Below are 71,623 nucleotides of genomic sequence, written 5' to 3' on the forward strand. Positions count from 1 at the left end.
AACTATTGAAAGATATGAATTTAGTGCCATTGTATTGCCTGTAAGGTGACTGTGACTGTATATTGTCTGTGTTTCTTTCTGGTCTATGTTACTTTTAGGCTCTCTCTCTGCTTAGCAGACCCCTTTCAGTATTTCTTGTAGGGCTAGTTTCGTATTTGCAAATTGCTTTCGTTTTTGTTTGTCCTGGAAGCTTTTTATCTCTCCTTCTATTTTCAGTGACAGCCTAGCTGGATATAGTATTCTTGGCTGCATATTTTTCTCATTTAGTGCTCTGAATATATCATGCCGGTCCTTTCTGGCCTGCCAGGTCTCTGTGGATAGGTCTGTTGCCAATCTAATGTTTCTACCATTGTAGGTTACAGATCTCTTCTCCCAAGCTGCTTTCAGGATTTTCTCTTTTCCTCTGAGGCTTGTAAGTTTTACTATTAGATGTCGGGGTGTTGACCTATTTTTATTGATTGTGAGGGGGGTTCTCTGTGCCTCCTGGATTTTGATGCCTGTTTCCTTCCTCAAGTTAGGGAAGTTCTCTGCTATAATTTGCTCCAATATACCTTCTGCCCCTCTCTCTCTTTCTTCTTTTTCTGGGATCCCAATTATTGTAATATTGTTTCATCTTATGGTATCACTTATCTCTCGAATTCTGCCCTCTTGATCCAGTAGTTGTTTATCTCTCTTTTTCTCAGCTTCGTTATTTTCCATCATTTGGTCTTCTAGATCACTAATTCTCTCTTCTGTCTCATTTATCCTAGCAGTTAGAGCCTCCGTTTTTTATTGCACCTCATTAATAGCCTTTTTTATTTCAACTTGGGTTAGATTTTAGTTCTTTTATTTCTCCAGAAAGGGTGTCTCTAAAATCTTCCATGCTTTTCTCAAGCCCAGCTAGTATCTTTAAAATTGTCATTCTGAACTCTAGTTCCGACATCTTACTAATGTCCGTATTGATTAGGTCCCTGGCAGTTGGTACTGTCTCTTGTTCTTTTTCCTGAGGTGATTTTTTTCTGTCTTGCCATTTTATCCAGAGGACAATAGATGAATGAGAGAACAAAATGCTAACAGGGTAACAACAACTCCAGAAAAATATACACTAAACAAATCGGAAGAGACCTGAAACTATGGGAAAAGAAAGGGAAAGAAAGAATAGGAAAAAGAAAAAGATTAAAAAAAAGAAAAGAATATGATCAAATATGATCAGGCTGGTGCATAGATCAGTGCCACACACTAGATTTTGGGCATATTTTGGTGTGTTAGAAGAAAGTGCCTCCCAAAATTTTAAAGAAAGAAAAACTTATATATGTACAAAAATAAGGGTAAATACGATGAAGGGATGGAATATGACTGTAAAGATGAAAATTATAAAAGATTTTATAAAAGGAATTGATAAGAAGTTGGTTGAAAAAAGAGCAATTTAAAAAAAAAAGGGAGAGAACGTGATCAGGCAGGAGACTAGAACAAAGCCATACACTAGAGATTTAGGGTATATTTTGGTCTGTTAGAAGAAACTGTATTCCAAAATTTTAAAGAGAGAACAGCTTACATATATACCAAAAATAAGGTTAACTACTATGAAGGGATAGAATATGACTCTAAAAAGGAAAAATAAAGAAGATTTTTAAAAAAGGGATTGATAAGATGTTGGTTGAAAAAGGGAAAAAGAAAAGTTAAAAAAATAGAAAAAGAAAAAAAAGAAAATTTAAAAAATTAACTTTGAAAGACTAAAGAATCATGGGGAAAAAAGCCATGAATTCTATGTACAGTATTCCCCTAGCGCTGGAGTTCTTCCGTTCTCATTGATCGGTAAACTTGGTCTTGGTGGGCTGTTCTTGCTGATCTCCTGGGGGAGGGGCCTGTTGCCGTGGTTCCCAAATGTCTTTGCTGAAGGCGGAATTGCCCCGCCCTTGCCAGTCCGGGCTAAGCAATCTGCTGGGGTTTGCTCTCCAGAGCTTTTGTTCCCTGCAAGCTTTCCGTCCAGTTTTGGAGGACGAGAGTGAGAATGGCGGCCTCTCAATCTCCGCCGGAGGAGCCGAGAACTCGGGGCCCCACTCCTCAGTGCGCCCCTAGAGGAAAGCAGTCAATCACTCCCATCTCCCTGGTCTCCAGCCACACTCCGTGCTCACCCGGCCTGTGACCGAGCATTTCTATCTCTGGCACCCGACCCCGTGTGGAGTCTTCAAACCCAGCAGATCTCTGTGGTGCGCTCCCGTGCCTCTCCTCCTGGGGGAGGAAGGGGAGTCTCCCTGGATCTGCCACTTGTTGGGTCCCTGCTGGAGGAGCAGTGGCCTGACTGTGCTGTGGATCACGGTTTATGGCCACCCCGAGCTGAGAGCCCACGCCTTGGCTCCGTCTCTGCAGCCGGCTTCCCCGCTCCGATACCTGGGAGCTCTGCCGCACTCAGGCACCCCCGGTCTTTCTGTGACCCCGAGGGTCCTGAGACCACACTGTCCTGCGAGGATTCCACCCCCCACTAGCCACTGGAGCGACGTCCCTCAGCGGACCCAACTTCTAAAAGTTCCGATTTTGTGCTCCGCGGCTCTATCACTTGCCAGAAGCGGCCGACGGAGGCCCCCTCCCCCGCCGTCTATCCTCCCAAATATCGCCTCGGATTCACTTCTCCGCACATCCTACCTTCCAGAAAGTGGTCGCTTTTCTGTTCAGAGAGTTGCTGCTATTCTTTTCTTCGATCTCTTGTCGAGCTTGCAGGTGTTCAGAATGGTTTGATCCCTATCCAGCTGAATTCCTGGGACCAGACGAAATTTAAGTCTCCTACTCCTCCATCTTCCTCCTGCTGCATTTTGTGGTTTTAAAAGAGTTCTTCCCACCCATCCTGTGTAATCCGCAGGTCCCGCTGTGCATTGGATACTTTGTCTCTTAGCTAAGTGACTGGAGGGTCATACAGCTCATGGGAATTTAGCAGAATAGGACTGGAACCCAGGTGTGGCGATTTCCATGTTATGCATCTCCCGCCACGCTGGGCTGCTTGATGTATTTGTATTTCGTTTACTGAGGATTGAGCTGAGAGAGTGAGGCTTTCAGCCCTGGTGGGGTGTGTGGGAGGATACCGCTTGTTGAAATCACCAGATGAAACGTCCCCTTCGATGAAGACAAGGTCCAAGGAGAAAGAAAGGGGCCTTGTAATCCAAGGAGAGGATTTTTTGGTGGATTTGTACTCTGGAAGTGGCATGTTCTTTCCCAGCATTTGTGCCTTGCCTCTCAGCGAGAGGCGGTGGTTCTGTTCAGGTAGGCTCCTCTTGGTATATGTGGTTTATAAATGTGGAGCCACTGTGATTGTCAGCCCGGCACACACACTTGCAGGAATGTAATTGTTTTCCCCTAAAATGAGTTTTGACCGGAAGAATCTGCCTCTTCAGGCCATTCTTAGTGTGTTCTCCCTCTTCCCAGGTTTGCATTCTCATTCTCAGCTGGGTTTGCCTAGCCCCAGCACTCAGGGCGGGGTGGAAATGTGATCCTCGGGCCTCCAGTTCAAGCCTGCAGAGCCCCTTCAGGATCAGTGACTTTGCATACTGACATAAGTAAATTCTTAGAGTCTCTTGGTATTTGTAGCCATTAAAAAATTTAAAGTGTGTGAGCATTGGCCACTCCCTCGCAACCTTGCTATCAACTTACAGTGAAAGCAAAGCTTGGACTAAATTTTGCAGCTCATGCATACAAACATTTAGCAGATACTGCAGGCCCGAAATGCACACTTCTGTCCCCCCAGTGATGTAACAGCTCAGGGCTCTGTCTCTACCACCACCTTGCATGAAGCTTTCATTCTCCAGGTAAATATTCCAAAGGTAGGAGTCTTTTACCTTTAGAGTTAGCAATAAGCAATCAGAAGGCCTTCTCATCCTATGTCTGAACACGGGGCTGTTTATGATATGAGGTGCAGGCTAGTCCCCCTGTTTATTCAGAGGTGAGGAGTGTCCTGAGATGGCTTCAGTAGGTCAATACACTTATCTCGATTTCAATGAGGCCCAGAATTTACTTGCATTGTTAGAGTTGACAGACTGCTATTTTCACCAATACATGCTCATTTCTGAACTTCAGGATACTAACTAAAATATCTGTGATCAATCGAGAGACAGGTAACTGAAGTTCCTGTGGACTATGGTTCTCCCGATTAGGATACCTCTGGACCAACCTTAGATTGTACATCCTCCACTGGGATGTGTTATGGACTGAATGTTTGTGTGCCCCCCCCATTCATATGTTGAAACTTAATCCCCAGTGTAATGGTATTTGGAGGTGGGGACTTTGGGAGGTGATGGGGTCACGAATGGGGTTAGGGGCCTTATCAGAAGAAGCCAGAGGGCTAGCTAGCTCTCTCTCTCCACCTCATGAGGATACGGAGAGAAGTGGGCAGTCAGCCACCTGGAAGAGGGCTCTCACCAGTACCTGATCCTGCTGGCACCCAGGCCTGGACCTGCAGCCTCCAGGCCTGTGAGAAACAAATGTCAGCTCTATAAGCTATCCTGGCCATGTTCCTTTACAGCTGCTGGAGCCAACAGAGAACGCCCGTAGCGTCTGGGTACTAGCTTACGTGAATCACCTGCAGAGGCCGCATATTCTGAAATATTTCAAGAAAACTGAAAACATTGCTACTGGGTCTTTCTCGGTTTTTGCTACTCTGGAATGTGAAAGAAATATTCTGCTGTTCCCACACCAGGCTAGGGGCTGGGAACCAAAAGACGGTCCAGGGCGCTACACAGCTGCTCCTTCTCTGGGGTCTCACCTCCAGGGGAGCCCCTCCTGTCCCCCTCAGCCCCAAAACTTATGTCATTTAAGAAAATCACATCACCTAGTCTGTCCCTGTTCCTCAGGGGGCCCCCTGACACTCCCTCACTTCCCCTCAGCCAGGAGAACCTTTCTAGTCCAGGGAAGGAGCCATCTCGACACAGTCGCTTAAGACTTCGTTTATGTCAAGATTACTTTCATTATCTCCTGGGGACAGAGATTCTTTTCCTAGGCTCTTCCTTGTTGCATTCCCTTCCCTGAAAAGGGGGACCCAGGACACAGGACCAAAAAATGCAGGGGAAGAATACTGGAAGAAAAACACCGAGTCCTATTTCAAAAATAGTACCCTACCAGGAATGCAGTAGCCGGAGGCCCTGCAAGGATTCATGCCATTCTGAGGTTAGGATCACTCAGCAGCGGAGGCACTGAGGTGGTCTGAGAACTTAGGGCTTCTGCAGCTTTCCATTCATGGCTGAGTTCCTGGAAAGTCTTGATGCCTTAGAGAGTCTAAAGGCAATCATTCAGGGAGCCTGGGTGGCTCAGTCAGTTAAGCATCTGCCTTTCATTCAGGGTCCTGGAATCAAGTCCTGCATTGGGCCCCTTGCTCAGCAGGGAGTCTGCTTCTCCCTTGTGGTCTCTCTCTCTGACAAATAAATAAATAAAATCTTAAAAAACAAACAAAAAAATAAAAACAGTCATTCAGGGGTGCCTGGCTGGTTCAGGTGGAAGAGCATGTGACTTTTGATCTCAGGGTCATGAGTTTGAGCCCCACATTGGGTGTAAAGGTTACAAAAATTATTTTTGAAAAGAAAAAAAAAAAGCAAGAGCAATCATCCACTTACATTTTCCATATGTCTCTGTAAAATGAAAACGAAGACATTATGGAAGATTTGCTTTGATATGGCATTTCCTACTGCCTTACTTGCTTTATATTCTAATCTTTCCAGATAGTAGGGCCAAGAGATCAAGATTTTAGGGTCCTAAAGGTCTTCTTTTTTCCTTAGCATTCTGTCAGGGCTGTGGCAAAAGCAAGAGCCTGGGCCTTCCCACTCGCTACCCCCCAGTGCTTGCTATCTGCCTGGAGCATTACTGACTGTAGCATACATTTGTATGTTTCATATAAACTGTCACACATATCGTTGACGGGGAGAGTCAGGGTGCTGTAGCTGAGAGAGTCTCACTTAAGCAAGAAGATCTGCCTCTGAATCTCAGGGCTTGCACTGATAAGCAGTAAGAGCTCTGGGTTTGCCTGTTCTTTAATAAAATGGGAAACCTCACTGGATTAAGAGGGTTAAGTGAGGTGGTCTATGTCAAGTGTACTACACAGGAAGCACAAGAATCAGAGGATCTGAATACATGCAAATGTGTCAATGCTGTATGAATTTTTTTTTTAATTTTAAAGATTTTATTCATTTATTTGACAGAGAGAGACACAGCGAGAGAGGGAACACAAGCAGGGGGAGTGGGAGAGGGAGAAGGAGGCTTCCCACAGAGCAGGGAGCCCGACGTGGGGCTCGATCCCAGGACCCTGGGATCATGACCCGAGCTGAAGGCAGACGCTTAACAACTGAGCCACCCAGGCACCCCTGTATGAATTATTTTTAAAGGCATTATATATGCACATGTTAATTTCCCAAAAGGCCAGGGGTGGGAGGGGATGTTGTTTTTCTGTGGATCCTGATGGAGGAGACCACTCTTGATACCATGGCAGTAAAACTAAGCATTTATAACTTTCAGAGTAGCCTCTCCGTGCTGCTCTTCCAAACAGCAATGAACTTGGGCTTGGGGAGAGCTCTCTCTCCCACTAAGTGACAGGCTCCAAGGCAAGGCATGAAAAGGGATTAGTGGATACATGCATTCACATAAAGGGGAGTTCCCCAGAAGCACGTCAGGCTGAGAAGGCATCCTTCAAATGTCTATCAGTAGAAAAGCTATTTGACGAACAGATATGATTTTTTTGGAACGAACAATAATGGAGAACCCTGGATGACAGATGTCAGATGTTGGCAAGGCGGCTGCCAAAACAAATCCCCCTCCACCTTCAGACAGCAACCTGATGGAAGACTGGGCACAGTTGGACTGGCAGCCCCTTCTCGTGTGGATCATCGGTCATATTATTATTTCTCAGTCACCAGACAAAGCAGATGGTTTACCATGTATTTGTGATTTTCTGTTGGCTGAGAAATTCTGTTTTTCCATCAGGGTACAGCATGTAATCAATTATGACAGTGGGTGGGGCAAGGAAGTCCCTGCCAGTAAAAGCCCAAGACTTTCTCTTTTATTAAATTTGCATAAGCCACTATAATTTCCAACTTAAAAGCAATAGAGGGGAAAAAGCAAAGTAGTGTTGTTAGAAATAACTTGGGTAATTGCAAAACCACAATTCTTAGTTGGCCCTGGAGTCTCTCAGTTTGTACCGGTATCTGCTGTCAGTTTTGTCTGTCCATTTTTAGTCTTAAAATTTTCTTGTCTCTCTTCTGGTCTCAGAGAGCTTTATCTTAGAATCATAAAGTGACATAATCAGAGTCAAACTCTGTAAAAGTGAACAGAAAAAATACAGAGAATGCACATACTCATCAATTCAGATTTCTTTTTGAATATTCAGTTCTACTGTATTATATGGTAGTAATACTGAGTTGGCCTGCCTTAGCATATGTGAGTAGCTACATACAGAGAACACTATATACATTCTCTCTCATCCACCCTCTGAATAGTTTTCTTTGTGAAAGGCATCTTGCATATATTTATGGAAAAAGTCCTTTAGTTAAAAAAAAAAAAAAAAAAACACAGAAGCATTTTTAACATTATAAATATCTCCTAGAGAAATCTTTGACACAAATAACATGTTTCTTCTTGTCTTTTTTCAAATGTCTGTTATTTTTTCTTATAATATTAGGCTCACAGTGAATAGTTTTCTCTCCTAGCCTTTTTTTCCCCATTTAATCACGTATCAGGGGAATGTTACCATATCATTAGATATTCTTTAGGTACATGATTTCCAATGGTGGCAAACATTGATTGAGTTCCTACCATGTGTCTGGCACTATTCCAGGCACCGAAGGCATGAAAGAGAACAAGGTCGTCCCTAGCCTCAAGGAATTTACATTCTAGCAGAGACAGACAGGTGATAAACCTGTAAAAACAGTAAATAAGGGGTAGAGTTTCAGCTAAAATAGGATGATAGATGGTCACCAGGCAGACTACTTTGCTTGAGGGAAGGCCTTTTGACAAGGTGACTTGAGTTAGGATCTGAAAGTTGAGAAGGAAATAACCACTCAAACGTCTGGGGCAGGTGTGTGTGTGTGGGGGGGGGTGGAACTTTGTAAACAGAAGGAACAAAAAATGCAGACCCTGAGACAGGAATGAGCATGTCATGGTCTAGGAACAGAAAGAAGCATTATAGCTAGGGCTTGGTGAAGAAGGGGAGTGAACAGAGAAATGGGACTGGAGACCTAGAGGGAGCCCAAGTCACCCAGGCCTTGTAGGAGTTGGGTAAGCAGTGGGGACTTTATTCTAGTGGCAGTGACACTCCATTAAAGAATTTACTAGCAAGGGGCTGGCATGATGTGATTATAAAGACATCCCTTTGGCTGCTGAGTAGGAGATTGTGTATAGCGTACAAGAGAACAGACTGACTCCCACAGTCATCCAGACAAGAGATGATGGAGCTTAGGGGAGGATGTAGTAAGGTCACAAGGAAGAGTGAGGGACTCAACACATACCTTGGTGATAAAGCACACAGAACTGTTTTTTTTTTTTTTTGCTTTTATATTTATTGATTGATGAAGATTTGAACATAAGTAAGCTCAATTCAGACATACACAGAGCTCTGTACCCAATAATGCGTGAGCCCACATTGTTCCCAAGCATACATGAGGAATTTATACAAAATGACCATGGACGAGTTCACAAAATGAGTCTCCACAAATTTCAAAGACGTGTATCTTTAAAGATCTTTGAAGTCCTATAAATTTAAGTCTATGACTATTTCAGTCTTAATCTCAGAATAAGGAAAAAAACCCTTTAGTTAAAATTATAAACAAGAAAAATAGAAATTTCATTGACTCCTATTAACCAGCAGGCCAGCATTTGGTTATTTAATTAATACAATTAATTTTACCCTTAATGCTATTGTTAAAAGTATCTGGAAACTGATGCCAACCCACGCTCTCCTCCCTGATCCCACATCCTGAGTAGATCAAGCATTTTCACCCTTGGCTCATTTTCAGTGAAGACTATAATTAAATCTTTATTTGAAAACACGACTAAAAGTCCAGCACTCACTGCATTATTGAGACGACAGAAATTTGTGATGAATTTGATGAAGAGTGTTAGGTCAAGATAAGAATCTAGGATTACATGGGCAACTTGGGTAGAAGATATTGCCATGAGATGAGAAAGACTTGAGGAAGGGTGAGCAGTCTTAGGAGGTAAAAATCAAAGATTCCGTGTGGACAAAGTTAGCCTGAGATGCCCATTGGAGATCCAAGTGAAGATGCTGTGTAGGTAACTGGACAAATGAAGGAGGAGACTGGATACTTGTGGACTGGAGATATAAATATCTATACACTGGATAGGATCACCTAGGAGGCTGCACGGTTAGGTGAAGAAGAGAGCTAAGGACAGAATCCTAGGATAATCCAACATGCACAGTATTTATGGCATTGTCCACTCACTAAACATGTATGTGTTCTCCATGTTTCCCATTACATTTGCAGTTAAATAGGGCCATGTCAGTAGCTCTGGACAATGCATGGAGGAAGCCTCTAAGAACTGGTTCAAGACCTTTAATTGTTCTCCTCTCCTGCCCCAGGAATAATGAATCTATGTATTTACATTGATATATCTGTCAACCCTAATCCCTGAGTGGCTATGTGGAGCAAAGCCCCTTTTTGATACACGTCAGACAAGTTACACAAGAGAGAAACTTTTATGTGTTAAGCCATGGACAACTTCAGGGTTAATTTGTTACCTCAGCATAACTTGGCCCATCCTAACTAATTCAGAATTCCATCATATGCTATACCACAACAAAGCACTATTTTTTATTTAAAAAAAAGGGGGGGCATATGTGACGTGATAGGTTGTCAATAAAAGCCTACTGGTGGTTATTTCTAGCTTCTATCTAAACAAAGTTTAAACCAACTCCCTGTTCATTTTAGAAGCTGAAGAGCAATCCCGGAACTGTTGAGTGAATAATGCAAGATTATGTCCATTCTTTCAAAGATCGTCATTTCTCAATTGTGTTTTTTTTATTCTTAGAGTTAATGAAAACACTCTTTTTTATACATATTTCTTGCATAATTCTTTAAGTTAATACTGGTGCTTTATAATTTTCTAAATTTCTCCTAAATTAGTACTCTCCCATTTTATCAGATAATTTTTTAGATGTTGGTTCATTTGAGAAATTGAGCATAATAAATATTCCTCATTCATGCATTAACAAATTTTAATTGAGTCCCTACTGTGTTTTAAACATTTTGATAGGAGCCGGGGAAATAATGAAACAGAGCCAGTACTTACCTTCATAGTTATAGTTTTGATACCACCTGGAGCATACTTACCTGGGGTCAAACTCAGTTTTGAGATCTTGAGAGATGGGAAATTAGTTAGCTTCTCTGTGCCTTAAGTTTTTCAATTGTAAAATAAAAATAGGGGTGTCTGGGTGGCTCAGTTGGTTAAGCGGCTGCCTTTGGCTCAGGTCACGATCCCAGGGTCTTGGAATGGAGCCCTGCATTCGGTTCCCTGCTCAGTGGGGAGTCTGCTTCTCCCTCTCCCTCTGCCCCTCCCCATTGCTCATGCTCTCTGTCTCAAATAAATAAAATCTTAAAAAAATAAAATTAAATTAATAATTCATACCTTGCAGAGTTATTGTGAGTGTTAAATGAGACAAAGTGGAAGTCTGTTTTTAGTTAAGCTTTAGAAATGTACTGACTACCTTAAAGAGAAAGAGTTTTTATTGTCAAAAAGAACCTATAAAGTATCTGGTGTTATGGCAGCTGGAGGGACTAGGGACCAGGTAGTCTCTGCATTACACACTTGTGTCTGTTTCTGTGTTTACTGATTTCTTCTATTACCTCGCTTGTTCTTAATTCCTACTCTGTAAATCTGTTCTCAAGCTTGTATAATTTGTGGTTTCTGTTTCTTCATAGCTTCAGTCTGCATGCTCCTCATTGCTCGATCTTACCGGTTCTCTTGATGCTTTTTCTCTTTAGTCCTCACTTACAACTACCTAATTAATTTCCCTGTTCTAGTTCAAACTTCCAGAGAATCTGTTGGACTGATTCATTCACTCAGGCATTCAGAAGATTCATATAAACTATCTACTATGTGTAGGCAGTGTACTCCCATGGTAATTTGGGCCTTCTTTTAGAATCCTCTGAATTATCCTTCCACCGTCATTCTGAAAGCTTGTTAGAGATGCTGAATTTGGTCCCCACTCCCGATCTACTAAATCAGAATCATTTTAACTAGATCCCCAAGTGATTTGTATGCCTGTTCAAGTTGGCGAAGCACTGCCTTAAGCTTCTAGTTCTCAAAGCTGACTGTACATTGGAAAAAGCTGGGGAGGAAAAAAAAAATTACTGATGTCTGGATCCCTCCTGCAGAGGTTCAGATTTAATTTTTCTGGGCTGTGGCCTGGCATTCAAAAGGTCCTAGATGGTTCCAATGTGTGGGTGGGTTTAAGAATCACTGAACCAGTCCTGTGTCACCATAGACCAGCTGTGAGCCTAGAATAATTGCTTAATTTCTCTCTAGGCCAGATTCTTCGTCTCAAGTGAAGATACCCTGTCTACCTTGGACTTGTTCTGAGGGCCAAATGTGATCACACATGTGAAACCGTTTTTGAAAAGTGTGCCTATAAATCCCATGCATCACTTGATTTCTCTAAACCCATCTTTGCATATATAATTGGGGGGAATTGCATTATCAAATAGGAATATAAGTAAAAATGGATGGAGAACAATGTAAAGGTTAACATTATTAAGCTATATCATTGTAAAGCTGGCACGAGTAAGCTTTACCTGTTATTCCATTTTACTTATCATGTAAGAAAGAGGTTAAGTAACTCTCTCAAGGCCCTGAAAGCTGTTAGAGAAACATTAGTCGCCAGATACTCCTTAAAAAATGGCGGGGGGTAAGATTTTATGTAAGTCAACTGCAACTGGGGTTAAGACTTGCAGTGTGGTGGAGAGACTGAATTCAACTCCAAATACAGCAGAAACCAAATACAGCAGAGGTTTACAGCCAGGGGGTGGAGTGAGGGAGGGAATGGAAACTAAGAAGTTGGTTAGGTATCAAGGGAGAGGGGGAAGAGGAACTTGGAGGACGGAGAGCTCCATTAAAAACCAAGGGTGGAGATAGAGGAGCTTGATTAGATACGAAGGGTGAGGGGATTCTCGATAAATTAGCTCCGCAGGGGTCTTCGGTGAAACCCGGCTCAGCAGGCCAAGAATGAGGCCTAGTCTAGAAAGGCGCTCAAAACAAACCTGCCTAAAGTTTGCTGCAGGAGTGTGTCTGTCAAGGCGCGGGCGGGGACCGAAACTGGGTGGGTCTAAGTCCCCAGACTTTGCGGACCCTACATTCCCAGCGTTAGGGATTTTTTTTTTTAAGATTTTATTTATTTATTCATGAAAAACAGAGAGAGAGAGAGAGAAGCAGAGGGAGAAGCAGGCTCCCAAGGAGCAGGGAGCCCGACACGGGACTCGATCCCAGGACCCTGGGATCACGACCTGAGCCGAAGGCAGACGCTTAACTATCTGAGCCACCCAGGCGCCCCCAGCGTTAGGGATTAACAGTAAAACCTCATAGGACCCAATGTGTCTGGCGCAGTACACCCCTGAGGTAAGACTACTAGCTGCATTACAGCTTCAAATGAAATCAACCCCAAACCGTGAGCTGGTTCCCTTACCTACCCGGAATCTCCCCGATCCAAACTTGCCGGGGTAAGAATCGCCTCCACTGCGGACTCCAGGGCGGGCTCCGCACGCACCTGCCGCGCGCCAATCATAGGCCTGCGCGCAGGGGCGCAAGCGCCACGGCCCTGGGCGGGGTCTCGTCGCTCACCAGTCTCCTCCGACCTGCCGGCCTCCCGCCGCCCTGATTGGCCCTCCAGGGATGACGTAGACGGCCGCCACGACCTATGGCGGCGGAGCCGGCCGGCCGGCGGGGCTTGGCGGAAGTGGTGTCGGCGAGGTGTCCCGCAGTGCGGCGAAGCGGCGCGCAGGAGGGTGCTGGGCACGCGAGCCGGAGAGCTGGGGCAACCGCTTTCCCTCCCTCCCGGCGCCAGGAAGATGACGCGCTTCGCTCTGACCGTTGTCCGGCAGTGAGTATGGCAGGGTGCTCTTCTCGCCTTCTGGTCAGTGAGTTGTTCTGGAGTGGGTGAAGAGACCGTTGATCTGTATCTCCCCCGCTTGCTGTCCCCTCGGAGGGCTGGCTTGGACCCGGCTGTTTCGAAGGTGTTTTCGCCAGGGCCGTCTCTCTTGGACCCCCCCCCCCGCCCCCCAGCACCGCTGAGCGAGGAAGGCGGGTCCTAAGTATCCTGAGTCCCGCACTACAGATGAGCACACTGAGGTCTGGAGGAGTCAGCGGTTGAGGTTCGCAGCCACTTGGCGGAGTTACAACTGAAGAAAGACAACCTTGTCCTCGGACTTCCCTGTGCGCCGCTTTTTGCTCCCCAGCGGATTCTGAAGAATTTACGGGATGGCTCGTCCAAGGCAGATATTTTTGTGCCGGCTGCCTTCTGCTGTTACCCCTCGCTTGCCAGGGCAGCCGCAGGCACAGATCTGAGATTTATTTCTTCCCTCCGGAGATTACATTGTTGGCAGAGGAAGAGGGCCTCCGCCCTCGTCTCGGCCGACCGCATCACCCCGGACAAATATTTTTATCATAACATTACACGGTGGAGCTAAAGGCAGATATGTCTTTTTTTTTTTTTTAAGATTTTATTTATTTATTCATGAAAGAGAGAGAGAGAGGCAGAGGGAGAAGCAGGCTCCCAAGGAGCCCGATGCGGGACTCGATCCCACCTGAGCCGAAGGTAGACGCTCAACGATCCTAGCCACCCAGGCGCCCAAGGCAGATATGTCTTTATGTCTGTTATCTTTCTCCTTCTGAACGCGCTTATTGGCCGAGTGTCAATGGAAGTGCAGTTCAGGGTGGTTAAGAGCACAGATTTTTCAAGCAAGATAGACCCGGGTTAGAATCCGGGCTCTGGCTAGGAGGAGCCTTGTAACCAGCGCTTCCGTTAACCGACGTAACCTTTACGACCTCAGTTTCCTGATATATTAAATGGGGTAATGATAATACCTACCTCTCAGGGCTAGTGTGAGAATTAAATGAGGCAAAGGCAAAGCGTATAGCTCAACGGAGGGGAAGAAATATATCTCAAGAATTAGGTAACTTCTAATTCTCTGAGGACATCTCTAATAAAAATGTAGTTAATCCTCAATATTTACGTATAGTTCTACCAGACCAGCATTTTGTACACTGCGTGCCAGTGTACTGGGTTATACAGATAAATAAGATACCATTTTTGACTTTCCGGAGCTCAAAAGGAGTACGAATAGGACTTCACCTGGTCAAGCTGACTTTAACTGCTATCTTCTTTTTGTCCTCTTCTTCCTTCATAGGATAATCTTGGGAATCATCAGAATTATCCCTTTAGGACTCACAGGATTTTGATGACTAAACCAGAAATCGATTTTCTCTCTGTCTCTTCTTTCCCCACCCCTCCATTTTATAGAATGCTTTATGACCATTTTATGACCTACTTAAGGGCATATAGCTTACTGGTAGCAGAGAAGGAAGTGGAGCCCTCATTTTTCCAGTGTTACAACACTATCTGGATGCCTTGACTCAGGCAGCACAGTGTCTGACATTTAATTGAAGCTCAGAAGTTGTAGGAAATCTGGATTAACCCTCCCTTGAAAAGTAGGGTGATATCTATTTAGATTCTTACTGGACAATAGTTATATGAATTTGGATTTTGTCCCTTCCCTGCTTCTTAAAAAGGGCTTGATTTTAAAAATTGATTCCTTAAAGAAATTCTATGAAGAATCAATTTAGAAATAAGTCTTTCTAAATTACTATGTGCCAGGCACTGTTGTAATTAAGTTCTGACAACAGTCCAGTGAGGTGAGGACTGCTCTTCAGTTAGCAGGTGAGGGAATGGATGCAGAGGGCATGTAACTTGCTTGGAGTCACATGGCTAGATGGGGGGCTGGGATTTGAACCAAAGGAGCAAGACTCTGCAGCCCATCCTCTCAACCACTGTAGTCTTCTGCCTCCTATTTAATTGAGTTAAAACCTAGTGTTTTAGATTGCTGGAATATCACTTAGTGGCTACTTTTTATTTCTGCTAATATAATTGTAAAGAGTGATAAGAATAGTTTGCATTGTTCTGTTTTATTTGTGGGAAAGTAAAGTTAAAGTGTTGAAATAATTGGTAGGGTTATGGTTAACTCTGTTTAGATCATCCCTCTTTCCCCTTCTGAGTTCTCCAAGCTAAGAATTGAAGATTCTTTCAGGAAAAGAAATGATTTCAAACTTGGTTAATAATAGTCACCATAGTTAAATATGATGACTCGTTGGAATTCACAAGATTGGGTCATTTAGCATAATATTGGGAATAGCACTAGCCTTTTCTATTACCTGATTCTGTTTAAGATAGATGCTCTGAAACTGATGGCATGATCAGTATTTTTTAGGAGATGGATAATTTTATTGAATGGTGCCTCTTTAGATAATGCAAGAAACCTTTGAAATGCAATTTCTTTAAGTTCAACCAAAGCCTTTATGAATCTTGCGCTGTTACTACATGTGTGTTTGTCTTCATCATATTTATGGGGTATGTATTGTTTTTGGAATACAATATCCAAGATTTCAAACTTGAAGTCTTTTAATATTATTAAACTGTAACTTCTTTTTTTTTTTAAGATTTTATTTATTTATTTGACAGAGAGAGAGATAGCGAGAGCAGGAACACAAGCAGGGGGAGTGGGAGAGGGAGAGGGAGAAGCAGGCTTCCCGCAGAGCGGGGAACCTGATGCAGGGCTCGATCCCAGGACCCTGGGATCACGACCTGAGCCGAAGGCAGACGCTTAACGACTGAGCCACCCATGTGCCCCTAAACTGTAACTTCTTATGATCTTGTAGCACAGCATTGTTGAAAACCCCGATATACATAGGTTGGCATTTCCATCACTTACACAACCCCTTGAAAGGACCCAGTTCCCTTGAAATTATTTGTGTGTTTACCATTAGTTGCCTGCAAAGCCATCCCATTTCACTGCCATTTTTAGCTGGCTCTTAAAACTTAAAAAAATTTTTTTACAAACTAAATTAAGTTTACTTTTATTGACTCAAAGATGATAAATTAGTAAAGTTATTGATAGCAAAACTGGCTTGTTTTTCTTATGCTACCTCTATTACTTTTTGTTGAATGCCAATCTGGTCATTAATAAAAACAAGCACAGTAAATATTAGGTCACCTGTAAACTTTTATAAACATCTATGTGATTGTTATGTTACTGTGGTATTTGTTTTTTGAGAATACAGTTGATCAATTGGGAGACTGTTTACAACTACGACTAACTTCTTTATAAACAAAAACATATCATGAGTTGGGTGTGTTACATTTTTTTCCCCTCAACCTATCTAGTGAAAGTCTCTGTGTTACTAGCCCTTGAAATCTTCCATGTTTATGGATGAATTAATTGGTAGAGAAGAATTAGGATAAAGCTGTATTCATGATTAAATATCAGGTGAGGCTTTGCATTTCCATGTACACTAAAGCATACCTATTTTGAAAACATGCCCCCAACTGTACTAATTTCCTATGATTTATCTCCGTCTTGTGGCAAACAATACTTGTTGATTGAATTTAAATTATTTAAAGGATATGATTGGGAAATTAAGCCTTATAAATGACTTCTAAGGAAATGCCATAGAATGTAAACCAGAGCTAACAAAATATCTTTTGAAGTGAAGAACAGTATAATAACCTACAAAATGAATGATGCATATTTGTAGGGCCTATAAATGGCTGGTCATAAGACTTAACTTCTTGGCATAAGCATTTGGATTCTTGCAGAGTCGGGTGTTCTGTTTTGGAAATGGATCACACTGGAGATTTTGAAAATGAGTAGTGTTATTCCTGACTCCTTCGAAATATATCCCTCTGACCTTTCAGCTTCCTCTACCTTCTCTGCCTCTATCACAAGCTAAACTTTCATTAAGGGAAGTAGATTAATAGTAAAACTATTTTAGGCACCTACTTTTCTTTCCCACTCCCAAAAAACCCTGTATACAGTTGCCATAAGGATTTATACAAACCTCTTGATAAAGCTGATAAAAGCTGTGAAAGTAAATATATATGAAAGTTTTGGGGGAAAAATTCTATTTCTAGGTTTCCTGCTCTGTAATAATTGTAAAGTGATTTGAAGGCAAAAAATGCCCAGCAGAATGCCAGTGATTGTTAATAATACAGTAATTAAGTCTCTCTCTTGACTTTAGCTAAATAAAATCCTTCATTATATCATTGCTATTTTTTTCCTCCCTTTGTCAAAAATAGTTAGATGGTGTGGCAGTACCTTACAAAACTGTCAGAAAGTACTGAGATTCCATTTTTTTTATAGTATGACATTTTGATAATAGAATCTTTTATATTATTCTGCATCTTATCAAATCAGCTATTGAGATTGAACTAAAATCATGAGCTGTCTTTTTAGCAAGCATACAAAAAATAATCATCTGCTAAAAAAAATTATCATCTGCTGAATTTGTATGATTTGTAAAAACCTGGATTGGCAAATTATTAAATTTCTCCTCATCTTTGATCTTAAATTTATAAAATGAGCAGGAGAGCTTGTGATTGGCATAAAGTAGGCAAAAGCTTTTGAGGTTCCTGTATAAGTAAACATGACATAGGGAGGGTTCTTTGAATTTTGCTTGAAATTGAATTGGCTACCAAGTACTGTCTAAAGAGGACATTACTTGTATTTAACAGCAGTTCTTTTATTCTTGATCTCACTCAGCAAGATTATGAGGCTGAGACAGGAAGTGAATACAATGTTTGGGAATCATTTTCTGTATTAGAAATGACAATTTCTTCATCATCGCCCTGGAAGCTTTGTCTGAATGGTAGAGATTAATATACTCTTTCACATTTATCTTGTATGATTCTGAATAAATTTTGGAGTATAAGACATATTTTATTAATATTAACCACAACAATGATAATAATGGCAAACCAGTGGTAAATAGTTCTGAGACATTTCATTTATTTGTCATACTTTTTTTTTTTAAGATTTTATTTATTTACAAGAGAGAGAGATAGCAAGAGAGAGCATGAAGAGGGGCAGGGGAGAGGGAGAAGGAGGCTCCCTGCTTTGCAGTGAGCCCTGTGCGGGGCTCATCCCAGGACCTGGAGATCATGACCTGAGCCCAAGGCAGACGTTTAACTGACTGAGCCACCCAGGCGCCCTGTCATATATTTTTTTAAAGCTACATCCACATATTTAGAAATCAGAACAATTCTCCCTGGTCTTAACCTCTTCTCCTCTCACCCCTTAGATGGTCATATTTATTAGTTTCTCATGTATCCTTCCAGTGTTTTCTTTGTTTTGTTTTGTGGCAGGTCCAAATATTTATTCTTATTTACCACCTTTCTAAAAAGGTAACTTTTTTTTTTTTATATTATCCTGGACCTTGCTTTTTCTCCTTAATATATTTTGGAGATTTTTCCATATCTTTACATAAATCACTCTCTTTTTAGGGGACACAGTTACATAGTATTCCATTATGTAGCCACACCACCATTTATTTGTTAACGCAACCAGTTCCCTGTTGATGGATGTTTAGGTTATTTACCATCTTTTGCTATTAGAAATAATATTGTTACAAGTATTATTTTAAATATGGATGCCTTTGGCTCGGCTCATGATCCCGGGGTCCTGGGATTGAGTCCCGCATCGGGCTCCGTGCTCAGCGGGAGGCCTGCCTCTCCCTCTCCCACTCCCCCTGCTTGTGTTCCCTCTTTCGCTGTGTCTCTCTCTGTCAAATAAATAAATAAAATATTTTTTAAAAAATTACCTTTAAATATGGATGAATGTAAACATTCCCAGTAATAGGGTTGCTGGATCAAAGGGCAAACAGATTTGTTATTTTGATAGGTATTTTCAGATGGCCATACACTGAGGTTCTGTTGTTTCCCAGGATTTTCTCCAGGTAATGAGTATGTTAGGGCGAGGCAACCTCTGGCTGTGCCTTTAAGGAGCTGGAGCCAGGGTAGACACGCAACTAAAAAAGTTAATTAGTATACAAGTGGTAACTTTTAATAGTGGTGCTGGGTAAAATGGAAGTATTGCATTGGGGTGTTTAAATGGGATAGGTAGGTGGGGAAATGTGCTGGGAAGGGAAGACTCCCACAGAGAGCTCGCTCTGTGTTGGGTCTTGAAGAATGAGAACATATTGACCTGGTCTAGCAGTCTATGTTTTAATAAGCCCTCCAGGGGATTCTGATACACGCCCAAGTTTGAGAACCACTGCTCTAGGCAGAGGTTGGCAAACAACTATTTCTGTAAACAATGGACAGGGTTCCAGGCAGAGGCCTGGGTTTGTGATTCTGACTCTCCGGTCTGATGGAGTTCCTTTCTGGATCTATGTAAATCAATCCCAGGTGAGGGCTTTTGTTTTATTTTGTTTTTTAACTAGTGCTTTATGTAAAACAGAGCAAGGGTGATGAGCCTTCACAGTAATCAGGGAAATACAAATTCAGATCAAACTGAGATAAACTGTTCTAGTGCCAAATTGGCACAAATGGGAAACTGACATTACTAAATGTTGGAGAGGATGTGAAACGCTGCTGGGGTATGTAAATTGCTATGACCGCTTCGGTAATACCTAGTAAAGCTGAATGTTTGCATACTCTGTGGCTCAGCAATTCTAGTGCGACGCCTATATCACTAGGTGTGGGTTAGCAAACTTTTAATTAAAGGGTAGGAAGTAGTTTAGGCTTTACAAGCCATGCACTCTGTCTGAACTGCTCAAGTCCACTATTACTGTGTGAAAGAAGCCATAAAGAACATACAAACACATGTGTGACTATTCCAATATAACTGTTTACAAAAAGTAATTTGTCAGTTCTCGAGTGGTTTTCAAACATGAATCTGCAATAAGAATCACCTGGTGGGTTTATTAAAACACAGATTAACTGGACCCCAACCTCTGAGTTTCTGATTCAGGGGTCTGGGGTGGGTCCTGAGAATTTGCATTTCCAAAAGTCCTCAGGCAATGCCAGTGATCCTGATCCAGAGGCCACACTTTGAGGACCACTTCCTTAGAGAATTTGATGCACTCTGTACAAAGATAGTCACAGCAGCTTAGCTCTAAACTGGAAACAATGTAAATATCAACAGTAGAATATGTAAATACATTGTGGTAAACTCTTATGCATATTACACAATAATGAGAAGTAAGAAGTATGCCACCCTCAACAACCCTGATGTATCTCGCAAACAATGTTAAAGAACAGAAACAACACAGAGAACTACATACAGTAAGAAGCAATTCATTATAAGGTTCAACAGCAGGGGAACTAATCTGTGCTATACATGGGTGGGAAAGCTATGAAGAAAGGTGAAGCAAGTGGGCATCTAAATGTCCAGGTAGTGGATCCACTGCGGGTGGGAGGACATTGTGATCAGAAAGAGACAAGGTCTAGGAGGCTGGAGGTGATCTGTTAACTTGGGTGGGGTCACCTGAATGTTGGCTTTATGGTGTATTATTTGTTTATATTGTTTATTTCACAATTTTTACAAGATTTAAAATGCATTAAGTTGAATCTTTGATTTCTGTGTAGCTCTGTCCAAGAATGACCTATAAACAGAACTATTGAGTGCTTACTAAAAGCTGAGCAGTGTTTGTTTGTTTGTTTATTTTTAAAGCTGAGCAGTGTTTAAACACTTTAACTGTGATAAACAGTTTGCTTGGCCTGTATTCAGTTACCCCAAGAGTCCTGTTTAAAGATTTATTTATTTATTTTTAGAGAGAGACATAGAGTGCACACACAGGTGAGGAGGGCAGGGAGGGGCAGAGGGAGAGAGAGAATCTCAGACAATCTCTGAGTGCGAGCCCAGCGTGGGCTCGATCCCACAACCCCCTGAGATCTGAGCTGAGGAAATTAAGAGCTGGACACTTAACTGACACAGCCACGCAGGCGCCCCAAGAGTTCTGTTTAAATAGGGCTAATATTGTCCCCATTTTATAGACAAAGAACAGAGTCACTCAAGTCTAACCAAGTTCCTAAGGATACAGCCAAAGCAGTTTTGTTCCTCAGCCTGCTATGTGGCAATGAAGTTTACTTTAAAGGATTTTCACCTCTCATTGACATGGAAATCTATAAATATGTGGGCATTTGATACCAAATGAGGAAACAACTTGATCTGAAGAAACCTATTTTTACCTATTTCCAATTCTGTGTCCAGTGTCCATACAGAACAAGCCAACTCCTTTCTCCCAGTCTGCTCCTGGTCCTTTGTGTCTCCGTTTCCAGTTCCTTACACTGTACTTAGCGCATAAAAAGGCCTCAAAGAATTTTCCACTCAGTTCTTGATAGCTTTTCATGTACTTGATTGCTTTTGTTGCAGGTATATCCTGCTGTCTGGTCTGGTCCAGGTAGCACAGCCCCCTTCACTTTCTTTCCCCTCCAGCCTCAATTGATTATTTTGTGATAAAGTTTCCAGTCCTTTCCCTCCTCTGGTGGCTTCAAAATTGGTTCGGTTTGGTTTTTGACTTCTTCAAAACATAGTACCCAAACCTCAGTTTTTCAGTGTGGTCTGCAAGATAGTTGTCAGCATTACAAGAAGGAACAGCTTGAGCTCTAGGAACTGGGAGAAGCTGGGGTGTCTGAAGGCTTGGGGACTTCTTTCCCCCTGAATTCAGGTTCCCTTGCACTTGCTTATTCAGTCCAGCAAGAGATGGACTCATGGTTTCCTTCTGCTGCTTGTAAAAAGAGTTTTAGTCAACATAATTTATTTTCACAAGATTATTTAATAAAAATTATATATGTATTTTCATAGAATTTGCTACTTAAAATTTACTTACAATTGATTCATGAGTTACACATTTTAATTTGGGGCAGGGTGAAATTCTTAGCTCATCAACTAAATACATTAGAGTAGATGATTGCAAATAGCAGGTTAGAACAAGTTTTATGTTTACAGGTTAGATTATGAAGTATGCTACAGTGTTCATATGCTGCCTTTGTGAATATCATTACCTTTCATTGGTGATTTTTTTCTCATTTCAAAAATAACCTAATTTGGTAATAAAGGTTTTTCCCCCCCCACCCTCTCTATTTTAGTGGAGAAACAAGATTTAACAAGGAGAAAATAATTCAAGGTTAGTATACTTTATTTTAGCTGTCTCCTTTAGTGTTAATGTGATATGTGAGTTAATCAGATTTGGGGGGGGGGAGGGTAGACCGGGGGTAGCTTGTATTGTGAACAGCATTAGAGAAAGTGTCATAGCCATAGAAATATGATTAGAGCAGATGGTCATCAAGAGGAATAAGTCTCTTAAGTGAACTGAACGTAAAAAATAGGATTCTAAGTTGTTTATAGGTAGCTTCAACTGGCCCAGTCAGCTGATTGAAGAGTTATGTTGAGTCTAGTGGTCTTAAAATATAACTGCTGTGATTTAAAATGATTTCCTATTTGGAAACATGAAATTTGCTGGCTGGTGTTAATAGTATTTTTCTTCTAAGACGGTTATATTATTTTTAGCAGTAACAAGAGGTGTAAAAAGAGAATTCCTATTCTCACACAGGATTGTTACTTTATTCTAACAGATTCTTCCTCTGTTCTGCTAATTTGGGTTCAGGTCTTTTAATCTCCCTATGATCCAGCAAGTCTAGCTTTTAAAGAATATTTTGGGTAAACTCTCAGCCAGACAGGCTATTTCTGTGCTGTGATTATAAAAACATTTAGTTTTATTTTTTTGGATAGGGACATCTGGAATTTGCAGAACCTGATTTTCATACCCAGAGTGCCCCATTCCCTCTTCTGAAAACTAGTCTGATAATTAAATGAACCTTTGTTTCCCAGTGACATGTGCCCAACCCAAATTAGCCTCTGTACTTCTGCCCCTTACCACCCTGTCCTTTAGTACTGCCCACCCGTCTCATTTCATTAGACACTAACAGCGGAGCAGGAATACATATTTTTGTGATCACACCTGGTTTTGACATTTGTTTTGTGTTATTTTCCTACCTTTGTCAGTTAGATGCTTATTCTTTAAGTTAAAGCATTCAAGGCTTATATACTTCCAAGTACCATTTTTGTTGCGTAACTACAGTTTTGATATGTAGTCATTTCATAGGTATTCAGCACCAGGTGTCTTAAATTTCCACTGTGATTTCTTCAGTGACCCATGAATTATTTAGAACTATTTTGTAAATTTCCAGATGACTGGGCTTTTTGTTTTTGCTTGTTCTCTTTTATGATTGGCTTCCAATCTGACAAGATGGCTTATTTGATGAGACTCTTCGAAATCTGTTAACACGCTGTGTTTATAAATCTACCATTGTATGCTTGAGAAAAATCTGTGTTTTCTGATTGTTGGGTTTGGAGTTATATGTCAAATAATTAACCTCTGTTTTGTTCAAATTTTCTATGCTTTGCTAATTTTGTAAATTTACGAATTTGCCTGCATGACCGAAATACGGATTTATGGGTGAGATGTGGAATTTCCCATTGTGATGGCTAACTTATAGTTTAGTACCTGACATTCTGTCGATTTGTGCTTTGTGTGTTCTGCTCTTATATAGAGACTATTTCATGAGGCACATACGTATACAGGTTTAAAAATTGTTCTGCCTTCCTAGTGAATTGGATCGTTGATTATTTATAGTATCCTCACAATCCTAAGACTTTTGTCATAAAGTCTTGCATTTGTGAGTATAATATAGCTTCTCCAGCTGTTTTGGGCTTGGAATTCGCCTGGTATGTTTTTCTCTTGCCTTCCTTTCAGCCTTTCTGGGTGCTGACATCTTAAGTGTTACCTCACAAATACTACGTAGCTGATTTTGGTTCTCTTCCTCCCCTCCCTCCTCCCTCTCCTACTCCTCCCCCCCTTCCCTGCTGGCTTTGGAATGATAAACTATTTCCATTCTTTCAATTGTTACCTTTAAATTTTTACCATTCATATCTAATGAAGTATATTATCACTATCTCCTTGCCCCCAAATACAAGGAACTTATATGACTATTGCTTAGTATCTTAGTCCTATCCTTTTTTAACCACGTGACATAGGCATTATTATTTGACTCGTTATTTAGACAATGTTTAGATTTACATATATATTTACCAGTTTTCTCTCCTTCTCATTTCTTTTGCATCTCAGACCTCCATTCCTGAAGTATCTTTTTTGAAAGGTCCCCTACAGCAGATTGGTTGGTGGTAAAGATAGTTTTAATTGTTTCTATTCTAGACAATTCTATTTTTATTCTATTCAGCATTTTTTAGCCTAGACAATTTAGACTGACAGTTCTCTTAGCACTTGTTATTGTGCTGTTTTTTGTTTTTTGTTTTTTGTTTTTTGTTTTTTTCTTCCATTGCTCCTGTTAAGTCTTCTCTCAGCCAAATCATGTTCCATGGTAGGCAATCAGTCTTTGCAACTGCTTTTAAAATCTTTTGTTTGATTTTGGTATTCTATAGGTGTCCCTTAATATATCTAGGAGGGATTTTTTTTTTTTCTTTTTAATTTATCCTGCTTGGTGTTTTATCTGTAGATTTTCCATCATTTCTGGAAAATTCTCAGCCATTATCTCTTCATATTTTCTTTCTTCTTTCTGGAGTTCCAGGCAGATGTATGTTAGGGAATATCATTCTGTCCTTCATGTCTCTAATAGATGTGAGATGTGTTTCATCTCCTTTGTCTGTGCTGCATGTGGGGTAATACCACAGCCCTGTCTATGAGTTCATTAAGCCTTTCTGTTACTGAATCTCCCTTTATCCACTGAAGGATTGTTTCCCTCCTCAACAACTCATAATATTTTTCATTATTAAAAGATCTGTCTGGTTCTTTTAGAAAGCTGTTTGGTTGTTTTTGATGACTTCTTGTTACTTGCTTATTTTTGTGATTCCGTCTATATGTTTTATTCACAGTTTGTAGTCTGTATCTGCTGATTTCAATGTCTGAAGTATTAATGATTCTGGATCTGTTTTTTGTTGTTTCTGCTGACTTTCATTCACGATAGATTATTTTCTTGTGTGTTAAGTTACTGACTGAACTATTATTTGCTCTAACTTAGTAGGAAACGTGTTAGCCTTTATTCAGTCAGATTTGCGCTGAAGCGAATTTGCATTTGATTTTACTATTGACCTGAGACTATACCAGCTTCCTCGTAGGATCTCTAGCTTCCAGGAATGCTAAGTTCAGGCCTCCTACCTTGCTGTGCCATGCAGCAGGCTCCCTCCCCCAGCTGCCCCCTTGCTTGTGCTGATATCCTGGCAACTCCATTTTTCTAATGTTAATATTCAGGTTTCAGCTCAGGGTATTTTGGTTGCTTTGCATTTCCTCTTAGAGACTTTCCTTAGATCCTGTGAGCATCATGCACACACACACACACAACACATACACACACCCATTTAGTTCTTTTGCAATAGGAGGACCCTTCAGAGTGTTTAATCAGCCCTTCTCCTGGAAATGAAGGTTCCAAAGTTTTTTTGTTTTGTTTTGTTTTTTTAAGGAAAAAGAATGAAGAAAGAGGGGAACAAGGGTGAGGGGAAATAATACAATATTGAACATTTGGGCAGTGGAGGTAAAGAAGGGAAACTGTTTAGGTGAGGATCCTACCTTTCAAATGCAGCGCCTGGGTTGAGAACATAAGATCAGAGCCAGCATTAAGAAAATAACAGCTAATGAAGGGATGGGCAGACACAAGAGAAGGGAGAGCTGGAGACAACTGAATTCTCATCATCATCTGATTCCCATTAGGCAGACATTCTTTTGGGAAACATTTGAATACCTGAGCCTTTACAGGATTGTAGCTTAATATTACTTGCTTTTTTGGTTCTCTGAAAAGTTATATAGAAAAGTACCTAAGGAAATCTTTTAATAAAATATAGATAAATTCTATTTATATTTTCTTACATGTGATTTATTTGCATCTGTTATCTTTATATTTGAATGTTATTGTTCCTTCTCTGACTACCACAGGACAAGGAATAGATGAGCCTCTTTCAGAAACTGGATTTAAACAAGCAGCTGCCGCTGGCATATTTCTTAATAATGTGAAGTTTACTCATGTTTTCTCCAGTGACCTCATGAGGACAAAGCAGGTAAGTTTAGAGTCAAGGTTTAGACCGATGAGTAAAGAGTCTCAACAGTTATAACCTTGAAAACTGCTTCCAGAGTCTGTAGGAAATTCAGTCACATGCAGATACCATCCCCATTCCTCTCCTTCCCGCACTAACAGAACTTCTTTCTTTCATTTTACTTTTGTACTTTATTTTATTTTGGTAATTTTTAAATTAAAGTAGCTTGGGGAAAATGTCTAACAAAATATCTTTAAAAAGACAAAGAAGGTTTATGAGAGAGAGCCAGCAGAAACACCAGACGGGAGAATTTAACCCACAAAGACATCAAATATTGGAATCCAGACACAGTTAGAAAAGAAAACAACTGTGTTACTGTAAAGAAATAAAAGGCATGTTTGAAATATCTTTAGGGAACAAATTACTATAAAAATGACCCCAGAGAATTAAAAAGGAACCAAATAAATGTCTAAAGACTTCATGGAGGGAATAATTCACCATGAGGGAATAACAGAGTTGGAATACAGTCTCCCTGCATAAGCAACTAGAGAAACAGGACAATATTTATGAAACAGTTGTTTGCAGACATTGGACTTCAGACAGTGTGGGCCTGTGATCCCCAAATGAAGTGAAAGAAATGAGGTGAGCCCTTGAGTTGTCCTGGTGTTCCACCTGATGCAATTTCCTGATGCTGGTAGGAGAAGCCAGATAGAGCCAGTGACTTCAGTGAATTGAGAAGACAATGCTTGGAATTTGGGGAGATTAAATGACTAAAGATTGTGGGGCAGAGTGCTGGAAGAGGGTGCTGCACAGAGAAAGCACTCTAGAAATTTGGATAGGGATCCCCTGAAATTCTTGGTGGACTAGAGTCTGCCTGTGCATAGGTGAAATTGCATGAGGCCAGGTATAAAACATAACTGCTAGGGAGAGAACAGTTGCTAGGGAGCCAGAAACCAGACAATGTCAAGAGCTCCCACAGGTTGGGAATGATTTGAGTTCCTACCACCCAGAGTGGAGAGATTTTGTTAAATACATCAAGCATACAGTGGAAACTTCAGAAAGGTCACACCTTAACAGCGAGGCTGATCTGTGCTCAGGGGAACATAATGAGGAAAGAAATAGAAGATATGAAAAGAACCAAATTCATCTTCTTGAGATCAAAATACAATATTCTGAAATGAAAATTTCACAGGAGGGGATACTAGCAGGGTAGACACTGTTAAAGAAGAGGTCAGTGAACATGAAGTCATAGAAACAGAACATCCCAAAATCAAGGAAGAAAGAAGACTAAAAATGGAAAAATGGGGGTGCCTGGGTGGCTCAGTTGGTTAAGCGTCTGACTCATGATTTGAGTTCAGGTCATGATCTCATGGGTTGTGGGATTGAGCCCCACGTCAGGCTCCACGCTCAACTGGGAGTCTCCTTGAGATTCTCTCCCTCTGCCCCTTCTCCCACTCGTGTGTGCTCATGCTCTCTCTCTCTCTCTTTCTCTCTCTCTCCTTCAAATAAATAAATAAATCTTTAAAGGAAAAAAAAAGGAAAAATGAAGAGTCTCAATTGAGGGACCTGAAATAGACCCATACCTATATGGTCAGGGTGTTTTTGTTGTTGTGGGTTTTTTTTTTTGTTTTGTTTTGTTTTTTAATATTGGTTTGGGCTTTTTTGGTCAGTTGATCTTTTTTAGTTCTCTCTTTATTATTATTTTTAAAGGAGTCTGGCTAAAGGTTTATCAGTTTTATTGATCTTTTCAGAGAATCAGCTCTTGGTTTCATTGATCTGCTTTATTCTTTTTTTAGTTTCTACTTCATTTATTTATGCTCTTTATTATAATCTCCTTCCTTCTGCTGGTTTTAGGTTTTGTTCTTTTTCAAGCTCCTTTAGGTGTAAGTTAGTTTGCTTTTGAGATTTTTCTTGTTTTTTGAGGTAGGTCTGTATTGCTGTAAACTTCCCTCTTAGAATAGCTTTTGCTCCAACCCAAAGAAAAATCTTGGAACCTTGTGTTTTCGTTTTGTCTCCATGTATCTTTTTGGTTTCCTCTTTAATTTCTTGGTTGACTCATTCATTATTTAGTAGCATGTTATTTAAACATGTTAAAGAGCATGTATTTGTGCTCTTTCCAGAGTTTTTCTTGTGGTTAATGTCTAGTTTCATACTGTTGTGGTTAGAAAAGATACATGGTAGGACTTTGGTCTTTCTGAATTTATTGAAACTTGTTTTGTGCTCTAATATGTGATCTCTTCTGGAGAGTGTTCCATGTACACTTGAAAAGGATATGTAGTCTGTTGTTTTAGGATAAAATGTTGTGAATATGTCTATCTGTTAAATCCATCTGGTCCAGTGTGTCATTCAAAGCCACTGTTTCCTTGTTGATTTTCTGTTTAGATGATCTGTCTATTAATGTAAGGGAGATGTTAAAGTCCCCAACTATTACTGTATTCCTATCAATTACTTCCTTTATGTTTCTTATTAACTCCTTTATGTATTTGGGTGCTCACATGTTGGGTGCATAAATATTTACAATAGTTATATCTTCTTGTTGGATTGTTCTGTTGATTATTATATAGTATTCTTTGTCTCTTGTTACAGTCTTTGTTTCAAAGTCTCTTTCGTCCAGTATAAGTATTGTACTCCAGCCTTCTTTTGACATCCATTTGCCTGATAAATGTTTCTCCATCCCCTCACTTTCAATCTGCATGTGTCTTTATGCCTGAAATGAGCCTCTTGTGGGCAGCTTATAGATGGGTTTTGTTTTTTTATCCATTTTGTCATCCTATTTCTTCTGATTGGAGCATTTAGTCTGTTTACATTCAAAGTCATTATTGATAGGTAATTATTGAATTTACCTTGATGAAGTCCCAATAGTTCATTTTGTGTGTTCTTCATTTCTGATTGTTTTTTATCTCTGTGTTAAGGGTCTCACTGACATCCTCCACTTTTTTCTCAACTCCAGGGAGTATCTATATGAGCATTACTTTAAATTCTCTATCAGGCATATTACTTCTCTCCATTTCACTTAGGTCTCTTGCTGTGATTTTGTCCTGTTCTTTCATTTGGGGCATATCCCTATCTCCTCATTTTGTATAACTCGCTGTGTCTGCTTCTGTGTGTCAGGAAAGTCAGCTACATCTCCTGCTGTTGCAAGTTGTGGCCTGTGAAGAAGTCCTGTCATGTGCTGCAGCACAGTGTCCCCTCTTCACCAGCACCTGACTCTTCAGGGGTGTCTCCTGTGTGCTGTGTGCACCCTGCTGTCAAGGCTGAGCCTCTTTTGCTTTCAGTCTAGTCATCTACAATGGCTCTCTTTGCCTGTTGTGGGTAGGGTTTGGTCCCTGTGTTGTTAGTGGGCCAATCTGGTGGGGCTGCCTTGGGCTTGAGTTGAGTCAGACCAGGCATTTGCCAGAGCTGTGGTAGCACCAGACTGCAGGGCGCTTTCCCTGTGTTGTGCTCCAAGAAGCTTTCATTGGTGGGCACGGCCTGCCGTCAGACCAGTTGTCTGCCTTCAGCCCACTGCTGGGACCACAGTGTGACTCGGGTGTATGCTTATCTTTCCCTCTTCCCAGGGCAGGAGTCACTTTGGAGTGGTGCTGGCCACTGTTGGGGCTACTTAGGCACTGCCAGGCCTGTGGCACCACCCTGGTTGGGCGGGGCCAACATTGTATTGGAGGCAGTGGATCCACAAGGTGCTGGAGGGTGGGGTGGCAGTGTTAGCAAGTTAGGTAGTGAATGTCTGCCTCGCCGGGTCCCACAGGGGCCGTGTGTGTATGCTGTGGGGCTGGGGAGGGAGATGGTGCGTGTCAGCTCCTTTGTTCCCGGAGGAGTCTCCTTGTGACTGTTGCCCCTCTGGACTTGCTCTGAGATTAGTAAATTACTCTCCCTCCTGTATGCCCCAGGCGTTTTTGAAACTGCTGCTTCTGTATTCTATCTTGTTGGGCAGTTTGTTGTGCTCTCTCTCTTTTTTTTTTTAAATTTCATTTTATTATGTTATGTTAGTCACCATACAATACATCATTAGTTTTTGACGTAGTGTTCCATGATTCATTGTTTGCGTATAACACCCAGTGCTCCATGCAATACGTGCCCTCCTTAATACCCATCACCGGGCTAACCCATCCCCCCACCCTCCTCCCCTCTAAAACCCTCAGATTGTTTCTCAGAGTCCATAGTCTCTCATGGTTCATCTCTCCCTCTGATTTCTCCCCCTTCATTTTTCCCTTCCTTCTAATGTCCTCCATGCTATTCCTTATGATCCACGAATAAGTGAAACCATATGACAATTGACGTTCTCTGCTTGACTTACTTCACTTAGCATAATCTCCTCCAGTCCCATCCATGTGGATGTAAAAGTTGCGTATTCATCCTTTCTGATGGCTGAGTAATATTCCATTGTATATATGGACCACATCTTCTTTATCCATTCATCTGTTGAAGGGCATCTCGGCTCTTTTCACGGTTTGGCTATTGCGGACATTGCTGCTGTGAACACTGGGGTGCATATGGCCCTTCTTTTCACTACATCTGTGTCTTTGGGGTAAATACCCAGGAGTGCAATTGCTGGGTCATAGGTTAGCTCTGTTTCTAATTTTTTGAGGCACTTCCACACTGGTTTCCAAAGTGGCTGTACCAATTTGCATTCCCACCAACAGTGTAAGAGGGTTCCCCTTTCTCCACAACCTCTCCAACATTTGTTGTTTCTTGCCTTGTCAATTTTTGCCATTCTAACTGGTTTAAGGTAGTATCTCAATGTGATTTGAATTTCCCTGATGGCTAATGATGATGAACATTTTTTCATGTGTCTCTTGGCCATTTGTGTCTTCTTTGGAGAAGTGTCTGTTCATGTCTTCTGCCCATTTTTTGACTTGATTCTTTGTTTTTTAGGTGTTGAGTTTGAGAAGTTCTTTATAGAGCTTGGAAATCAGTGGTTTGTCTGTAGTGTCATTTGCAAATATCTTCTCCCCTTCGGTGGGTTGCCTCTTTGTTTTGTTGACTGTTTCCTTTGCTGTGCAGAAGCTTTTTATCTTGATGAAGTCCCAAAAGTTCATTTTTGCTTTTGTTTCACTAGCCTTTGGAGATGAATCTTGAAAGAAGTTGCTGTGGCTGATGTCAAAGAGGTTGCTTCCTATGTTCTCTAGGATTTTGATGGATTCCTGTCTCACATTGAGGTCTTTCATCCATTTTGAGTTTATCTTTGTGTGTGGTGTTAGAGATGGTCGAGTTTCATTCTTCTGCATGTGGCTGTCCAATTTTCCCAGTACCATTTATTGAAGAGACTGTCTTTTTTCCATTGCATATTTTTTCCTGCTTTGTCGAAGATTATTTCACCATAGAGCTGAGGGTCCACATCTGGGCTCTGTATTCTGTTCCATTGGTCTGTATGTCTGTTTTTGTGCCAGTACCATGCTGTCTTGGTGATCACTGCTTTGTAATATAGCTTGAAATCGGGCAACGTGATGCCCCCAGCTTTGTTTGTCTTTTTCAGCATTTCCTTGGCAATTCGGGGTCTTTTCTGATTCCATACAAATTTTAGGATTGTTTGTTCCAGCAGTTTGAAAAATGTCATTGGAATTTTGATTGGGATGGCGTTGAAGGTATAGATTGCTCTGGGTAACATAGACATTTTAACAATGTTTATTCTTCCGATCCATGAGCGTGGAATGTTTTTCCATCTTTTTGTGTCTTTTTCAATTTCTTTCAAGAGTGTTTTGTAGTTCCTAGAGTATAGATCCTTTACCTCTTTAGTTAGGTTTATTCCGAGGTATCTTACGGTTTTTGGTGCTATTGTAAATGGAATCGTTTCTCTAATTTCTCTTTCTATGGTTGTATTGTCAGTGGATAAGAAAGCAACTGATTTCTGTGCATTGATTTTGTATCCTGCCACATTACTGAATTCTAGTAAATTGGGGGTGGAGTCTTTGGGTTTTCCGCATAAAGTATCATGTCATCTGCAAAAAGAGAGTTTGACTTCTTCTTTGCCAATTTGAAACCTTTTATTTTTATTGTCTGATTGCTGTTGCTAGGACTTCTAGTACTATGTTGAACAATAGTGGCAAGAATGGACATCCTTGACGTGTTCCTGATCTTAAGGGAAAAGCTCTCAGCTTTTCCCCATTGAGGATATTCGCTGTGGGTTTTTCATAGATGGATTTTATGATCTTGAAGAATGTTCCCTCTATCCCTATACTCTGAAGAGTTTTAATCAGGAAAGGATGCTGTATTTTGTCAGATTCTTTTTCTGCATCAATTGAGAGGACCATGGTTCTCTCTCCTCTTATTAATGCGTTCTGTCACATTGATTGATTTGTGAATGTTGAACCACCCTTGTATCCCGGGGAGAAATCCCACTTGGTCGTGGTGGATGATCCTTTTAATATATTGTTGAATCCTGTTAGCTAGGATTTTGTTGAGGATTTTGGAATCCATATTTATCAGGGATATCAGTCTGAAATTCTCCTTTTTGATGGGGTCTTTGCCAGGTTTGGCCAGGTAATGCTGGCCTCATAGAATGAGCCTGGAAGCTTTCCTTCTCTTTCTATTTTTTGAAAGAGCTTCAGGAGAATAGGTATTGTTTCTTCTTTGAATGTTTGGTAGAATTCCCCAGGGAATCCATCAGGCCCTGGACTCCTGTTTTTTGGGAGGTTTTTGATCACTGCTTCAATGTCGTTACTGGTTAGTGGCCTATTCAGGTTGTCAGTTTCTTCCTGTTTCAGTCTTGGCAGTTTATAGGTTTCCAGGAAAGCCTCCATTTCATCCAGATTGCTCAGTTTATTGGCATATAGTTGTTGATAATAATTTCTAATAATTGTTTCTGTTTTTTTGATATTAGTTGTGATCTCTCCCCTTTCATTCATAATTTTATTAATTTGGGTCCTTTCTCTTTTCTTTTGGATAAGTCTGGCCAGTGGTTTATTGATCTTATTATTTCTTTCAAAGAACCAGCTTCTGGTTTCATTGATCTCCTCTACTGTGTTTCTGGTTTCTAATTCATTGATCTCTGCTCTAATCTTAATTACTTCTCTTCTGATGCGTGGCTTAGGCATCATTTGTTCCTTTTTCTCTAGTTCTTTAAGGTGTAGAGTGAGTTGGTGAATTCGGGATTTTTCTATTTTTTTGAGTGAGGCTTGGATGGCCATGTAGTTCCCCCTTAGGACCGCCTTTGCTGTATCCCATAGGTTTTGGACTGATGTGTTTTTGTTCTCATTGGTTTCCATGAATTGTTTAAGTTCTTTGATTTCCTGTTTGACCCAAACATTTTTGAGCAGAGTAGTCTTTAGCTTCCAAGTGTTTGAATTTCTTCCAATTTTTTTCTTGTGATTGAGTTCCAGTTTTAAAGGATTGTGGTCTGAGAATATGCAGGGAATAATCTCAGTCTTTTGGTATCGGTTGAGACCTGATTTGTGACCCAGTATGTGCTCTGTTCTCGAGAAAGTTCCATGTGCACTCGAGAAGAATGAGTATTCTGTTGTTTTAGGGTGGAATGTTCTGTATATATCTATGAGGTCCATCTGGTCCAGTGTGTCATTCAAAGCTCTTGTTTCTTTGTTGATTTTCTGCTTAGATGATCTGTCTATTGCTGAGAGTGGAGTATTGAGGTCTCCTACAAATAATGTATTGTTATCAGTATGACTCTTTTGGTTAGCAGCTGGTTTATGTAGATGGGTGCTCCCATGTTGGGGGCGTAGATATTTACAACTGTTAGATCTTCTTGTTGGATAGGCCCTTTAAGAATGATGTAAGTGTCCTTCTGTGTCTCTAACTACAGTCTTTAGCTTAAAATCTAATTTGTCTGATATAAGAATTGCTACCCCAGCTTTCTTTTGAGGTCTGTTGGCATGGAAGATAGATCTCCATCCCTTCACTTTCAGTCTGGATATATGTCTAGGTTCAAAATGAGTCTCCTGTAGACAGCGTATGGATGGGTCCTGTCTTTTTATCCAGTCTGCAACCCTCTGCCATTTTATGGGACCATTTAGGCTGTTCTCATTGAGAGTCATTATTGAAGGATATGAATTTATTGTCATCATGTTGCCTGTGAAGACCTTGTTTTTATATTGTCCCTGTAAATTTCTGTTATATATCACTCTTGGGGTCTTTCTCCTTTTATAGAACCCCCCTTAATATTTCTTGCAGGGCTGGCTTAGTGGTCACATATTCTTTCAGTTTCTGCTGGCCTTGGGAGCTCTGCATCTCTCCATCCATTTAAGTGAAAGTCGTGCCAGATGAAGTATTCTTGGCTGCATGTTCTTCTCATTTAGTACCCTGAATATGTCTTGCCAGGCCTTTCTGGCTTGCCAGGTCTCTGTGGATAGGTCTGATGTTATTCTGATGTTCCTTCCTCTGTATGTAAGGAATCTCTTCCCCCTAACTGCCCTTAAGATAGTTTCCTTGGTTCTAAGATTTGCCAGTTTTACTATTACATGCTGGGGTGTTGGCCCGTTTTCCTTAATCTTGGGGGAGGTCCTCTCTGCCTCTAGGACAAGAATGTTTGTTTCATTCCCCAGATTAGGGAAGTTCTCAGCTATGATTTGCTCAAATATATCTTCTAGTCCTCTCCCTCTCCACCCCCTCAGGGATTCCAATAATTCTGACATTGGAACGTTTCATGGTGTCACTTATTTCTCTGATTCTATTTTCATGGATTCCGAGTTGTTTTTCCCTGGCCTCCTCGTTTCCTTTTTTGTCTATTAATTAGTCTTCTAGGTCACTAATTCATTCTTCTGCCTCACTTACCCTAGCTGTTAGATTATCTAGATTAGATTCGATCTCATTGATAGCATTTTTAAATTCTGCCCATTCAGCTTTCATTTCTGCCCTTAGAGACTCTATGTTGCCATTAATTGATTTCTCCATTCTAGCCATTTTCTTCACAATTGCTAGCCTGAATTCCATCTCCGACATCTTGGTTATATCTGAATCCATTTGTAAATCTGTGGCATAAGTCATAGTCTCTGAGTCTCTTTAAGGGCTTGGACTCAGCTTCCTCTTGCCCTCGGGGCTCTCCCAGACCCAGTCCTGTTGATCTTTTAAATTCCAGGTTTTAAGTCCTGCTGGGTGTAAGAACTCAGAAAGTTTGGACCCTCTGGTTTTCAAAGCCAAATGTTATGAGGGATTTGTCTTCCTCACAGGGGCTTCCCGATGCGAGGGTCTGTTTTTCTTCCTTCAACAGGCCTTTGGCTCCCTCCCTCCTGTGGGTGGCCCATGGGCCCATTTTGCTCTCCATCACATCTCATTGTAGCCTCTTCTCTACCTTTAGTTGTGGAATTTGTTCTGCCAGTCTTTGGGTCATTTTCTGGGTTATTTACACTGATGTGAATGTTACCTTGTTGTATCCGTGGAAGGAGGTAAACCTGGGTTCCTCCTACTCTGCCATCTTCCCTGGAAGTCAGAATCTTTTTATTAATTGGGTTTTTACAAAGGTGCCAAGGTAATTCAGCACTTGAAAGATACTCTTTTCAATAAAATATGCTGAAACAATGGGCTATCCATGTGGAAAAACATGAACTTTTGCCTTTAGTTCCTATAACACAAAAATTAACTTGTAGTTGATCTCAGCACAAATCTAAAAGCTAAATCTATATATTTTCTATAAGAAAACAGAGAAAAATCTTTATAAAGGTTTCTTAGTGCAAAGCATAAACAAGATGCAGATTGGGAGGAAATTATGAATGTGTATATTACATATCTAATGTATGTGTGTGTATATATCTGACAAATTATCTAGATATTTTTATCTAAATTTTTTATCTAAATTTTTTTCAACTCAGTAATTAGACAAACACCCACTTCAAAATGAGCAAAAGATTTGAATTTGACCAGGCACTTCACAAAAGAGAATATGGAAGGTCAGTAAGGAGATGAAAAGATGCTTGGCAGAAGTGATCTTAATGGAAATGCAAATTAAAACCATAATAAGATGCTATTACACAAATATTTGCAAATGCCAAAAATTAAAAAGATAAAAGAATGTGGGGGCTCCTGGGTGGCTCAGTTGGTTAAGCCACTGCCTTAGGCCAGGTCATGATCCTGGAGTCCCGGGATCCTGGATTAGGATCGAGTCCCACTGCAGGCTCCCTGCCAGCCCTCCCCCCTCTTGCGCCCTCTCTCTCTCTCAAATAAATAAATAAAACATCTTTTTTAAAAAAAGATAAAAAAATGTGGAACAACTAGAACTCCTATATTGCTAGTGAGAATGTAAAATGGAGCAACTGCTTTGGAAAACAGTGGAAGTTTAACATACACTAATCATATGATCCAGCAATTTCCATCCTAAGAATTTATCCAAGAGAAATCACGTGTGTTTACAGAGAGACTTGTATATAATTTTTTAACACCTTTGTTTATAATAAGCAAAGAGTCGGATCACCTGTGTTCATCTGTAGGTGAATGGATAAGTGAACTGTGATGCATTCACACGGTGGAGTACAGCTCAGCAGCAACATGGAAAAGTCTCAAAAACATGCTGAACAAAAGAAGCCAGGCACAAAAGAGTACACAGTGTAGGACTCCATTTATGGGAGACTAGAAAAGACAGATCTAATCTTCAGTTACATAAAGCAGATCCGTGGTTGCCAGGGGCCAGGAGTGAGGGGGATCAACTAGGAAAGACACAAAGGAATCTTTTAGGGTGACAGAATTCTTCCATATCTTGATTTTGGTGGTATTTAGAAAGGTATATATATTTTTTAAAACTCAGTGAACTGTACACTTAGGAATAGGTATATTTTTTGTTGTAAATTATACCTCAATAAAATTGTTTTAAAAATGCAGAACAAGTTAATAAACCAAAAAGAAGAAACTCAGGGGATGTACTAAGTTATTAGATTAAACATGGCCAAAATAATCATTAGCTCATAGGTAAATGTAAGATAGTAACTGAAATGTAGCACAGTGTAATGAATATATTAAAAATATGAGAGTTTAAAAGAAATCAAGAATATGATGAGGTCTGGTGTCTTTCAGAAGGAGGTATTTAAAATGGGAAAGGGGTAGGGCGCCTGGGTGGCTCAGTTGTTAAGTGTCTGCCTTTGGCTCAGGTCATGATCCCAGGGTCCTGGGATCGAGTCCCACATCGGGCTCCTTGCTCAGTGGGAAACCTGTTTCTCCCTCTCCCACTCCCCCTGCTTGTGTTCCTGCTCTCGCTGTCTCTCTGTCTCTGTCAAATAAATAAATAAAATCTTTAAAAATAAATAAATAAAATGGGAAAGGGGTCGAAGAAGTCACAGTTGATAATTTTACAGAACTGTTGAAAGATCACAGATCTAGAAAGGGTGATAAATCCCTGTCAAGGTAAATAAAAAGAAACCCATATCTACGCTTACAGTAACAAAATTGCAAAACTCCAAAGAAGGACAAACATCATCCACTAATGGCCAATATTAGACTATCAACAAATTTGTTAGTATTGGTAATAATTTTTTTTTTAATGCACTGAGTGATAATAAAGACTAACTTAGAGTTTTATACCCAGCAAAAACAATTGTCTAGACTGTAGGTGATATGAAGACATTTCGGACAAACAGGCTATAAAGAAACTTTGAAAGGCTAACGGAAGAAGGAAAATAATGCCAGAAGGGAGGTCTGAGTTTTAGAAAAGATTGGTGAGCAAAGACACTGGTAAAGGTAAATGTAAACAAATATTGATAATACAGAATCATAATGATGACAGTGTTTACTTCGTGGGGAGGGGATTAAAAAGGCAGGTTGTGGACTTAAATTTATTTCTACAATTTTGCAAATACAGTGTCTTGTTGATCAAAAATAACCAGGCACATCACGAGAGAAAGGAACATGAACAAAAATGAGCCCAAACAAAAGACAACAGAAACAGCTTCAGGAGTTCTTCAATTACTGGTTACCAGACACGTTCTTTAAAATAGCCACTGAACGCATAGATTAAAAAATGACACTGAGAATTTCAGCAGAGAACTGGAAACGATGTAGAAGAACCAAGCGTGAATTCTTGAACTGAAAATGTAACTGAAATTAAGACTCAGTAGATGGGTTTAACAGCAGTTTAGGCACACCTGGATGGAGAATTAATGAACTGGAACCTTTTCTGTAAAGGGCCATATAGTACGTATTTTAAGTTTTATGGGCTGTATGCTGTCTTATCACAACTGTTCAGCTCTGCTGTTGTACCGTGAGAGCAGCCACAAACAATATGTAAGGGGTTGTGTTCTAATAGATCTTCATTCACAACAACAAGCCTCAGTCTGGATTTGGGCTATAGTTTGCTGACCTCTGAACTAGAAGATAGCACAGAAGGAAATAATCCAAATTTGTGTGAAGAGACGAAGGATGAGCAGTACAGAAGAGAGGTAACTTTCATGAAGGAAAATTATTTCTAGTTTTTTTTTTTTTTAAGATTTTATTTCTTTGAGAGAGAGAGAGAGAGTGAGGGAAAGAGCAAGCACAAGCAGGGGGAGTGGCAGAGGGAGAGGGAGAAGCAGGCTCCCCACTGAGCAGGGAGGCCGATGCGGGGCTCGGATCCCAGGATCCCGGGATCATGACCTGAGCCGAAGGCAGACGCTTAATGGACTGGGCCACCCAGGCGCCCCTCTAATTCTTTTTGATTTTGCTGTGCTGTATTTTGACATTTTGGCCAGAATGACTGTTTTTATGAGAAAAGAAAACGTTGTCTTTCCATTTTCAGACCGTGCATGGGATTTTGGAGAAGAGCAAAGTTTGCAAAGATTTGACAGTAAAGTATGATTCAAGACTTCGAGAAAGAGTAAGTAGCTTACTTATATATTATCCTTCACCATAAATTATCAGTAAACCACCTCAGTTGATCTGATGCATTCTTGATAAGGGTGTGGAATCAGCTAATATATGTTAAGAACCTGCTATGTGACCGTGGCTGTTATATACGCTCATACATAGTATCTTATTTAGTTATTAAATTTGTGTGAGGTAGGCATCCTAAATTATAAAAGCAAAGTCTGCTCATAAGAACTAGTACAAAAGAGTTGGAGGTAAAAGTGCACAGTTCTCTTGTCAGCTCCCCATCCTACTTCTCAATTTTAAGCTTCAATAGACTTTCTTATGCCCATTTTATTTATCAGAAATGACTCTTGCTGAAATGGCAATTTAGCTAAAGCCACATCTCACTTTCAGATCTAAGATTTGACCCCACGTCTCCTCCTAGAGCAGTTTTTGCTCTTTCGTACAGGCCTTTAAGCAGGCTAATGTCCCTGGCAGCCCTGTGATTTCTTCTGTACCTGGATAGAAATGTCAAATGGCTGGGGATCTCTAAAGAATTGCTTTTCATAACTTGCGTGTGTTCTCTGTTCTCATCCAAATATATACTACAACTTCCACAGAGATACTGCCTGGAGAGGCTCGCTCTGTGCCTGGGAACCCAGTTCCAGTGCCAGACAAGCATCGTGAGTTCAGCGGAGTGCTGAGCGAGGCCTGTCACCTACAGTAGGGAGAGTGTGATCATTGGCTGCGCTGTCTCTTCTCACTCCGCTCTCTTCCTGAGTAGCTTCATCCTCTCCTGTGATTTCAGTTGATGTTCATATATATATGTTTAGCTGAGAGCTCTTGCCTAAGCTCACGTCTCAAACTACCTACTTTTTATCTCTGTGTGTGCCCCACAGCTCAGTGGAATGCACCACCTTTTCTCTCCCCGGCCCCTGCTTTACCCAGTTGTTCAAACCACACATTTTTGACTTGAACTTGCCTCCCATGTGCACATCCTACCATCATCTTGTCAGTGCTGCTGTTGTGTAGTAGTTCCTTAACCCACTGCTGCCGTCCTACTGCCCTCAGTGTCCTCTGTCTCCTAGCTCACTGGGAACAACGATCCTCCTGTCTTCTGACTGGCGCTCGCTTTTCGCATCTCATCTCCGTGCTGCAGCCAGAGTCATCCGGAAAACGTGGTTGCTGCACACCTGTATAGAACAGTTCCCTGTTTCTGTTTTACCTTCAGGAGGCCGTCCAAGCTCCAGCCTGGCCTGTCAGCGTGCCGTAGGATATGATCTGTTGCCTCCATCTGCCTCCGTCCTCTTTCTGTGCTCTGTGCCTGGCCTTAATAATAATTAGCGAGCATTTGCATGGCACTCCCTACACTCTGGCCCTGCTCCGAGCCCTGCAGGTTTGTTAATCTTCACAACACCCCCATGTTGTGAAGACTTAAAAACCTCATTTTTACAGTTGCAGAAAGCAAGGCACACAGAGGTCAAGTCTGTGCTCAGCATCATAGAGCTAGTCCATGGCACAGCTCAGGTTCAAATTGAGGCCATCTGGCCCTGGATTCCATGTTCTGGACCACTGGTGATAGGCCTCTCACGGATCTTCTCAGAGTTGTCCAAGCATCCTGTGCTCTTTCCTCACTGAACTTCCAAATCTGCCCGGGATACATGCTCTCCACACCTGGCCAACTTCCATTCACCCCAAGGCTTTGGCCTTCTGCAGCCCCACAAATGCAGATTAGCCATCTCTGCTGTGTGTGTCTATGTCCGGTAGTTCCTTCCATTACGGCGCTGTTCCCTTACTGTTCTAGGTTAGTACCCACCACACTACAGTCTCAGCAAGGGTGGGGAGCTGCGTGTCCCTCCTGGTCTCTTCACTGCTCTCGCCTCATTGCCTGACATGTTTCAATGTAGCATTTGGAGTATTTAATGAATGGATGTTTCCGTTCTTGAAAAAACAAACCAAGTAATGATTTTTAATGTTCTCCTTTATAATAGAGGTTGTTCCCATTATAATTGAGGATGTAAGAATTTGAACTTGGGAATTGGAGGAGCACCTGACAATTGTGCATATGGTCTTATAAAAAAAGAACATTTAGTTGTCGGACTTCTGTCTGATGGTGGTGTTAGCATTTTGGGGCATCGTCAGTGTGAAACCATAAATGGTGGTTTATCTCTACATATTTTATTAAATATTTTATTATGCAAGTAATCTGTTACTATTGTAGGGAATTAAAAGTAAGAACAGTTTGGGGAAAAATACAGTTAAAAATTTCTACCATGCACAAATACTGTGAACATTTTGGTATGTGTGCTCTTGACTTTTTTTCGTGTTTGTCAGTCTATCTGATTGTGTATGCCTTTTTCTAAATGTACCCCTACTATATGTGGTGGGTTTTTTTTTTTTTTAAGATTTATTTATTTATTTTAGAGGGGGCGCGAGTGCAAGTTGGGGGAGAGGGAGAGAATCTCAAGCAGACTCCCCACTGAGCAGGGAGCCCGACACATGGGGCTCAGTCTCATGACCCTGAGATCACGACGTGTGCTGAAATCAAGGGTCAGACGCTCAACCGACTAAGCCATGTAGGTGCCCCTATATGTGTTGTTTTTTTAACTAGCTTTTCTCCCTGTGTATTTCAGTGCTAATGAATGCACACGGATATGATCACCTAATTAGTGACTGCATTATTCCAGTATATAGAAGTTGCATAGCTACTACTGGTGGACACCTAGGTTGTGACTAGATTTTCCACTGATATAAATAATGTTAAAATAAACCTCTTTGTAGTTCTTTATACACGTACCTAATACATTTCCTAGAAGTGGAATTTTTGAGAGTGTTCTTTTTTTTAAAGCCTTTTATACATATTGCTAAATTTCCTTCTAGAAAAGCTGAGCCAGTTTATACTTCCATGAATGATGTAGGAGAAAGTTTTTCCTACATAAACACTAGCTATTGGTAGTGTCTTTGGTCTTCTAATTTAATAGTTTCTGAAAGGTGCCATTTTAATTTTTACATTGTAGATTTCCTGTGTTTCTTGGTCACTTGTATTTCTTTTGTGACTTCTGTGTCCTTTGCTATGGCTCAGTCTTTACGAATCTAAAGAGCTAATGAGCTTTGAAAACATACAGATCTGGGTTTGAATTTCAACTCTGCTGATTATTGGCTGTGGGAGTACAGGCCAGTTGCTTAACCTCTCTGAAACTCAGCTTTCCCATTTATAAATATGGAGCTGAAAATACCCATCTCATAGTGCTCTTGTTAGGATCAAATGAGATAGTACATGTGGATGTGAGGTGGCTGACTTGGTGCACTTCATATGTTGGTCTCTGGCCCTGGAGTCTGTGCAAGTCTCTGTATTTTTCCAGTAAAGCCCCACTGTCTACTTGGTGTGTTGTTCCATACAACCCATCTGGACAGTGTACAATTCAAGGTGTCAACTGTATTTCTAGGGTTTGCAGCCTCTACCGAGTATGTTCTCATTATAAGTTTAAAAGATATAATAAAGTAAGTGGAAAGAAACCCAGCCTCTTGCCAGAATGATTGTCCCAAGTTTGCTGTAAGCATGTACTTAATCAATGTATCGCAAGTTCATTTGAGGCACTTTTGTCTTTTGGACCATTGCAGAAATACGGGGTTGCAGAAGGCAGGGCCCTAAGTGAGCTAAGGGCAATGGCCAAAGCAGCTGGGGAAGAATGCCCTATGTTCACACCACCCGGAGGAGAGACCTTAGACCAGGTACGTAGCCCTGGGGCGAGTTCCCACGTAGTTGATCTTGCCCATGTCAAAATAGCTAAAATTGGGTTTCTTTTGTAAATGAGATGTCTCTAAATCTTAGCTAAGCAGTTTGAAAGTTGTTTGGTTTATAAAACAACTCTGTGCAGTGTGTTTGTTTTTCCTTTTTATTTTGCTATTATTTATTTAAAGATTTGATTTATTTATTTGACAGAGAGAGACACAGCGAGAGAGGGAACACAAGCAGGGGGAGGGGCAGAGGGAGCAGGGAGCCCGATGTAGGGCTCGATCCCAGGACCCTGGGATCATGACCCAAGCCGAAGGCAGACACCCCTGTTTTTCCTTTTTAAACTGTCTTCCTTATTTACTGTTACATCGACAGTCATTGCCAGTACTGGGTGTAAAGGACGTGTGTTATCGGGTGATACTTGAAGGAGAGTCTCGGAGTCTGCAGCGGTACCCACAGCAGTGGTAGTAGTAGGCAGGGGAGCAGTGCGGTGCTGTTTGAGGACAGTGGTAGGCAGAACACTCCAGGCGAAGTAACTCAACACTCGCAATCTTCAAGCCTCTCCTCCTGCGTCTTTAGCTCTTGTAAGTGACCCCATCACCGCGCTTGCCTTTCTTTGGAGTGTTCTGCTTTTGAATTGCATTATTGGGGATTTTTTTCCCGTTTGTTATTTTCATAATTTTCTTGGAAAGACTTTCTATTAGTTTAGTAAAGGCAAGATTTTGTGTCCTTGTTGATGGTTGCTCTAACCCAGTTGACGTGCTCTAGATGTCGTTACCTAGTTAACACTTCTGTGGGCTCCTTTTTCCCGTGTAAGTCGCCCTAACTAGATTGTAAGTGCTGTGAAGTAAGGGATTAGGAATTGTATCTTACTCTTCTTTGTCCCCCAGTGCGCTTCCGTCACTCCGGAAGTATGGTAGGCGTTTGCTGCTGATCGAGTGAGTGGAAACAGAATTTCACTGCTTATGTAATACTTTATGTTGACATATTAGAAAAATCCAGTCAGTTGTGTTTTATGTTTATGTTTTAAGACAATCATTAATGGCACTTTAATTTCTTTTCTTGTAGGTGAAAATGCGTGGAAAAGACTTTTTCGATATTCTTTGTCAACTGATCCTTCAAGAAGCAGGTCAGAATGAACAGTTTTCCCAAGGAGCTCCAAGCAACTGTCTGGAAACTTCTCTGGCAGAGATATTTCCTTTAGGAAAAACCTGTGCCTCTGAATCTAATGCAGACAGTGGTGCACCAGGATTAGCCGCCAGTGTCTTAGTTGTGAGTCATGGCGCTTACATGAAAAGCCTGTTTAATTATTTTCTGACTGACCTTAAGTGTTCCTTACCCTCAACTCTGAACAAATCCGAATTTATGTCAGTCAGTCCCAACACAGGGATTAGTCTCTTTATCATAAACTTTGAGAAAGGAAGAGAAGTGAAGCCAACAATTCAGTGTGTTTGTATGTACCTACAGGATCATCTGAATGGAGGGACTGAAACTCGCTAAAATTTAAATCTACATCAGAATTTTGAACTTCTGAGGGAGTGCCTTTGGCTTTGTTTCCATCCTCTGCTAGCACTGATTTGGAAACAGTTAAAAAGCTATTACAGCAGGTTATAAAGCTTGAATGGAATCGTGGCCACAGAGAATACTAATGGAAACCATTTGGGATTGACTTATTTTCTCTTGAGTACAGTTGGCTTTTTCCAAAGTAATTTTACCACCCTGTTCAGTTACATCTCTAGATTGTAAATGAATCAAGGAATTCAGTATTGCAAATTGAGGGATTCATGACCTTGTAACTATGTTTTTTTTCATTTTCTTTGTTCTTTTTCTTTAATATCTGAAAAATCTAGCCTGTTTTATTGGCTCTTGCGTAAGATACTGTGTGTTTTTTACTATATCGTCCAGTGCTTAAAAGAAGGAACTATTTATAATTCCCATTGCATATTTATAGTGAGAACATACTGTATTTTAAAAGTCCTTTAAATGAAAAATTCTTAACCATCCTCAGTTTTGTATAAAGCAAAATGACACTAAAATTTTTAATATAGAAATCAACTGTTAGAATTTTTTACTATAGAGGGTTTGAAATGTGGACGAATGGAGATTATGATTGCAGATTGGTCTGGTGAGGAAGAATGGAAAGCATCATTTGACTAAGAAACATTGAAGAAGGAATCTCTGCGCAAAAGAAGACAAAAGAGCATCTCTTTCTTATCTAACTAATAGGCTGAAGAATTTAGTTTGGGGAAGGCTCTAATGAGAGTGAATGGTTACTGGTGTACTACACAGTAACCTCAGAAGGAAAGGGGATGCTTCCTTGGAAAGAATGTTGCTCCAGTAACCCCAACTGTGGGGTTTTGTGGAAGGTACAGTTGCCTCTTTTTTCCACCAGATGGCACTGGAGCAAAGGGATTTTGGTTAACTGAATTTTGTACACAAGATCGGCCCCTCAAAAAATCCTCACCGAAATGAAAGTGTTTTCCATGTGGTTTGCTTTTAAGTTATCATGCTGATGAATGCTGAGTCCCACCTTACAAGAGTGTTAATACTAAAGTTTGTCGGTTAAGGCCAAAATCACGTGTAGTCCAAATTTACCGTGGACAGCTTGTAAGTCCTAGGTAACGTTCAGTGTTAGCAGTGTTCTCAGCGGGTCCATCCGTGCCCCTCTCCTGTCAGCGTTGGAAGAGAGCCTGTGGTTGAGCACTAGAGGGAGGGCTCTGCAACGGAGAACTTGAAAAGGGAAGCGAAAAGGACAAATAATAATAAATATAATAAATGTCCGCATTCTCACCATCCAGAAGTAATAACTTCCCCGCTTCCTTTTTGCTTTATTATTATTATTTTTTTTAACGAAGTAACACACTGAGATGTAAGTGAAGTTCCTTTAACCAGTCCCTGCGGTGCCGTGCCCTCTTGTACTCTGCAGAGGCCACCACCGCGGTGCATCTGTGCGTACATTCATCTGTTCCTGACCATTTACCTAGGATCCTAAGGAAACGGAATTGCTTCAGTGTTTTTTCAAATGTACATAAATATCATCAATCGGTATTCTGTATTTTCAATTACTGTATCATGGGGTTCTATCTATGTTGCTATGTATATATGGATGTACTTACTATCACTGTATTCTATTAAATAAATGTGGCACATTTTGTTCATTTGGTCTCCTGTAGTGGACATTTGGGTATATTCAGTATTTTCTTTCAGGGAACAACCTTCTGTGGCATAAAAAATGTGCATCTCCAGTTTGACAAGAGTCAATGGGTTTTCAAAGTTGCCGGCCTGGTTTTCAGTCTCACTGGCAATTTTCAAAAGTTCCTATTTTTTATATTTCTGTCAACACTTGATGCTGTCTGATGAAATTCTGCGAATCTGATGAGTGAAAAGTATAATGTCATTGTTTTGACGAGCTTGTACGTGATTCCTAACGAGTCTGGGCATTTTTCTCATGTGTACTGACAGGATCCCCTCACTGGTGAATCACTGGTCTATGCTCTTTGCCCGGTTTTCTGTTGGACTCTTTGGCTTTTTCTTAGTGAGCTGCAGAGGTAACATTGCAAATATCTTCCAGTTTACTTGCCTTTTACATGACGTTTATTAAGCATTTTTTTCATATAAGTGTTTTTCGTTATTAAGTCAGATCATTGTGTCTTGTCCATTATCGTATCCTACTAGGAGGTCATATAATGGCTTCCTACTTTCTTATATTTTTAAAGGATTTTTTGAATGCTAAATCTTTAGATTATCTGGAGATTATTTTTGTATGGTATATGGTAAAAATTCCATTTTATATATATATTTTTTCCTTGTGGTAAAAAAGTTACCCCAACATCATCATTATATTTGCTGGAGTTGGTGGGCTTAGTTCTGTTCTAGTGAGCTATGTTTTCCCATAACAGTATCATACTTAGTTACTGTAGCTTTGTAACTGGATATCCTGTAGGGTACAGAACTCATCTTGTTTCATTTTCTTTTTTTTTTTAATTGAAGTATAATAGTGTTTTATTTGTTTCAGGTGTACAATATAATGATTCAGCTGTTCTATACATTACTCAGTGTTCGTCATAAATGTACTCATAATCCCCTTCACCTTTTCCCCTATCCCCCACCCATCTCCCGTCTGGTAACCATCTGTATTCTATACTTCAGAGTCTGTTTTTTTGTTTGTCTCTTTTTTCTTTGTTCATTTGTTTTGTTTCTTAAATTTCACATATGAGTGAAGTCATATGGTATTTGTCTGATTTAGTTCACTTAGCATTATACCCTCTAGGTCCATCCATGTTGTTGCAAATGGCAAGATCTCTTTTTTATGGCTGAGTAATATTCCACTGTGTGTGTGTGTGTGTGTGTGTGTGTGTGTGTGTGTGTGTGTGTGTGTATACAGCATCTTCTTTATTCATTCATCTGTCGATGGACACTTGAGTTGCTTCCGTGTCTTGGCTATTGGAAGTAATACTGCAGTAAACATAGGGGTGTATTTATCTTTTTGAATTAGTGTTTTCATATTTCTTGGGTAAATACCCAGTAGTGGGATTACTGGATCATATGTTAATTCTATTTTTCATTTTGTGAGGAAGCTCCATACTGTTTTCCACAATGACTGCACCAGTTTGCATCCCCACCAGCAGTTCCTCCACAGAGGTTCCTTTTTCTCTATACCCTTGCCAACACTTGTCATTTTGTTTTTTTTATTTTAGCCATTCTGACAGATGTGATACCTCATTGTGATTTCGATTTGTGTTTTCCTAATGATAAGTGATGCTGAGCATCTTTTCATGTCTATTGGCCATTTGTCTGTCTGCTTTGGAAAAATGTCTATTCAGGTTGTCTGCCCAATTTTTAATTGCATTATTTACTTTTTTGGTGTTGGGTTGTATTAAGTTCTTTATATACCTTGGATATTCACCCTTTATCAGATATATCATTTGCAGATACCTTCTCCCACTCAGTAGGTTGCCTTGTCGTTCTGTTGATGGTTTCTTTGCTGTGCAAAAACTTTTTATTTTGCTATCGTTCCGTAGTTTAATTTTGCTTTTCTTTCTCTTGCCTGAGGAGACATATCTAGAAAAATGTTTCTATGGCTGATGTCAAAAAATTACTGCCTATATTTTCTTTTAGGAGTTTTATGGCTTCAGGTCTCACTTGTGGTCTCAATGCATTTTGGGTTTGTTTCTGTGTGTAAGAAAGCAGTGCAGTTTCCTTCCTTTGCATGTAGCTGTGCGGTTTTCCCAGCACCATTTGTTGAAGACACTGTCTTTTTCCTGTGGCACATTCTTGCCTCCTTTGTTGTAGATTAATTGACCATATATGTGTGTGGGTTGATTTTTGGACTCTATTCTGTTATATTGATCTATGTGGCTACTTTTGTGCCATTTTTGTTTCATTTTTATAGTTGTCTTAGCTAATTTTGTGCTCCTTTATTCTTCCATATACGTTTTAGAATCCGTTTCCAGAAAAATTCAGTTGCAAGTTTATTTGGAATCCCATGCATTTGTTAATTTATCTGGTCACTCAATACATACTTTCCAAGCATGGCATCCACATGTCAGGCTACTATAAGAACTATTAGAACTATTACAAGAGCTGCAAATATATAGCAGTGAACAGAAAAATAGACCAAGTCTCCATCCTCGTGGAGCCTGTAGTCTGTCAAGGAAGACAGATAAATAGGTAACATGTCAGAGTGTGGTCAGTGGGAGAGAGAAATGGAGGAAGGTAAGGGGAATTGCGATGGGAGTGAGGATGCTGCCTTATTTAGGGTAAGTACAAGAGGGCTTTCGAAGGTGTTCTCAGAAGGGCGGGGGTGAGCTCTGCTGATCTCTGAGAGAAGATCAGCCTAGGCAGGGAGTAGAGAGAATGCCCTGAGGAGGGATCTTTTCTTACAAGTCTTTTGTGGACCTATGTTTTCATTCTTCTTGGATAACCACCTAGGAGTGCAATTGCTGGGTAAGAGAGTAGTTGTGGATGTGTGCTTAGTCTATGAAAAATTTGTCCGACCTTTCTCCAGGGTGTTCGTATCATTTTATGCCCACCAATGAAGTATGGGAGCTCTGGGTGATTCAGTCTCACCAACATTTGATATCCTCAGTCTTGTTTTAGCCATGATGGTGGATATGCAGTAGTATCTTGCAGAGGTCGTAATTTTTCACTTTCTAAATGTTCACTAATGATATGGAGCACTTTATCACACGCATATTGTCTATTTATGTAGCTTCCTTTGCAAAATGTCTTTTTATTGTGTTTGTCCTCTTATTTTTGAGTTTGAACTTTTCATGTATTATGGAGATACAAGTTCTTTGTCAGCTATCTGTGTGCATGTGTAAGCACATACACACTTTTATGTATTCATAATGTTCCAGTTTTTATATTTGTCAGATATGACTTTTCTAAATGGTGTTTTTAATGAATAGTTAATTTTCATGAGACTGCTTTACCATTTTATATGTTTTATGGTTATTGCTTCCTGTATTCTAAGAAATCTCTGCCTGATCCTGGACTATGGAGATCTTTTGTTGTTTTTTTTTTTTTTTAGAAGTTTTATAGTTTTACCTTTTACATTTTGGTCTCTGTTCTATCTGGAATTAATTTTTGTGTAAGGGGTTGAGGTTCATGGTTTTTCACACGAATATCCAGTTATTCCATCAGCATTGGAGGAGACTTTCCTTTCTCCCTGAATCGCTTTGGTTCCTTTGCCAAAAATAAATTGACCATGTAAATGTGGGTCTATTTTTGGCTTCCTATTTTCGTTTTCTTTGGCTATTGCAAGTCCTTTGTACTTCCATATACATTTTTTTGATAGACTTTATTTTTAGAAAAAGTTTTAGATTTACAGAAAAGTTGAGAAGATAGTACCAAGAGTTTCCATATACCCTGTGCTCAGTTTCCTCTGTTATTAATATCCTTCATTATCATAGTGCATTTGTTACAATTAATGAATCACTATCAATGCATTATTAACTAAAGCACATTGTCTATTCAGATTTCCTTGGTTTGTACTTAATCCCGTTTTCTGTTCTAAAATTCCCAATCCCATTTTTACCATGCTACATTTAGTTGTTATGGTTCCTCAGGCCCCTCTTAGGTGTGACAGTTTATCAGACTTTGGTTTTTGATCACCTTGGTCGTTTTAAGGGACACTGGTTGGATGTTTTGCTGGATCCCTCTCTGTGGGAATTTGATGTTTTTCTCCTGAGTAGAATTGGGTTATAATTTTTTGAGAGAAGAACACAGGCAAAGTACCATTTTTATCACATATCAAGAGTACATACTACCAACATGACTTATTTCATCTGATTTTCGATGTTGATTTTGATGTTGACTTTGATCATCTGGCTGAGTTAGTGTTTATGAGGTTTCTCCATGGTCAAGTTACCCATTTTTCCCCTTTTCTGTACTGTGCCCTTGGGGAGAAAGTCAGTGTGCACAGTGGGGATTTATGTTCCCCTCCTTGAGGACAGAATATCCACATAAATCTTTTGGAATTCTGCCTGAGAGATTGGACTCTTCTCCCTCATTTATTTATTCAATCACTGATTTTTTTTTTCTGTGAGATTTTGGATTTTTGAGTTGAGACTGTTTATTGACTCCGTATATGATCTATCTTGGTGGACATTTCATATGTACCTGGACCTGGAAAGAGTACTGTTCTATAGTTGTTGGGTTTAGTATCCTAAAAAATGTAAATTGTATGAAGTTCATTAATAGTGTTGCTCAGATATTTCTACCTTTACTGATCTCTCTTTTTTAAAAATATTTTATTTGTTTATTTGACAGAGAGCAAGAGAGAGAGCACAAGCAGGGGAAGCAGCAGAGGGAGAGGGAGAAGCAGGCTCCCTGCCTCAGGGAGCCTGACATGGAGTTCAATCCCAGGCAGATGCTTAACTGACTGAGCCACCCAGGCGTCCCTATCCTTACTGATTTCTTTGCCTCCTTGCTTACTCAGTCCCTGAGAGGCTGTTCACATTTCCAACTATGATTGTACTTGTCTGTTTCCCTCATCAGTTTTGTTAGTTTTGCTTTATGGGTCTTCTTACTCTGTTTTTAGAGACCTAAACATTTGATTTTTATATCTTCCTTATGAATTAGCCCTTTTGTCATTGTAAAATGTAAAAATGGTCTCTTTTACATATGGCAATATTCCTTAACTTGAAGTCTATTTTATATGCTATTAATGTAGCAAGCATGTATTTCGTTGTGCTTACTTCTTTTTACCATATATATCTGTTATGGACTGAATGTGCCCTCTTCCCTCCTCCCCAGGTTCATACGTTGAAGCCCTATTCCCAACTAACTCAGAATGTGAGTGTATTTGGAGATAGGGCCTTTAAAAGAGGCAGTTAAATACTGTATGTGGAAAACCCAAAAGACTCCACCCCCAAACTGCTAGAACTCATACAGGAATTCAGTAAAGTAGCAGGATATAAAATCAATGCACAGAAATCAGTGGCATTCCTATACACCAACAACAAGACAGAAGAGAGACAAATCAAGGAGTCGATCCCATTTACAATTGCACCCAAAACCATAAGTTACCTAGGAATAAATCTAACCAAAGAGGCAAAGGATCTGTACTCAGAAAAGTATAAAATACTCATGAAAGAAATTGAGGAAGACACAAAGAAATGGAAAAACGTTCCATGCTCATGGATTGGAAGAACAAACATTGTGAAGATGTCAGTGCTACCTAGAGCAATCTACACATTCAATGCAATCCCCATCAAAATACCATCCACCTTTTTCAAAGAAATGGAACAAATAATCCTAAAATTTGTATGGAACCAGAAGAGACCCCGAATAGCCAGAGGAATATTGAAAAAGAAAAGCAAAGCTGGCGACATCACAATTCCGGACTTCCAGCTCTATTACAAATCTGTCATCATCAAGACAGTATGGTACTGGCACAAAAACAGACACATAGATCAATGGAACAGAATAGAGAGCCCAGAAATGGACCCTCAACTCTATGGTCAACTCATCTTTGACAAAGCAGGAAAAAATGTCCAATGGAAAAAAGACAGTCTCTTCAACAATTGGTGTTGGGAAAATTGGACAGCCACATGCAGAAGAATGAAACTGGACCATTTCCTTACACCACACACAAAAATAGACTCCAAATGGTTGAAAGACCTAAACGTGAGACAGGAGTCCATCAAAATCCTAAAGGAGAACACAGGCAGCAACCTCTTCGACCTCAGCCGCAGCAACTTCTTCCTAGAAACATCGCCAAAGGCAAGGGAAGCCAGGGCAAAAATGAACTATTGGGATTTCATCAAGATAAAAAGCTTTTGCGCAGCAAAAGAACCAGTCCACAAAACCAAAAGACAACCAACAGAATGGGAGAAAATATTTGCAAATGACCTATCAGATAAAGGGCTAGTATCCAAAATCTATAAAGAACTTATCCAACTCAACACCCAAAGAACAAATAATCCAATCAAGAAAGGGGCAGAAGACATGAACAGACATTTTTCCAAAGAAGACATCCAAATGGCCAACAGACACATGAAACAGTGCTCAACATTGCTCGGCATCAGGGAAATCCAAATCAAAACCTCAATGAGATACCACCTCACACCCGTCAGAATGGCTAGAATTAACAAGTCAGGAAACGACAGATGTTGGCGGGGATGTGGAGAAAGGGGAACCCTCCTACACTGTTGGTGGGAATGCAACCTGGTGCAGCCACTCTGGAAAACAGTATGGAGGTTCCTCAAACAGTTGAAAATAGAGCTACCATACGATCCAGCAATTGCACTAATGGATATTTACCACAAAGATACAAATGTAGGGATCCGAAGGGGTATGTGCACCCTAATGTTTATAGCAGCAATGTCCACAATAGCCAAACTCTGGAAAGAGCCAAGATGTCCATCACCAGATGAATGGATAAAGAAGAAGTGGCATATATACACAATGGAATATTATGCAGCCATCAAAAGGAATGAGATCTTGCCATTTGCAACGACGTGGATGGAACTGGAGGGTGTTATGCTGAGTGAAATAAGTCAATCAGAGAAAGACATGTATCATATGACTTCACTGACATGAGGAATTCTTAATCTCAGGAAACAAACAGGGTTGCTGGAGTGGTGGGGGGTGGGAGGGATCGGGTGGCTGGGTGATAGACATTGGGGAGGGTATGTGCTATGGTGAGCACTGTGAATTGTACAAGACTGTTGAATCACAGATCTGTACTTCTGAAACAAATAATGCAACATATGTTAAGAAAAAAAGAAAGATAGCAGGAGGGGAAGAATGAAGGGGAGTAAGTCAGAGGGGGAGATGAACCATGAGAGACGATGGACTCTGAAAAATAAACTGAAGAATAAATTCTAGAGGGGAGGGGGAGTGGGGGGATGGGTTAGCCTGGTGATGGGTATTAAAGAGGGCACATTCTGCGTGGAGCACTGGGTGTTATGCACAAACAATGAATCATGGAACACTACATCAAAAACTAATGATGTAATGTATGGTGATTAACATAACAATAAAAAATTATTAAAAAATAAACGAAAAAAAACTTAATAGAAGCAAAGAAGAATTTGATGCGAGGGTGATGCAGTAAATGACCTTTTTTGAAGCCTCCTAAAAAAAAAAAGGGAAATGATCATTTCAAGATATTCAGGCACAATATGCTGCTCATCCTTAGTGGAGTAGGTCATACTAAGAGCTAAAAGGACTGCAAAAAAAATATTAAGCCTCACCCAGTAGTTTTAGTACTAATAATATTACTAGAATGGTATAGGCACTATATTTATTATTATAATGACATATTCTTATTACTGTTATTTTTATTGTTATTCTGAAGCTATCTCATGTATTTAGCAGGGTAAAGCTAATATGAAACGGTATCCATCAGGAAAAAAAAATTAAAAAAGTCACTATTATATTCATCACAAAAAAAACCAAAAAAAAACCCAAATATGTATAAGGGGGGTGATGCCATCTTTATCATGCCAGGATTTAGAATTCTACGGACAAGATAAAGATTGGGCTTTAGATACTGGGCATCCTGCCTATGGTTAGACCTCTGAAGCTCCTAGCAGCCAGATTATCTAAGATATCATAAAAGTGGTATGTACACATTTTTATTTATCTGACAGAGACAGAGCAAGAGAGGGAACATAATCAAGGGGAGTGGGAGAGGGAGAAGCAGGCTTCCCGCCGAGCAGGGAGCCCGCTGCGGGGCTCGATCCGAGGACCCTGGGATCATGACCCGAGCCGAAGGCAGACGCCCAACCAACTGAGACACCCAGGCGCCCCTTTTTTTTCTTCACTCACCTTCTCCCATGCTCACCCCACTAACTGTGTTGTGTCAAAAGTTTTAAATTTTCCTCTCCTTAGGGAGAACTGTCATAGACAGAAAAAAGATCTCTTCCAAGCCTGTGGAGGGGCAATGTCTATAGGACATCTTTTCTCTCCAGTGTTTAATTCTCCCTCTGTAATGGAATGAAGACCTATTTACTCCAAAATGGTTATTTTGGTACTGTTCCATTCCTATGGGTTATCAGATTTTAAAGTCCTTTGGGCCAGAAATAAAACAGAACCACTTATCCCTTCTGCCTTCAGAAATACTATGGCGGGATGAGCCTTGTAAACTGAGGCAATGTTAACAAACAAAAACAGAAAGGAGATAACTTTTAAAACAATAATCTGCCTTTGATAAATCTTGTTTTATGTGATTAAAGAAATAAGGCATTTGACCTCTAGTCCTGTATCTATCCTGATTCCTGTCTTTCACCCTTCTCTGTTGTATGGAGGACTTTGGTACTTAGACTCTTGGATGCAATTAAAAGACAGTCTGGGTTGTCAAAAGGTCATTGGAACACCAGTCAAAGTAGTGAACACTGCACTAAATTCTTATACGTTTGTTTGTCATGGGACGAGGCTACCGTCAGGCAGTGAAAAACTAACTGCAGTCTTGAGCAGATGTAAATTTGAATAAATATGTGTATTTGTATGTAATTGTGATGGAAAGGTGTCATCAGGTGTCATCAGCATCTTTGCTTCCTGTGTTTGGGGAGTTGCTCAGGTAGAGATTAAACAAAGAATTCTGGAGGCACCAAGCTTGAGAGAGAAGACCTAGGTTCATTATCTTGGGGTCCTGCTACAAAGTCTCACAGGGCAGTCACTGTGTGTGTCAAATACATCCTAAGTGGTTCCCTGGGATATTGACAGGGTTACTTCTGTGGGTATTTTCCAAATACAAAATTCTCTCCTTAAAGAAAACACTTTTGAGCTGCAGTGATCAGAAATTCAGTATTGATAAAAAATCTTCCTTGTTTTCCGTCGTTCTGTCTGGATTAATCAAAATTGCTGAGTCCATTTATGAATGGCAGACTTTTAAAATTCTGATGCTCTTTTTCAATTCAATAATGCTGTCTCTGGATTTTCACAATTCTGCCTTCCCATAATCCCTGTCGTTATCATATGACATGCTTTCATGTAATACAGAAAGGAAAAGCTAAGAGAAGCTGCAATAAATTTTATTTTTCTTTTAAACAGAAGAAAGAAAAAAAGTGGGGTTACATTTTTATAAATATCTATAAATACTGAGCAATAAGCAAATTTTCCAAATAAATAAATAAATATTGCCACATGCTAAGGAACGTAGGAAATTGTGGGGACTACTCCGGCTCTGCCAAAGGAAGAACCCCTAATAAATGGTATTGCGTTTATAAGATTACAACCAGTTTTCTGCCAAAGTCCTTTTGGGATTTTACATCTAGTTATCAGTATGGGAGCTTCCAAAAGCTTTTAAACAGTATAATATCTCCAACAGGAAATGAAAACTATGGAGAAAATATTTGCCATGCACTGCTATATAGTTGTATACATAGTTTTAGTGTTTCAGAACAGGAACCAGACCTTCAAATTCAGCTTAAAACCATCAGGTGAAAACCGCTGTCCGATGTTTCATAAGTAAAAACAACGGATCAGTTTCTAAGGCTCGGGGCATGATGGCAGTGGGAAAAAACAAGGTGATGCAAAAAGCTGTTGTTGAAATGTACTTTGCTTGCTAGCATTCTGCTCTGTGGGCGGCCATCTAAACAGAGGTAGGAACATGGGACCCCCTCATAGAAAGACTCCAAGTCAGGTAGTAAGGCTAGGTAGAGGGAGGCTGAGCATCAGGCCCACCTGGCTGGTGCCTCAGCTGTTCGGTAAGTGAGGTTTGGTTTTCTTGGGACTGAATACTGTCTTCAGTAATGCCCCCAGAATTTGCAAGTGGACAAAGACCCAGACATGTCAGCCCGGGAGTGTTTAACTACCTCCATCGGTAGAGCAGTAAGGAGAACCAACAGCGTTGTCTTTGGGTAACTCCTACACTTTGGTCCCCTGATTATTGGACTTCTTTTCCTCTGAGTCCTTGATGCCACTTCACTAAGACAGAAGGACACAATCTGTCAGTCCACAGAAAACCGAACCCAGAGCAGTCCCATTGTCTCAAGACTCCCTCCCTGTGACAGTTATCCTGAATGTGGTACTACTCAGCCTGGAAGTAGGCTTCATCAAATGCCTCCGAGGGGAATTTGAATTTATTTCCATTTCCTAGCAGGGGAGATTTTCATGAGCCGATGCCAAAGCTCTTCCTCTGGCCAAATTCACTAAAGCCCAAGACAGGGCCCATAGACAGGGTTATACCATGGACCGCTTGGGAACAGGCAGAGTCATTCTTGGCCCTCCAGCTCTGGCTGCATAGAAGGGGAAAGAGCATGGCAAGGGGGGCCCACTCGGCAGGGAGGTTGAATTTTCTAGCTTGGTTTCTTGCCTTAATTGTCTGAGCATTCCAGGTCCGGTTTGACCAGCCTACTACCAGTCTTTCTGACAGCTCTTCTCCAGAGATGCTCAAGGAAGAGCGAAGCCTTGAGATTAGGACTTTTATCAGTTTGCCCAAGTCAGCTATTAATGCCCTAGTCAAGGTTGCAGACTCAGAGATGCCAACAGGGTCCAGGCAGGTGACACAAACGTAAGGAACAGTGGAGACGCTACTGGTATTGGCTCTTCCCTTCACCTCGAAGTGGTGAACTCGTTAAGCCATTGCTTGGTTTTTAATGCTAGACTGATGAAGAAGAGAGGCATAGGGAATAAAAACTGCCCCGGGTGGTTGGGGGAAGGGTGGTGGTCGCGGTGGGAATCCCTCTCTCCTTAATGAAGGCGAAACTTCTAGTTTATCTTTCTGGGCTTCAGAGTTCGGAAAGGTGGTATAGGTGGGGTGGGGAAGGCGGTGAAAGCGCCATGACTCAGGCCTCAAAGGTACATTCTCGGGCGACCTCCCGGTGAATGGGGAGAAGCCGCTAACTGCCCACTTCATCCCCACCTTCCCCTTCCCTGGACTGCGGAGGGCGCACGTCCCTCCGAAAAGCTCCGAAAAGTTTAGTTTTCTTCGGAAAGACTGCTGGGAAAGGACTCCTTTCTGGTTTCCCTAGATGAACTTGGGGAAGGGGCGGCACCTGTCCACGCCCATCCCCCCCGCGTGCGCGTTCACCCGGCTGCTTCTGAGCACCCCTAATGGGTCGCTGGCCACCACACTGTTGTCCTCGGCGCTCGGGAGCTCCTGGGAACAGGAGGCCGGGGCGGGGGTCATGCGGGGCCTGGGCTTCAGCACGTTCAGGGGGTCGCGCTCCATATCCTCGGCACTGCGCGTGTGCCGCCGCGGCCTGGGGGTGTTGAAGTGGATGAGGGGGATCTCGTTCCTCCGGGACAGGAACTGGGAGTAGGGCGGCGGGTTGGTGCCCGGCAGGAAGGCTCTCTTGGCCTGGCCCAGGCTGACGAGGAATTGGTGCTGCGGGGAGTGGTACACGTCGTAGCCGTTTTCCAGCGTCCGCTGTCGGAACCTGCAGCTCTCCGGGCTGAAGAGGTGCTGAAAGGGAGAGCGGTGGGGTGAGCGCCTGGCGGACCCCCGGTCCCCGTGCCCCGGCCCCGACCCCCGCGCGACCCTCCGAGGTGGGGGTGGGGGTGCTGGGCCTGGCTTCGTCCTCCGGGACTCTATCAGGGGGGCGTCCTTAACATCTCGCCGCTCCCTTCTGCGGGGAGTGATCTCTGACCAGCGCTCTCCAAGTTGCCCAAGCAAGCAGCACGGTTGGGACTTGACCCCACAGCCCCCGCTCCCGCCAGGAGCCCGCCGCCGGCCCTGCACGGGGCTGGCTCAGCTCGGCTGGCCATGGCAGGCAGCACTTGTGTTCAGTTTCTGGAGGGACGGCTAACGTCAGGGGAACCCGTTCTTCCCGCCTCTGCCTTTGGCTGGAAGTTGGCTTGGGTCTGTCTCCTTGCCTGGAGAAAGGAGGGGGGATGGGGTTTGTAGGGTCAGACATAATTGAGGGTACTCGCACTCAGAGATAATATCGTTTGGGATTTAGGGCCGGGAGCTCTGGCGATAGATGACTAGGTTTGAGCCCTCACTCTGCCACTAACTAGTACTGGGTTTTATTGAACAGCTGCTAGGACCTTCACATGTTGTTTCAGTTAATCCTCAGACTCCACGGAGTGTTTTTACAGATGAGGACTATCTATATGCCTAAATGTGGTCAATAGAGATTTTAATTTAATGCCTATGTTTGTTCCATGGAGAGTTGTCTACTTGTGGCCAGGTGCTGTTGTAGGTGCTGGGACACGGCAGCAAGATAAGCAGAAAGTCATTGCTGTCATGGTAGTTCTGGTGGGTCTGTCTGGGGGTAAGAGGTAAGTAGGAACAGTCCTACTACGGTAAGATCTCGAAATCCTTTGGAATATGCCTGCAACCTGTGGTTTGGGAAATCCTTTGCTTACCAATCTGAATGACGGGTGATTGGGGCAGAGATCATTCATGAGAGAGCTTTATTTTTTTAAATTTTTTAAACAAGATTTTATTTATTTATTTGTTGGAGAGAGAGAGAGGGAATGAGCACAAGCAGGGGGAGTGGCAAGCAGAGGGAGAGGGAGAAGCAGACTCCCCACTGAGCAGGGAGCCTGATGCGGGACTCGATCCCAGGACTCTGGGATCATGACCTGAGCCAAAGGCAGGCGCCCAACTGACTGAGCCACCCAGGAGTCCCCATGAGAGATCTTTAACTGGAGGGCGATCCCTGCTTTTTCCAGGTGAGGAAACTGAAGTGGAGAGAAACGAGGGGACGAGCCCAAGGTCAAGAAGGTCTAGTAAAAGAATTGGGAAGACACTAATGGCTCTCATTAGAGGACTTACGTACAAGGTGTTGTGTAGGTGTTGTGTAGATGGGTGCCCATAGGTGGTCAGACTAGAGGCTAAGAGCCCAGTCCCCAGAACCAGACTACCTGGGTTCAAACTCCAGCTGTATAAACCTGAGCATCTACTACTTAGATTGACTAAATCACTCCGTGAAAACATCACCAAGCACTGCCAATGGAATCTTTATAAGATTTTATGCTCTGGGGAAGAAATGAATTATCTTTAAATGGTGACCAGCTCAAAAAGGAAACTCACGGATCCAAAGATGTTGCCTCTGAAGTCCATACAGAGGTACCTCCTGCTCATCACACCTGTTATCACCACAAAGCCAGCATCCTCTGATCTGATCATCAGGGCACCTATGGAGAAAATCATCCAGGTCAAAAACTGGCTGCACATCCAATTCCTATGTTTGAGCGCTTCCTGAAAACCCACCCCCATGAAACCTCCCTTGATTGATTTTAAGGGCGCTGATGACTTCACTTTACCCTCCCTTGTACTTACTTCTTCAGCTTCATTTCTTCTGATTCTCCCCTCCAAACAACCCCCCACCCCATCCCCCATTTGCCTCCTACTTCCTCCTCTTGTCGGTATAGAGCACTCTGAACTCCCAGCATTTTTTCTCCTGTGCTGGACACGTGTTTCCCTCTTGGCCTGCACTGTCTTTACTTCCCTGGTTGCCTGGCTAATACCTCTTAATACTTGTGGTGGTCATCATGTTCTCTCAAGCCTTCTGGGCTTATGCAATTCTTAAATCTACACCAAGATGTCCTTCAAGGATCCAGCTTGAGTATAGAGCCTGATGCTTCACCCAGGTATCTGTATGGTAGTCCGTGATCCATCACCCAACACCCATTATGCATCAAGAACACTGTTAGAATTATCTTCTCCTCCCTTCTCTGCTTATCAAAGTCTCTCATCCTTCAAGGCCAGGCTCAGATGTGACTTTCTATGAAGACTTTCCTAATCTCCCTAATCAGAACAAATGCCCTCACCTTTATTACAGAGTGTGTTTCATTCACCTGGCCTAAACTAAGTTTACATTATCTAGTGCTTCCCCTAGAGTGAGCTACTTGGGAGCAGAGGGTTTATTTTTCTGTGTCGAATAGATACCACGGATGCACAGAATTTCTTCTTGGATCTTCATGGCTGCTCTTTGTCCCTTTCTCGCTTGGTGGTGTCCCCTCCAGTGCAGTCCCTCATGGTCTTTCTGTGTCCCCACTCAACAACCAGTCTCCAACAAGGGCCTAAACCCCACACATAGTACCTACACTTTGAATAACTGATAACTGCCTGCCCTCGTGGGGACTTGCAATTTTACCAACTGCAGTGCATTGCCCCAAGGACTAGTTAAAGTCTAAAGCTTTCTGTTTTGTGGCAAGAGTATCATTCAGCAAGAGTTCCACCCCAAATGCTGTTTAATTACCTGACATTTTCTGCTAAAAATCATTTCTTTAAGTCTTTGGAGTCACTTGCATTTGCTTACCACAGAATTTCCACGTGCATCTCCTTTGGCCTCACAACCCCCTGGCAGGTGTTTGAATTTCTGTTCTAGAAATGTAGTATGGAGAGGTTGAAAACGCCCAGTATCTGTGCCCAGGAAGTGGGGGAGCCTCACGGGGTGACTTACACCTGGGTCTCCCCTCTTTACCCTGTGTAGGCTCAACTCAGAGACCTCTGAGGAGAGTAGCAGACAATACCTAGACTCTAGCAGAACTTCATATGGACTGAAATTGGAATGATGTGGGACAGAGGGAATGAGGGTAGGAGCAAGCCCAGAAAGAAGAGAAAACAAGAAGGCCGAGGAGAAACGTTAATTTGTTTCCAGGTTTAGCTAAGGGTTAGCCTTGAGGGAAGCTTCTGGAAGTGGGATGGGGTATAGGAGGTGCAGAGGATATTGAAATTGCCCCATAATGAGGTCTGTCTATGGGGTCTCAAATATGTGGCTAATTCTATGACAAGCCCTGAAAGAAACAAAGGAATGTGTAAAAAATAAGTTTTTGTCCTGATGAATTTTCAGTCTAACTGGGAAAAAATTACACACGGTCCCTGTTTTTGAGTGGTTGTGCTTTAGGTACTTTACAGATTTTAAATTCTCAAACAACTGTGATCTGGCTAATCTTATTAGTATTAACATGGGTAGTAGCAGCATTCCAATTTATGTGCAAAGGGAACTAAGGCAGGATTCAAACACAGGACAGCGACTGTAACATCCTCTTCCTACAACCCAGAAATTCACCTCCAGTAAAAGTCATCACCCACCTGAGGAAACAAAATCAAGTGCCAAGATATATGTCGCAACCGGTGAGAACCCCAAGTCACGCTGCTCCTGAGCAGGTCTGGGAAGGGGCACTGAACCAGGAACCAGGGCACTTGGATTCTGGTCCCAGTTATGCGACTTCCTAACTCTGTAGCCTTGGGCAAGTCATTGTTCTAACCTCAGGTTCCTCAGCTGTGTATAGAGAATGACAGTAGCTGGCCTGCCAACTTTACAGGGTTCCGATCAGAATCAAAAGCAATCATGGTTGGAAAAGTGACTTTTTTCAAAAAGCATTGAGCAAACGGAAGGCATTAGGTAGCATGTGCTGGCCTGCCGTTTATGACAAGCCCAGACTTTGGCAGCCACGCGGGCCTCATGCTTGGGGTCAGTGTGGGCAGTGTGCGAGCCATGTGTGCTGCTGGGCCCCGGGGCCCGTCCCAGGAACAAACAGCCTGGAGGGGAAGAGCGAGCAGCTGCTACAGATGACGCACAGCCTTGAGTCAAACCAACAGGAGCCAACGAGAAAGTGCAGAAAATGGAAGAGACAGATTGCCTTCCCTTTGCCTGTGCGGAAGGCGTGTTTTCACAGGCAGGCGGGTTCTAGGGCAGAATCTGGCAGAAGGAAGGTACAACACTGGTTGCTGGAGCAACAACCTGCTGCAGCCAGGTGGGCTTAATGGACTGGCCTGTGATCCTGGAAGAAGCATGGGGTTGGGGTCAAGGTGTCCTCTAGGTGACCTCGAGCCGATGTAGTTCTTTATCCTTTGTTTTTCATAGGTTGTGGAATCATTTACCTCGTTTGGTCCGCTTGAGGATGTAATGAGATAATATTTTTATCCATAATAAAAGCACTTTCTAAATGCTAGTAATTTTACTATTGCCACTTGCCTCCACTCTGCTATAAAAGTGGAAAATTATCAGGGCACCCGGGTGGCTCAGTTGGTTGAGTGTCCAACTCTTGATTTCGGCTGAGGTCATGATCTCAGGATCCTGGGATTCATGTTCAGAGGGGACTCTGCTTGAGGATTCTCTCCCTCTCCCTCTTCTTCCACCCCCCCATGCTCTCTCTGTCTCTCTCTCAAATAAATAAATAAATCTTAAAAAAAAAAAAGGTAGAAAATTTTTGGCTCTGTTCTATTCTCATGCTGGTAAATGATAAATGAGATGGTAGATGTAAAGTGCTTCGAGCTCCCCAAAAGAAAGATAATATTTTGCAAGATTAAAGAGTCCCAGGATAATTCAGCTTCAAGTAAAGAAAGCGCCAGTGGGGAAAATGGACGAAGGAAAAATATCAGGATCTTGGACATGGTCTTAACCATGGGTAATAAGCATCTCTTCTGCTGTTTCTATGAAGCAGGGGTGGTGGGGAGCGGGAGGGAGGCCTCCTTCAGAGTAGGATCAGAGACTGACGTCAGAGAGGCTCTCTGGAAGGGGGTGGGATATAGGAGGTGCAGAGGATATCGGTGATGTAAGTCCCAAGCGAGGTTGTAGAATCTTACAGGCAGGTAATGTCACAACTGACAACCCAAAGAAGGCTTGGGCACTCAACTATTAATCAAGAACTGACTAAAGCACAATGATCAAATGAACCATATTTCACCAAGAAATGTATAATTATTTAGGAGGGAAAAAACACTATACACCTTCCATCAAGTGTAAGCAAATCCTTCACCAGTCTGTGAATTACTTATGCTACTTACCCACATGCCTCGGTGTTTCCTCTTACCTTTTTTCCTAAGTTTTGACCTTTGTGTATACATTTATTTGGGTAATACACACAATGACTTATTTTAATAGTATAAAGGGTTATATAAAGTAGGACAGGTAAGTCTCTTCCCCCAACAATGCCCCCCGGCCCCGTTGCCCTCTGCTGGTTTGTGTTAATTTCTAGAGACATAATGCTTAGCTACTGTCTACATCTAACAAAACAAAATCATTTCTATCAAAAAAAAAATCTGAAATCGTTTCCCTTCATTTTGCTTCTTCTCAATCATTTTAATTCACTCCCAACTTGTATGAGTGCCTTCTCTGAGCCTGATGCCGGTAGATATTTGAGGGAAAAGTTCTACAGCTCAGGATGCCTGCTATAGGCAGAGCATCGCACACCGTACCACACACAGCTCACCACAGTTGGCTCACACTGTCTCTGTCATGCTCCAGAGGACATGTCTTTGAGGGTTCCTTTCAGTGAAAGTTTCTGTTAAATATCCTTTGAATAAAATGAGCAACACTTTGGACACATCAAGTGTATCCAGATTTAGTTCAGGTTTTTGCCATTAGACTCCAACCTGGTTTCCAGAATGTTGACTCCTGAATCCTACTAGGTCCCTTTCGAGTTCTGGAACCTGCCTGGTACTTGCAGAGAACTTTGGTCCCTCCTCTCATCTCCCGTCACATCCATTGAGCACTTAAAGAGGTATGCATGGCTGGCTCTGCATGTGCATGTATCTTGCTACAGTTTTTTTTTTTTAAGATTTTATTTACTTATTTGACACAGAGAGAGAGACAGCGAGAGAGGGAACAGACGCAGGGGGAGTGGAAGAGGGAGAAGCAGGCTTCTCGCTGAGCAGGGAGCCCGATGTGGGACTCGATCCCAGGACCCTGGGATCATGACCTGAGCCGAAGGCAGACGCTTACCAACTAAGCCACCCAGGCGCCCCATCTTGCTACAGTTTTAGGGACCTTTGATTCCATACAGCAGGGCCACAGAAAATTATCAATTAATTCAGTACAGCAAGGAGGGCAAATCATTATTCCCATAAAAAGTTTCCTTTAATTAAACAGAGACTGTGATTACTCTGTCATTCCTTTCGTTTGATCTAGATTGAATCTGCTTGCATTCTCCTGTATCCTCAGTGTAACTGTGACACATTCTTCTAAAGTCGAAGACCTTGTCTTTTTCAATACCCATCCCCCCTCTCTCCATAGAATCCCCTGTGTAGGTGCACATGAAGGGGCCCTCATTTGAATCGTAGCTAATTGATCAACTATGGATTGTGATCCATCTTGTCACAAACCTAATCTTTAAAATCATTCCAGTGGCCTCATGTTGCCAAGGAGTTCCCAACTAGCTTGATCTGCTACTGAGTGGAAATTTCAGCTCCACAGAAAGGAATCACCAACTGATACCAAACTGGTACCTCTGAAGCCCCCAGCAAACATGCTGGATGGATGGATGCATGCGTGCATGGATGCGTGGATGGTTCATGCCCTTGGTCAGACCCATCAAGACAACATACCTGGACAGTTTGTCTTTAGTACCTTTTTCCTGAGAAGTTTTATAAGACCAGAATATTAGAAGCTCAGAGTTGGAAAGAGCCCCTGAGTTCATCTATTCCAATCCTTGGTCTGATACAGGAATCTTCTTTATAACCTCCATTGTTAGCCCTGTCCAAAGTTTATGAGCCCATACTTAGTATCAATGACGTATCTAACTTTTCTCCTCTCCACTTCCTTGCCTTTCGGTTCTGTACATTTTTGGATTCTTTGGCTAGGACAAAGTGAGAGTGGCTGCTATTGTGGGAAAAGAGATTGTAGTTAAGACAAATTATTTGTGTTGGGAGAAACAAGTAAATGCTAATTAAGGGAGTGGCAGAATCTTCTCCCCGGGTTTAAACACATACAGGCGCGTGCGTGCACACGCACACAGACAAATAAGTGGATTCTGGGCAAGAAGCTAGGAGGCTGGATTGGCACTCTGGTCTAGCCCAAGGCCTCCCCAGGTCCCTTGGGGGCGGGCGGACAGAGGAGCTCCCCATCCTTCCCAGCCTGAATGAAGCCCCTACTCACTGTAGATGGTCTGATGGGGTGTGCCATCCACATGGCCGTCCTTGTGGATCTGCAGGTGGTAGCTGTTCCTGCCAGTGGCCGTGTACAGGTGGGTCAGGCCACCCCAGCTGGAGCCGAGCAGCGGGGAGGTGTTGGGATAGGCTCTGACTACCCAGCACAGGATAGAAACCAGGAGCCCAAGGCGGGTCCCCGACATCGCAGTGCTCTGAATGGCTGGCTGGGTTTGAAACCTGACACTGGCTCCCTGAGCCCCCTGGCTGTGCCTCGCAGGCCTTTTTCTCCTCTTCTTTGTGGGTATCTGGCGTGAGGATCCTAGGCTGAATTCCCTCCTTTTTTCCCTCGGACTTTTAAAGGGTAGCCGTGTGACATCAAACAGGAAAAACTCCGCTGTCCACATCCTCTGTGTTGTAACCAGCCCATTGGAAGAGAACGCAGAGCCCTCTGAGGCGCACGGAAGGCACGTCGTTCCAGACACACACACACCCCTCAATTTCAGTCCAGCGCTCCAAAAAGTGAGTGATGTGTGGGCAAAAGTTATCTACGACTCTGGGTTGTCTGATGACCTGTCCCACTTCCACCAGGAAATGTGAAGGCAGCCAGCAGTTCCAAAAAAAAAAAAAAAAAAAAAGTCCAGCTCTAGTCATGCAGTCGACAGACTCCTGTGCAATTAATCTCCCATTGAGTCTACTCATTTTGGTTTTCTCTATCCTTTTAATTCCAATCAGCAACTGTGCATCCGGTGCTTTCTCTGTGCACAGCACCAAGTGGGTGTCTTGAAGGTACAGAAATAATACAGGACACCATCGGGCAGAGAGCACCCTCTGAGATCCCTCTTTCATGAAGACATGGGAGCTGGAAATAGAGGTCCAAAAGCCAAAGTTGCCACCTTGGGAAAATTTCAAAATAGGAAGAAAGGAAGCCAGGCCTTGAGGTCACTGCTGCTTTATGAAATTCTGAGGTTTGATTTCTCAGTTTTCCTAGTTTGGACTGCCTAAGGGCAACTAAACCAATATTATGGTTTCTCCAACTGTATGGAGACTAACTCAGAGACTTCATGAAGATAGGAAGGCTGGTGGCTGAGCACAGGGGATCAGAACCCGGGAAGGTCCCGGGGCAGAGGGACAGGCCAGGGTGTCCCCACAGTTAGTGTCTCCTGGGTGCCTGGTTCCTGGGACTGGACACTTCCTTGCAGACCCTGCTCACAGGTATGCCATCTGGGAAGCTACATTTGATGTGGCGTGGAAGTGCCAGTACCTTCCGTCCAATGGGGAGCAAGCTACTGCAATGCATACCAGAAAAATATACACACAAGGACACTGCTCCTCTTCCAATTTTCCGCTTACTGAGTGCATGCAGACATCAGGCTAGACATCGTGGTTGATAGAAGAGAGAGCTGGGTGTGATCTCTGCTTCAGGGAGGTCAAAAGCTAACGGAGGAGGCAGAAACAATAAGTACCCATTGCACAAAGCATAATGGGATGTACAATCATACAGGTGCAGGCAAAAGATGCCATTTGTTATCCTACATTTGTGCAAGTTTTTATAGCTCATAAAGCATTTCATAACGCTAATTTTTACATATCTTAGCTCATTTGAATCTCACTGCAACCCTGTGAGTTAGTCACACCGGGCATTATCAATATTTTGATTTTATATATGAAGAAATGGCAATCATGGGTTCATATGTCCAAAGTCACAAAGCAGTTAAGTAGGAGAGCTAGGACAAGTTCTCCTGGTTCCCTGGGCTGCTTCTCCACTAGTAATCACAGCGACAACTAACCCTTACTGAGAGCTTTACTTGTAGTAACTCCTTTCTTCGTCACAATAACCATTTGAGGAGATGTAGCTACCTCCTTTACACAGATGAGGGAACCGAGGCACACGGTTTAAGTAACATGCCCCAAGATGTGCAGCCAATACAGGAATTGACGTTGATTTGAATCTGGGCAGTCCGGCCCTTAGACCGCCTACGGACTTTGCTAGATGTACAAACCCACACAACATGTTAGGGCAAAAGAGATGGGAGCCAGGAACTCGGTAAGAGAGTGCAAGTAGCAACAAGACATAGTAGTCTCCAGTGTTTCTCTAAAACACAGGCCTTTACCCAGGATGTGCCTCTAAGATATGCGGTGCTGTCTCCCCAGGTTAGGTAGATGATCTAGGACGTATGAGACAGTCTTCTTTAATAATGGTCACAGAATGACCCATAAATCTAGTACCACATCTTAGCATTCAGAATTGAAATACAAATCATCCCAGAATATTTGCCAGTTGATAACCCCACATTTCCTTTTCCGGTTGCAAAAGGTAGAGATGGAAAGTACCTGTGAAACAATTAGCAGGTATCAAGAAACTTCTCTGTGCAAGAGAGAAGAGAGGAAGGAGTTCCAGGAATGAAAAGCAGAACAAACATCCTTGAAGGGCTTATACTATAACTGAGCAGAAGAAAACCTTGTTCAATACAAAGCCTTGTGTGAGAAGTGCTACATTCCTAGGATGTGCAAGAAATGCTAACAGTGGGGCGCCTGGGTGGCTCAGTTGGTTAAGCATCCGTCTTCAGCTCAGGTCATGATCTCAGGGGCCTGGGATTGAGTCCCGCATCGGGCTCCCTGCTCAGTGGGGAGCCTGCTTCTCCCTCTCCCTCCGCTCCTCCCCCCTGCTCCTTCTCTCTCTCTCAAATATATAAATAAAATCTTTTTAAAAAAGAAATGGTAATGGCATTCAGAAGAGCATGAGAGCACAGTGGGTGGACGCTGTGGTCAAGGAGGGATTTGAGGGAAGTGAGACTAGAGGGGGCCTTATAGGATGGACAGGGAAGGGCACTCCCTAGCACCTGCCAGAGCACAGTGGGAAGGCAGTGCAGGTGTCTCAGGAAGAGTACGTGGTTATTCACTCATTCCTGTGGTGACTGGAGGGGGATCTTCCTTGGCTGCTTCAGCTTATGTTATTAGGAAAGAGAATTGATGGGCCAGCTTAATCCACTTCCAGACTTCCCTCCAAGAAGAAACCCTGGACACCTAGCAACTGGATCCTAAGGCAGAGGACAGTCCAGGACAGCAGGTTTACTTCTGAGGGGAATGGGTACAGGGCAGGGAGAAGAAGTATTACCCACCTGGCGAAAGCAAAGGAGAGTACAGAATCTCAGAATAATTCTTTCCACTGATATATGGAAAAGTTGAGAGTGGAGGAGAGGATTTACCCATTAGCATGCACAGGAGATGGAGCTACCTTCCAGCTGACTAAATTCCCTACCAGTGGATTCCAAACCTGGCTTCCCATTAGAATCACCAGAACTACCCAGCACTAACCTTAGACCTACTGAATGTGCAGCCTAACTATTTGCACTTTCCTCCAAAGCCACCTGGGAGATCCCACCACCCACCTTGATACTGATGACACTGAACAACTTTTCAAGAAACAAGAGGTTGTAAAGAAGATACCTGTATCAGACCAAGGATTAGAATAAATGAACTCGGGGGCTCTTTCCAACTCTGAGCTTCTAATATTCTGGTCTTATAAAACTTCTCAGGAAAAATGTACTGAAGACAAACTGTCCAGGTATGTTGTCTTGATGCATCTGACCAAGTGCATGAACCATCCATGCATCCATGCACCCATGCATCTATCCATCCAACATGTTTACTGGGGGCTTCAGAGATACCCAGTTTGGTATCAGTTGGTGATTCCTGTCTGTGGAGCTGAAATTTCCACTCAGTAGTAGATGGAGCTAGTTGGAAACTCCTTGGCAACACGAGGATACTGGAATGATTTTGTTTGTTTGTTTATTTATTTATTTATTTTAAAAAAGATTGTACTTATTTGAGAGAGAGAGCACACACATATAAGCAGGGGTGCAGGGCAGAGGGAGAAGGAGAGGGAGAAGCGGACTCCCCACTGAGCAGGGATCCCAATGCGGGGCTCGATCCCGGGACCCCAAGATCATGACCTGAGCCAAAGGCAGACGCTCAACTGTTTGGGCCACCCAGGTGCCCCAGGAATGATTTTAAGGATTAGGTTTGTGACAAGAAGGGTCACAATCCACAGTTGATCAATTAGCTACGATTCAAATGAGGGCCCCTTCATGTGCACCTACATAGGGGATTCTATGGAGAGAGGGGGAATGAGTATTGAAAAAGACAAGGTCTTCTACTTTAGATGAATGTGTCAAAGTTACACTGAGGATACAGAAGCATGCAAGCAGATTCAATCTAGATCAAATGAAAGCAATGACAGAGTAATCACAGTCTCTGTTTAATTAAAGGAAACTTATGGGAATAATGGTTTGCCCTCCTTGTTGTACTGAAGTAATTGATAATTTTCTGTGGCCCTGGTGTGTGGAATCAAAGGTCCCTAAAACTGTAGCAAGATACATGCACATGCAGAGCCAGCCATGCATACCTCTTCAAGTGCTCAATGGATGTGACGGGAGATGAGAGGAGGGACCAAATTTCTCTGCAAGTACCAGGCAGGTTCCAGAACTCAAGGGATCTAGTAGGATTCAGGAGTCAACATTCTGGAAACTAGGTTGGAGTCTAATGGCAAAAACCTGAACTAAATCTGGATACACTTGATGCATCCAAAGCGTCGCTCTGAGTCCCAACAATGCACTGGAATTAGTACACAGAGAACAAGCCCCCCTTCAGTGGACTTCTCAATTTTCCACTTCCTTTCAGGATTTCCAACCTAACTGTGCAGTCTAAGATGTAAATGGGTCTCTCTAGGGGATTTAGTAATAAACACTAAATCAATACACTGTGCCCCTGAGCAGCCTTTACCTAGAGCCTGGTGTGTGTGGCATCTCCTTAGAAGCTTCAGAGGGTGAGGGGAGAGTCCAGGGTAAGTTGGTTCCTGCTCTTTGCACCTAGAGGGGATCAAGGTGAATGGAAAAACAGGAGCTGGGCCCCAGGGTGGCTCACTGTTTTCTTTTTCTTTTTCTTTTTCTTTTTTTTTGACACTCTGTCTAAAAGATCCATCTACAGATGGTAGGACCACAGACCCATGCTCCCTCGTTATTCCTGCCTCTTCGTGAGTTTGTCTCCATCATTGTGGTAATAGTTTCACCATCTTCTCTCCCTGGGCTCAGGCAGCTGGATTTCTAAGCCATCCTGGACAAATAGTGGTTTCTTCTCTCTCAAAATTGTCTGGGGGAGGTGCTGCAGCCTTCCTGAAAATGCCATTCCCAGATCTTGTTTTCCTGACAGTTAAAACGTGCTTTCTTAGAAGCTTGAGAGGGCGAGGGGAGAGCCTCGGGTAAGTCAATTCCTGTTCTTTGCACCTAGAGGGTGCAGATTCTCTCTTGTTCTAATGCATCCATTCAGTCAATACATAACTATTTACAGAAAGCCAATTTTATGGCTAGTACTTTGTAGAAAATCTTTAGGGAAGCCTAATGGAAAAAATACAGTCCTGATCTTTGAGGAGCCTACAACACATTGAGCAGAATATAGTTTGCGTTTGCCCAGCACTTCACAACCTATAACCTGCACATTCATATCTAGTACCTCATTTGATGCTCAAAACAGTCCTGTGAGGTGGGCCAGCATGTCACCACAGAACTGGTATGTCCCATGGGGTCAATCTTCTCTCTTTCCCTCCAAATATGTTGTGTCAGTTTTCTCTCTCCAAAACAAAATTTCCAGCCTTTTTTTTTTTTTTTTTTTTTTTTATCATGGTAGCCTTTCCCAAATAAAGGCACCTGGGAAGACATTTCTTCAGGACAGGCCCTTTTCCAAGGAAACCTAGGACTGAAGCTTTGAACTTAAGAGTGAAACATCAAAGCTTGGAAAAGAGTTCAAATCCATATGAAATGTTAAGCTTCTTCTCTAGAAGGTTCAGCTGGCAATGGCTTCCACTCCTGCCACTCCTGCCAAGGAAACCCCAAGCTTCCCGTGGTCTTGTAAATTTACAAATATTGACACTGATGGTTTGGTAATCACTGTTGATGAGAAGGGTAGGCACATGAGTGCTAGATATTTAACCCTTTGGAAAAGGGTTCAATTTTCAAATGCGTAACATTAAATTTCACCACCTATTTTGAACTTATTACACAGCATAAAAGTGTTTTGTAAGAATAGCCAATGTCTGAGAGTATTTAATTAAAACATAAGCGTATAACTAATTTAAAATATGCTTCCATTAAGCATATCTGAGTGCTTGTTTATTTAGAGGTTTGAAGTTTTTCGAGATTATAAGACTGTTAGACTGAGTATAACAATTCTGAAGACAGAAGAATTAGAAGAGAGACCTCATAGACAGTGACAGAAGATATACTGGGGATGAGAAGAAGCAAGAAAGCCTCAGGATTATTACTGCCAGGCGCATCCCTCCAAAGCAAAGGTTTCCATGGTGAGCAGGGGCCCTGTAGGCTGTGAAGGCCCAGAGCTGACTACCTACAACTGGGGCCCTCTGTGCTGTTGTTGTGGGTAGGAGTCACATGGTACCCTATGTGAGCCACTGCACAGTGAGGGGAGCTGGGCACCAGGAGGGCACACAAAGCCAAGAACTGGAGCACAGGGGATCTTTAGGGCAGTGAAACTACTCTGTATGATACTGTAATGGTGGGTACATGACATGATGCATTTGTCAAAACCCACGGAATGCACAACATAAAGAGTGTGAACCTCAATGTAAATAAACTATGGACTTTAGTTTATAATCATGGGTCAATTTTGGTTCAGCAATCATAACAAATATACCACCCTAATGCCAGATGCTGATGATAGGGGAAACTGTGTGCAGGAAGGGGGAGAGGAGAGGAACGTATATGGGAACTCTCTATACTTTCTGCTTCATTTTTTTCTTAACTTATGACTGCTCTAAAAAATAAAGTATATTTTATTTTGTTTTTTAAGATTTATCTATTTGAGAAGAGAGAGAGAATAGAGGAGCTTAGGGAGAGGGAGAGAATATCAAGC

General features: G+C 42.0%; 2 protein-coding genes across 2 annotated transcripts; one reads left to right on the forward strand and one right to left on the reverse strand.

Moving 5' to 3' along the window:
- Positions 1–12,897: 12,897 nt before the first annotated feature.
- On the forward strand, positions 12,898–45,620 carry TIGAR (TP53 induced glycolysis regulatory phosphatase). The gene is made up of 6 exons (XM_028121241.2): positions 12,898–13,057; positions 22,097–22,134; positions 25,954–26,075; positions 38,695–38,772; positions 42,366–42,476; positions 43,549–45,620. The coding sequence occupies exons 1-6, from the start codon at positions 13,026–13,028 to the stop codon at positions 43,978–43,980; spliced, it is 813 nt and encodes a 270-aa protein (XP_027977042.1). The 5' UTR covers positions 12,898–13,025; the 3' UTR covers positions 43,981–45,620.
- An 11,282-nt stretch (positions 45,621–56,902) lies between these two features.
- On the reverse strand, positions 56,903–65,106 carry FGF23 (fibroblast growth factor 23). Its single transcript, XM_028120978.2, has 3 exons — positions 64,710–65,106; positions 58,916–59,019; positions 56,903–57,340 (listed from the first exon to the last, which is right to left on the reverse strand). Exons 1-3 carry the CDS (start codon positions 65,104–65,106, stop codon positions 56,903–56,905), a joined length of 939 nt encoding a protein of 312 aa, XP_027976779.2.
- Positions 65,107–71,623: the final 6,517 nt, after the last annotated feature.

The sequence above is a fragment of the Eumetopias jubatus genome, unplaced genomic scaffold (assembly GCF_037043125.1).
Source record: "Eumetopias jubatus isolate StellerSeaLion01/CBP00866 unplaced genomic scaffold, mEumJub1_p1.0 scaffold_8, whole genome shotgun sequence".
NCBI classification, from domain to species: domain Eukaryota; kingdom Metazoa; phylum Chordata; class Mammalia; order Carnivora; family Otariidae; genus Eumetopias; species Eumetopias jubatus.

Excerpts from the sequence above, each read along its gene's own strand:
- TIGAR (XM_028121241.2), top strand. The coding sequence starts at position 13,026 with ATGACGCGCTTCGCTCTGACCGTTGTCCGGCA. Across the intron at positions 13,058-22,096 it reads GCTCTGACCGTTGTCCGGCA|TGGAGAAACAAGATTTAACA; the intron begins GTGAGTATGGCA and ends TCTCTATTTTAG. Across the intron at positions 22,135-25,953 it reads CAAGGAGAAAATAATTCAAG|GACAAGGAATAGATGAGCCT; the intron begins GTTAGTATACTT and ends TGACTACCACAG.
- FGF23 (XM_028120978.2), bottom strand. The coding sequence starts at position 65,106 with ATGTGGACAGCGGAGTTTTTCCTGTTTGATGTCACACGGCTACCCTTT. Across the intron at positions 59,020-64,709 it reads ACCCCATCAGACCATCTACA|GTGCCCTGATGATCAGATCA; the intron begins GTGAGTAGGGGC and ends TTTTCTCCATAG. Across the intron at positions 57,341-58,915 it reads GAGGCAACATCTTTGGATCC|CACCTCTTCAGCCCGGAGAG; the intron begins GTGAGTTTCCTT and ends TCTCCCTTTCAG.